Here is a 72,089-nt window from a genome sequence, read left to right as displayed (position 1 = left end):
TGAGAAAGCTAGAGGTGGTGGAAATTAAATGCCTGAGAAGGGTGGTAGGATGCACTCTGTGGGACAGATGAAGAAATAAGAACATAAGAGCAGAACCCAAAGTAGCTACAATTGCAGAAAAGATCAAAGAGAACAGATCATGGTGGTTCAAGTACATGTACAGAAAAGCCGAAGACAATCCGGAGAAGAAGATTTGGGACAGAGAGGAAGAAAGTAAGAGGAAATGAGAGAATCCAGAAAAGAGGTGGATGGATTGTGTGAGAGAAGTTCTGCAACAGTCAAGGCATGAGTGTCAAAGAAGACAGGAGTGTGGCATTGAATAGAGACATGGCAACAGTTAACACAATACCCTGAACCCATGTAGGAAATGGGAAAAAGAGGGTTGATGACGATGATCAATGATGATGCATTAAACTCAGTGATTGCTCTGAAAGGGCTGTGTACAGTAGAACAATGACATCCTTGGACCTAGATGCCATACCCTTGCCTATAAGCTGTACAACATAGAATGATTTCCTTACCACCATAGACACATTATGGTCAAAGGCCAGGTTATTGTCTACATGTGGTCCCGGATCTCTGACTGCTGGGTCTATTTTTTAGAGTGTATTGTCAATGTGGTAGTTTCCAGAGATAGTCATCTTACCAGAGGATATTATTATGCATCCCTTGGTATTGAGTTTTAGGCAGCAACCCTGGCACCAGTTATTGGTCTGTGTCAGGCCTTCTTCGAGGTTATTTGTGTCATTTTGGGCATTCTGTGTCTACACCCATTCTGCAATAGTCTGCAAACTTAGTCAAACAGAGGCCCTTGACATTGGGCTTGACCTTAGAGAAATACATGCTAAAAAGGGGTGACCCCAACACCAAGCCATGAGGGATTCTGCTAGTGACTGGTCTCATTATGGAGGAAGACTCTCCTACCCTAACCTTTTAGGTCCTATCTGTGAGCCCCCTATCTAGCCAGTGGCTGACATAGGAGTTTATACCTAATCTTGTGAGTTTGTCAACAATGTCTGAGTGGGGTATTGTGTTGAAAGCTTTGGCCAGGTCAAGTTAGTAACTATTTCCCTCATCCATTGCTTTGATGACCTTCTTAAATTTAACCTCATCCATTACTTTGGTGACCTTCTTAAATAAGTCCACAAAGATGAGTAAACATGAACTTTTGTTAGCAAAACTAAACAGTTGTATCCAGTGATTGAAGGCTGCCATTGTCATTGTTTATTTTTCTATGATAATTTTTTTTCGATGAACTTGCATATGAGACTAGGCAGACCTATGGGTCTTGTCACTCGTCCCCTTGTACATTGAAGACGAAGCAGGTGGGGTAGTTCATTTAAGATGATTTATTACATAGAAACACATCAGAATGGATAACAGCATCAATAAATATAAACAAACTGATTGACAGACAGAGTTTACACACATACATGCTTACATCTGAACAGCTTACTACAAAATGCCAGTCAGACTTGCACATGCACAGTATTTATACACTTGTGCAAGCCCTTGGATAGCCTCTTAAAGACACATACACACATTGATCTACATCCTCCCTCATAAAAAAAGATTGCCCTTATCAAAATAACATTGTGGTTAGACATGCATCAATATAGACAGTTAGAAACAAACACAATGTTCATGTCCAAGTTGCCGTGTATCTGCAACATGGTCTGGAGATGCGACTGGATCTCATAACATAACAATCAAGACTGGGTTTAGAAACAGGGACATTCTTCAGTGAACAACTTGTGTCAGGAACATCAGGATGCATTGCAGGAATGGAGATACTCTCTGGAACTTCCACTGGAACTGGAACGCTGGACAACTCACTCTAAGATAAAGAGTGTTTCTCACAGGCTGTATGCTGTGGCATAGGCTTGGTATCAAATGATGCCAATTCCACCTAAACTCTACTTTTTGTGATTCCATAATGTACAATCTCAGCTCTGAGTAAATATTCTTCATGACTCCAATCTAATCATAACCTTTGGACATTTGCATCCTTACCACTTCTCCCTCTTGTAATGGATTGAGCCATTTGCAGGTCTTATCATAATAGAACTTCTGGGTTAAATGCTGCTTCAACAGATTGGCTTTCACTGAGCTGTTGTTCTTGACACATGGAACCAACAATTGACTACTGATGGTTAATGTGGTTCTGGTTTGTTTCGACAGAAGTCTCTGAGCAGGTGAACCAATATGTTTATCATGTGGAATATTTCTGAGATTCAGGAGATTTAGGAAAATATCACTATTGTCTCGTTTTGACTTCTCTAATAACTGCTTTGCACTTTGAACTGCAAGTTCTGCCAAACCATTTGACTGCGGATACTCTAGGCTACTCGTGACATGAGTAAACTCCCACTCTTCAACAAATCTTTTAAATACTTGCCTTGTAAACTGCATGCAATTGTCAGAAATAACTTTGTGTGGGCTACCATGTACTGCAAAATTATGCTTCATCTTAGTAATGACAGTATTGGATGCTAGATTAGGAAGCTGGTCAATCTTGAACCAATTGGAATAAGAGCCTACTAACATTAAATAATGTTGACCATTCCATTGAAAATGTCACTGGCTACTGTCGACCAAGGTAGTTCATGAATCTGGTTTAACTGAAGTGGTTCTTTCTGTTGATGTGGCTTTGTACTATTATACACAGAACAAGATGAAAGTACTCTGTCAATATCTTGAGACATAGAAGGCCAAAATACTAGTCCTCTCACCCTTCTTTTAGTAGAGTCTGCTCCTGGGTGACCTTGATGTAAGATAGTAATGTAGTCTTGTTGCAAGGACATGGAAAGAATAACTTAGGACATTTCATGATACCATTGTCTGACAAAATCTTATCTCTGTATGGAAAATAAGGTTTACTTCTGGAGGTAAACTAGCTTGCTTTGATGGCCATCCTTCTTTGAGGAAGTAGTTGAGCTTCTGTAAAACTGGATCTGTGGCTGTGTGATCTCTGAGCTCATCAAGGCATGTGGAAGAACATTTCTCACCTCCATGACTTCAAAATCAAGTCTTTCATTCTCATGCTGTTCTGTGATACCTCTGGGTGACCTGGATAACATATCAACAAGATAAATAAGTTTGCCTTTCTTGTAGAAAGATTGAAAGGATACTTTTGCAATCTCAGAATCATGCATTACAATCTGGCTGGGGCTATATGCATAGGCTTTCTTAAAATAGTGACTAGAAGTTGATGATCTGTTTCGATCTGGATAGGTCTACCATACACAATCATGAAACTTGAAACACACAAACACAATTGCCAAAAGCTCTTTCTCTATCTGAGCATACTGCATTTCAGCTTGGGTAAGAGTTCTGGATGCATAAGTAACTGGTTGACCCTCTTGTAGAATGACTGCACCAAGACCAAATTTCAAAGCATCACATGAAAGAGTAACTGGCTTGAGGACGTCATAGTATCTGAGAGTAGGTGGACTGGCAGTTCTCTGTTTCAGGACATCAAATGCCCTCTGGTGCTGTTCTAAACAAGACCAAGATACATCTTTTTGTGTTAGCTCTCTGAGTGGTGCTGATATTTGAATCAAGTCTGGAATTAACTCGCCTAGGTAGTTGACCATGCCAAGAAAACATTGCAGGGCTTGAATATTGTCTGGAGGTGGCATCTCCAGAATGTCTGTTTTCTTAGAAAGGTCTGGTCGTAGGCCTGAAATGGTAAATAAATGACCCATGTAAGTGACTTCTCATAGCCTGAATTTGCATTTCTGTGGATTGAGCTTAAGATTCACTTGACGTGCCCTTTCCAGAATTGTTCTGAGGTTTCCTTCATGCTCTGCTTCACCATTACCTCCTACCAGTATGTCGTCTACTATAATAGCACATGGATAGCCAGAAATAAATTTGTTCTATTGCATGTTGAAAGACTTCACTTGCAGAATTTATCCCAAAAGGCATTCTCAGAAATCTGTACCTTTCAAACAGAGTACTGAAAGTAGTCAGCAATGAAGATTTCATGTCAAGCACAATTTGCCAAAACTCTTTGCATCTAAGACAGAAAAAACAGTGGCATTTGGCATCAGAGCTGCAACTTCTTTGACTGTGCACATTGGATGATGAGATCTTTTCAAGGCTTTGTTCAAATCTTGTGGGTCAATACAAATTCTCATGTTATCTGAGCCTTTCTTATGAGCTACGCCCATGGAAGATACCCACTCTGTTGGTTCTGAGACTGGACACATCACACCTTGTTGCACCATTTTGTCTAGCTTGGCTTTAACTCTGGTCTGCATAGCTGTTGGAACTTTTCTGGCTGGCCTGACAACTGGACTGACATTTGGGTCTAACTTCAAGGAGTACACAACTGGAAGCTTGCCTAGTTTGTCTTTGAAAAGATCTGCATAGGTAGAAAAAATAGACTGGGCAAACTTACGGCAATGGTCTTTCAAGCTAACATGGTGAACTTTCTTGTTAAATGAAAGCAGTCCCATTTTCAAAGTGTCTCTGAGACTTAATAATAATGACTGGATGTGCCTCTTGACCACATAAAATAATAAGTCATAGCTTCTTACAGCAGAGTAACATGAAGACATTACTGAGCCTTCCATGTGAGTCTCTTCACCACCACAGACAACAAGCTTTACACACTTTGTCAAATCAAGCCTTTCACCAGCACATACTCTAGCAAATGTTTCTGCAGACATAGCATTACACTTTGAACCAGTATCAGCTTTGGGTTCTATGGGTTTGCCATGTATCCAGACAGTACAAAATGCTTCATTCTTGTCCCATAAATCAACTGCATTAACCGTTTCACTAAGCACTGACACACCACTGACATAAAAAGAATGAGGGCTTGACCCAGAGTGATTGCTTTCTAATTGATCAACTAGTTTCTTGAAATGTTCCCTTTTAATGAAAGAATGTGTGCCCTTTGATTTACAAAATCTTTTGAAATTATTCCATTTATTACAATTGTGGCACTGTTGACCAAAAGCTAAGCATTTCTCACTTTTAGATTCGTTACTATTACCACAATAATGACAATTGACAATGAAATTAGGTTGGGGCCCATGCATTGAGTTTGCTAACTCACTCTTATGCTTCGAGGCTGTGTGAACTCTGAAACTTGCTAGAAAGCTCTTGGGTTTACCTGTGAGTGTTGCAGGGGCTACAGTAACTGCCATGTGCCTGAGCCTGTTTCTTTTAACCATGTGCTGCATGCTATCAACGTGAGGCTTAAAAGTTTCTGAAAACATGCCTTTCTCATTTGTAAGCATATTTGCGTGCTTTTCATATATCCAACAAATCCCAATGGCCTTATTCAAAGTTAAATCACTGTCACGAAGCAAAATCTTCCTCACAGCATCATCCTTAATACCACACACGTCTGTCCTTTATCAACTCATCTCTTAAATCACCAAATTTGCATGTTTTAGCCTTATTTCTCAAGTCAGTTATATATGCTGCAAACGTCTCACCTGGCTTTTGATCCCTTGTGTAAAATAAGTGCCTCCCCATTGTATTGTTGGTCTGGGAGTTACACATTTCTCTAAATTTAAGCTTTAAGCACTCAGGGTCTTCCCTTGACCCAGCCGGTACAACAATAAGATGGTTTCCCCTCTCCAGTAATGATAGCAGGTGCATACACAAATGAACGTCCCCTTTCAATGGCTTCTGACCCAGCTAAATTAAGTAGAATAAATGCTACAGTCATCTTTATCAGAAAATGCATCCTGTATGAAAATGTTATACTGTTGCTCAAACACTCTCCAGTTCTCTGCAATATTATTATCAAAAACTAGTGGACCAGGTTTTTGAAAGCCATCTGCCATGCCAACAAGTATGCCCAAACACACTGAAAATATGGCCCTTGTAATTATATATGAACAAGTTGCCTTTCTGCAGCTTGTGGTAACACACAAATGCACAATAAACTCTTCAAAATACTGTTCTTTGTGAAATATGCTTTGAAATGGCTGTATTCTATGAAATACCTTTACTGTAACACTGCACAAACATGTGAACACTTCATACACTACTGATAACTTGGATAGCCTCAGTAAATACGAAAATGCGTGCTTTGAGAAAAATGCAGTTGTTTCTCTTTATTTTATTCACTTTATTTGTTTTATGCAATTCAGACTTTATTTCAAACATTTTCCATAGTAATTTGAATATTTCTAGCAATATCAGACATTTTGACTTATTTTAATATAATGTAGAGTATTCTGTATGCTTCATTTCATATTTTGTGAATAAGCAATAGTTTGAGAAAGTTTTAACATGAGAAATTAATTTCTGACCTGTTTTGCGAATCATACACACAGCAAAGGATGGTCCACTCCTGTATATACCTCTAACTGTAGCTGAATGCCTCTCGAAGTCAAATTAGAGAAACTGGAGGTCTTTCTGGCCATTAGATATGCCGCTTCTGACACCATGTCGCTCATCCCCTTGTACATTGAAAACGAAGCAGGTGGGGCAGTCTGTTTAAGATGCTTTATTACATAGAAACACATCAGGATGGATAACAGCCTCAATAAATATAAACAAACTGATTGACAGAGCTTACACACATACATGCTTACATCTCAACAGCTTACTACAAAATGGCAGTCAAACTTGCACATGCTCAGTATTTATACACTTGTGCAAGCCCTTAGATAGCTTCTTAAAGAAACATACACCCATTGATCTACAGTTCTGTTGTTAATTGGGCCTGTAGATGGCCTGCCGTTGTGCAGAAGGATGACAGGTGCTGTTCCTTCATTCACTTAGCACAAAGCCTGCCCTGATGCTACAGTTAAATAGTTATTCTAATGGTCCTGATAGGTCCTGCTCTGTGCTTTTAAGGATGCATACTGGAGTATTATTGGGGCCTATTAGTGCAATGCTTTTGGCCTTGAAGAATGTATTGAGGACATGTTCATTAGTAAAAGTTTAAGGAATTATGGCCGTGGGTATTTCCAGAAAGGTGTTGGGGGGATTGGAGCTAAATGTGTTTTCCAGTAGATTTGCTTTATTTGCTGGCTCTGTATAGGTGTCTCCATTTGAGAAAAGCCCATTTGAGGTGGCTCCATTTGAGCAAAGACTTGTGATTGTCTTTGTCCTAGTAGGCTATATTTACCTCAAACTTAGCTTTGCTAGACTTGATTAGCTCAGTATGTTGCTTGTTTAGATTGATGAGGGAGTGTTCACCTTGTTGGGCACCACAATTCCTTTTTTTTTTTTTTTTTGCCCTTATTTTCTTTCTTTTGTTATACAGCCTATTAATGCTGGAATTCCAACAGGTTGGCTTGTTTTCTGAGTTTTTCATATGCTTTTTCCGGATAGGTGCAGCTGCCTCAATGCAGCTGTCAGCATAATTATACAGGGTTTCTGTGAACAATTCCACATAGGCAGTGGTGTTCTCAGGGTTTGGGGGAGGCTTGGAATTTTGCCTGAGTGTCACAATAATAAGACATTTGCTGGGGTCTCAGATTTTATTTTTATTTCAAAGGATACAGCATTATGGTCTGACCTGACCAGTGAATACACTAAACTGGGGATAGGGGTTGCAGAATTCTCCCATGTTTGTAAGGACTAGGTCATGGATATTTTTGCCCCTAGTGGGCATACAGATCATCTGGTCCAGGGTATTTGTGTTGACAAAATCCAGGAATTTCTAGGCCTACACATTTGTGATTGTGTATAGTTCCCAGTTTGTAGTGGGTAGTTAAAGTAACCCATGAATATGGCATTGGGTTGAATGGGGAGTGTCTCCAAGACATTTAAATAAGAACTATAAGTATCCTGGGCCATAGACAGGGACCTGTAGCTTGCACCCCTCACACTCACTGCTATTAAATATACCAACTCCAAAATCACACTACAGTGAGGAAAATGTGTGTGTGTGTGTGTGTGTGTGTGTGTGTGTGTGTGTGTGTGTGTGTGTGTGTGTGTGTGTGTGTATGTATATATGCATATATAAGCAGATGTATATATATATATATATATATATATATATATATATATATATATATATATATATATATATATATATATATATATATATATATATATATATATATATATATACATATATATATATATATATATATATATATATATATATATATATATATATATATATAGCCTTGTAGGTATTAGATTTCCATCATACACACACACACACACACACACACACACACACACACACACATACACACACACACACACACACACATATATGTATATATATATATATATATATATATATATATATATATATATATATATATATATATATATATATATATATATATATATATATATACATACAGCACAGTTGTGTAAAATATTTCCGTAACAGTAGATTTCCTTGCCTTCACTGCTGCAGTATTCATAACATATAGGCCAGTCTACCAAAGCCCACTGTTGTTTTATGGTGCACTGAATGTCATCCTCATGCTCCTGGCATAGTGTAGGACATAAAGATGATGTTCAGGCATACCATCTTCAGAACTGATTGCCCCAGTAGAAACAGCAGTCTAAGGAAATCCAAAGGGTAACCTGTACATCCAGGAAGGAAATGGACTATGGGGGTGGAGGGAGGGAGTGAATACAGCAGCAATGAAGACAAAGAAATCTATGTTTATGGTAGGGTTTTACATAACTCTACTATGCCCTTACATTCACAGCTGGAGTATTCCTAATGTATGGGAGAGTGCCAAAACTCAAGTGGAAACTTTGGAAGAGGAAGGAGCAGTAGAGCTCTTTAAAAAGCCATGAAGAATGGCCCTAGCAAGACCAGTTATAGCACTGGAGATACCATCCAACTGTAGTACTTGCTAGAACTATGCAGAGAAGTCCAGGTAGCTGCTTCAAGAATAGAATTAGTATCTATCTCATTGAAAAAAGTACCAAAAGAAGGCACAACTCTAGTAGAATGAGCCTTTACAGAAGAAGGAAGGCTCTTGCCATGAAAAGTGCAACAAAAAGAAATAACCTTTGAAATCCAAGAAGAAATAGTTTGCTTGGATATAGTTAATCCTAAAGACCAAGGATGAAAAGAAACAAAACAACTGATCAGACTTTCTAATGCCCTTAGTCTTATCCAAATAAAATCTGAGAGGGTGTAAAAAGTGGGCAAATAAATAGACTGATTAAGTGACAACTCATTAACCACCTTAGGCATAAAAGAAAGATGAGTATGCAAGAACAACCTGTCCTTATGAAATATCAAAAAAGGAGGACAAGCCATAATGGCCTGCACCTCAGACACCCATCTGGCAGAAATAAGAGCTAACAAAAGAACTGTCTTCCAAGAACAATGTTGCAAGGAAGCTGAATCATCAGGTTGAAAGGGAGCCTGAATCAAACTCTCCAAAACAAAATTAAGAGCCCAGGGAGCAGGAACAGGCTTCCTGGGAGGTCTAATATTAAGGATGTCTTGAAGAAACTGTTTAGTCTCAAATCTAGAAGCTAAAGGAGGAGATAAAAGCAGACAAGCAGAAATAGCTGATAAGTGGGCCTTAATATAAGAATAGGCCAAACCAGCATTGAGCAACTCACACAAATAAGAGCAAACCAAAGGAACATCCACAATAAGTGGGTCCAGGTTATGAGAAAGACACCAAATAACAAATTTCTTCCATTTGGGTTAGTAGGATTTCCTAGTAGTAGGTTTCCAGGCCTCCAGCAGGATTTGCAGCATGTCCTCAGAAAAAAAGGTGTCTATAAGGAATCAAAATCTTATCACCCACAGTGTCAGTTGAAGCATCGATGGGTGTGGATGGATGAGCGATCCCTTCTGTTGTGTGAGGAGATTCACCTTGTGAGATAACTTGTGATGATTGCCCTTGAATAGATGTATCAGTAGGGGGAACCAGTGCTATCACCGCCAAAAGGGAGTCATCAACATGATTTTGGCAGTGTCCTATTGAATCTTGAACAGGACTTTTGGAATGAAAAGAAGGGGGAAAAAATGCATAAAGAATCATCCCATTCCAAGAAAATAAGAGTCTATATTATAACAGCAAATGCTTAAAAAAGTGAATGCTGTGTAACTGACCCAAAAGAAGTGAAAACAACATTCCAAACAAACGGAACAGCAATTTTTTTCCCAGGGAAAAAAATTGCTGGTCCACAAAAAACAAACAAACAAACACAAAATAAAGTGGGGGGCTATTCCCCCCACACACCCCCTACTTAAATATACAAACTCCGAGATCGCACCACAGTGCAGGAAATGGCAAAGTCCCAAAAATGGCCCAGTGATTTTTTTTTCCTGGGAAAAAAAAAATCGTTGTTCTGTGTCTTCGGGATTTTACTGTTTTGACATTTAGCTGTCAACTAAGCAGCGTTCGCTATATTAAGCATTCGCTTACTTAATAGGGAACCAAAAAAAGGAGGGCATCTACCTTCCAAACCAGAGGACTTGGGACTCTGGCACAAAACAGAGGAAGTTGCCTGTTCAGAGGGGAGGCAAATAGATCTACTTGAAGACTACCCCACTGGTGGACGATGTCCAGAAACACATCCCTGTGAAGTGTCCATTCGTGGGATTGAGTTAAGGACCTGCTCAGAGTGTCTGCCACAATGTTCTGATCTGAAAGGATTTAAACTGCCTGAAAACTTGACAGCAAAATTCCATACCAGAAGTGCCAACTGGCAAAAAAGAAAGATCTTGTTCCTCTCTGTTTGTTTATTTACCACATCACTGTGGTTTTGTCTGTGAAGACCTTAAGAGGCCCCAGAGAAAAAAGTGGATGAAAGGCCTGAAGAGCCAGCATAAGAGATCTAATTTCTTTGACAGTGATGTACTCCTTCTGCTGAAGAGGCAACCACACCCACTGTACATTTATGGGGCTAAAAGTTGCTCACCATCCTACATCTGGAGCATCTGTGAACAGTTCCTGAGAGGGAAAAGAGGGATGAAAAGGAAGCTCTGGATTCAGATACAACTACTGGATCCACCACTGAAGTTCCTTCTTGAGATAAGGAAGAAGAGGAACTACAAAGTCTAGAGGATGAGCATGTTGAAGCCACACTGACTTCAGAAACCACTGAAATTTTCTCATGTGAAGTTTGGCCAGAGGGAGCATTGGAATGGTGGATGCCATGAAATTCAGTGCTCTCAGAAACTCTCTGGCTATAATGGAGGCCAGAGAAAGAAGAGTTTGAAAGAAAAAAAATGAGAGTTAAGGCCTTTGGAGGAGGCAGGGATGCCAGCATTGGCATCATCTGAATCCTGCAACCGAGAAAAAAACATGATCCTTAAAAGGAGTCAGAGAAGAATTTTTGAAGTTTATTCTGAACCCCAGACTCTGAAGGAGGGAAATGGCAAAATGAAGATTTTGCAAAAGGATCTCTGGAGAGGAAACCTGAATCAGTAGATCATCCAAGTAAGGAAATAGTTGGATCCCTTGCAACCTGCAGAAAACAATCACAGGAGCAAGGCATTTGGTGAACACCCTGGGCAGTAGAAAGGCCAAAGGGCAAAGCAGAGAACAGAAAATGCCAGGAAGCAGCAGAGAAATGCAAAAGATTCCTGAAAAGAGGATGAATCAGAATATGGAGATAATCATTCTTGAGATCCAGAGATACCATATAAGCCTGAGGGAGCAAGAGAGGAAACAGAGTCTGAGGGGACAACATCCAAAAGGAGGGCACCTTCAGAAAAATGTTTAGATGAGAGAGGTCTAGGTTTGGTCTCTAAGTACCCTCTTTTCTGGGCACTAGAAATATTCTTGAGTAAAACTCCTTCCCCCTTTGGGACACAGGTACCTCTTGAATAGTACCCTGAGTCAAAAGATCTCAAATACCCTCTGGGAAAAAAGGAAGTTGTTCCTGAGGAGGCTGAAAAACACCAAAAAGGGAGAGAGGCTTTCCATACCATGAATTACCCCTGATGAATGATGGACAGAATCCAAAATCCTGAGTAATCTGAAGCCAAACAGGAAGAGAAAGAGAAAGGTGAAGAGAAAGGAATGTGGCTTGAAAGAGACAGATAGTCATACAACACCTGGTTTATCAGGAAAGAAAGGGTTCTGAATTCCTGAAGTCTGAGTGGCATTAGCAGAAGGAGCCTGCTTGACACTCTTTTTACTTTTAGTATAAGTGTGAGACTGCCTATGAACAAAGGCTGGCTTATTGGGATAGTTTTTCTGAAATTTAGGTACAGGAGAAACAAACACAATTTAAGCTCATGTAAAGCATCCCCCTTATCCTGAAGGGACTTAAACAAATCAGCAGATGCTTCCCCAAACAAAAGTTTATTATCCAGAGGAGCATTCATCAACTTAACCTTAATATCATCAGATTAAAGTTGAAGCCTAAGCCAAGAATACCTCCTCATCACTGAACCAAAAGCAGCAGCCATAGGAGATGCATCTGCTGCATCATAACTACACTTGATAGAATGACAACCCACTTGAGAGGAAATCCCTAGCAAGGAAAGAGCAGAAATGTTACCCTCAGACTCTGGGAGATCAGAAATAAGTTGACAGTCCTGAGAAAGAAGAGCCCACACATTCCTATACATATGGGTCTGATAATTAATATCCCTAAAAGCTGGGGTAGCAGTAGTGTAAACCCTCTTACCCAGCCTTTCCATACCTCTGCTGTCCTTGTCAGAACGCAGTGACATGGGTAAATGAAGCAACTGAGATCGCTTGTCAAAAGCTACAGACATCAAAGAGGGGTCAGCAGCAGAACATTTGTACAAAAGCCTACAGTCCTCAGGCACCCTATAAAACCTGCCAGGCTTCTTGGGAGCAGGTTGCAGAGAATTGGGCTCTATAGAGGCATTGGAAAAAGCATCAAACAAGGTAGTCAAAACAGGAGGGCTAGCAGCAGGTTTAGGAGATGCCATCTGCAGCAACTCATAGTATCTCTTATGGATATCAGAGATGTAAGCACAATCCCACATAAAATTTCCATAATCTCAATCTAAGGAGTGTTAAAACAGAATTATTTTCACCGGACCTTATTTTTATTACCCTAGACATAGTGGATTTATTTGGTTCCATCCCACACGAGACAGGCCTTTTATGGTTGGAAGAAGAGATTTTGGACCAAGGCACTTTGTCACATCTTGATTTTACAAATTGTCTTTTATTCATGGAAACCATCTTAAAAAACAACTACATGTACTTCCAAGGGGAATTTTTTAAACAAAAGAAGGGTGTTGCCATGGGTGCCAAATGTGCACCTACATATGCCAACATAGTTTTGAAAAGGTGGGAAAAATTATACATTTTGAACAGTCCATACACCCAATGCTGGTGTTTGTACAAGAGATTCCTGGACGACATATGTATATTTTGGACAGACACAATGGAAAAATTCCATGAATTTTTGGATTATTTGAAAGACACCACCAACTTTTTGGATTTTACATTTGAGGCAAATGTGGAACAATGTGTGTACTTGGACATTATACTTAAAAAGCAGGCTACAGGATTTTCCTCAGGTATACATCGCAAGAAAACCTTTTCAAATTCTTACCTTCACTACCAAAGTTCTCACCCTTATTTTCAAAAGAAAAACATAGTGAAGGGACAACTTGTTAGGGTCAGTCGAATGACCTCAGACGACTCAGAATTTTCAAGTGAAAGTAACAATGTTTGCAACATGTTAACGGATAGGGGTTATCCAAGACCACTACTTGATGAGGCCTTACTCGAAGTGGTCCAAGAAAGGCATAAAAGATTTGCCCCTATTCTAGGACAGAACATCTCTAGTACAACCAACGATTTGGGCTCCAAAGAAACCACTTCTTTAGATACAGCATATATACTTGATTATACGGGGGATTCAGGGCCGATTAGGCAAGTTATATCTAAGGAATGGTCAAGATTTGTTCAAATTTCAGATTTACCTTTCAAAAATCAAAGACCACTAAAATTTATTTATCGGAAGAACACCAATTTCAAACAAATGTTTGTATTTGGGGGCCCTAAAGACAAGAAAACTGGCACCCGGGGTGTGGGGACATACAAATGTGGGTTTTGTTCCCAATGCCCCAGGATTAACAACAAAAAGGAGATTTTTTTGGAAGCTAGGAATAGAACACTCACTAGCAGAGGTACATTTAACTGCAACAGCAATGGTGTTGTATATCTTGCAACCTATAATTTCTGTACCTCGTTTTATGTGGGAAAAACAGAAAGGAAACTAATATGTCGCATTTATGAACACCTATATGAAGTTAAAGATAGTACTGGATTCCAATAAATTTCCAGGTTTGAATGATTATTTGTCTATAAAGCCAGTACTAAAACTTAGATCTGCAAAATTATAAAGCTCTTGTACTTACATCACAAAGCCACCAGATGTCACCATTCATCACATTTAATATATATAACTTGGAAGAAATCAGTTTAAAAAGGTTTTTAAACAACAAAGTGGTTTTAATGTGAAATTTTACAACACTATACATGTTTTTTAATCAGAATATGTTCAAGTCATTTCATATTCTAACTATGTAAACAATTATTTATTTATTTTAAAACTATTTGACTAAAACACAGTGTGTTAAGTTAAAAACAAAATTTTTCTTTCATACTGGTACTTTAAATTAGTTGATGTTTTTAAACTAATTAGCAATTTGTGTAATTGGACAGACAACAGGGCAGGGTATTTAATCAGGAGTGAAGCACTATTCAGTGTTTCAGTTTTTGCTGAAGAAGATTGTTTGATCCAGTTTTTGCTGAAGAAGATTGTTTGATCGAAAACGCATTGTGGATTGTTCAGCGTTATTTTGTGTTATTTCTACCAATAAACTGTGTTACTTGGACTGCGGGTTTCCATCATGGTATCCTAGGCAAGATTTCATTGTGGTTACTAGCTTTCATCATTTTGCCTACATCTCCTTTTTGTATTTGTTATTCATATAAGAAAGAACTGCTAACCAACTGGTATGAAGCAAAACACAATGAAATTAAGTTAGTCAGTCCTAGATAATTAATGGCAGCCTACTATGTCACAAAATAACCTTTATAACTAGCTGCCTTTTATTTAATTCCTGTTGGCAATGTCTACCCTCTTTAGTTTTCCTCTTCTCCTTATAATTTCTCATAAACTTTATCCAGTAAATGGTTGAAATGATCATTTTTCTCCAAGACGTGATACCCACCAAGACCACTTTTTTTACATGAAACTTACTGGTTTAATAGTGTCCATCACTTAGCAGATAGTACACTTACCTCTAATGTTTGGAGGAGCAGAGAGGTGTGGGTTCTATTCCATACACCAAGTGTCTCTATTTATGCTCCAGTACTGACACTGTAACTTACCATTATGAGCAGCAGTGACTGAAATATTATTCTTCAGATAACACATTATAAGACCCTATTGTGCCTGATTTTTTTGTAATTTAGGTGGGTGTTAAAGATTCAACATCATTACACATTACCATTACAAATTATACAATAAAAGCTACTTCACATTCAAAAACACAATCACTGCTTGGGGAAGGCAATCATCACCTCTAAAGTCAGTGTCAGTGGCAAAACAGATATACTTGCATTTGAGACTGGATAATCAGAAGGCCGTGGTTTTTATTACCACCACAGGTGTATGGATTGATTTCCAGTACTGACATAGCAGTGCAGCATAAGGAGAGCTCACTCCTGTGTGTGTCTTCCATCAGATGAGATGGTAAACTGAGGCCCCATCTGTCTGTGATGGTGGTAGCTCAGTGTATGTAAAATAAATCCCACAATACCTATCAAAAAGAAAACATGAAGTTCCCCGACGGCCTGGCCAAATTTCCCCTAGGAGGTACAAATGCCACCTTCTACCTTCCTGAAAAGAGGTCACTGTGGGACTAAATTGAGAAACAAAGAATATATAAATAAAATGATAAATACAGCATAAGTGATTAAAAGCAGTTTAGCAGTCACAATGGTCTGTATACTGTCATATACACATGGTCATTAGTAATGTACATTGGTAAGCCCTCCATGAAGTCCAGCGTTGGTGACGGCACACAGAACAGCCATTACTTAAAACCAACTGCAGTAATAGCATCTGGGCAACTGATAGCAGCAGAGCTAATGAAGTTACAATTCCCCAGCTAGGTGAAAGCAAACTTTACAAAGTAAGAATAACCTGCAGATAGGTGCTGCCTGTATTCTCCCTACAGTTAATAAAAATGCTTATAAAACAATAAACATTATATATCCATTTGGTTCACCAAAAATGCCACCTTCCAACCAAAAAGTATCAGAAACATTTTTGAAAAGCTAGAAAAAAAAATCAAAAGGTAAATTCAGACAACTACACTCAGGTTTCCTGAAAATGGCAAAAGCTCGTATCATTAAACAATTGTCACATTTATTTCATTTTGTTGTTATCCACCAGTATATTTCCCTCTACAATTTAAACACATGAATATTAATTGAACTGAAAATTGTGGTCTCTATGTCTCTACAGAGAACTTGTTAGAAGTTAGCCATTGGTAGCAGTAAGGGGTAGTTTCATTTCATTGATATTCTTTGTTTAGCTCCTAGCCTAGAGGGTTTGTCTTGCCATATAAGTGTTGCATCTTGTGTTATTTCTGCTAGAATATCTGAGCTTTGGCTGGCTAAGATCTACCTGCAGTCAACTGGACATATAAGCAAATTTAAGTATACTTTTATCTGCACTTTTTCATACAGTACTGCATTTTATTTATTTATTTTTCACTGACTATTAATTGAATTGAAAATTGTGGTCTATGTGTCTCTACAGTTAGTTCCCCACGCTCTCTCCCTGTTCTTGTTTTGGTGTTAATCTTGGTGGCTTAGAAATTGCCCTCCCCTCTTGTAAATTTGTATTTGGATACGCCTTCTGGGCCTATCTCATTTGCTCACTCAAGTGAGTACAGTGAGATCATATTCTGATTTCAGGCACTCCTACTAGTCCCATCTCTTCAGCTGCATCAACTGTGTACAAAGAGAGCATTTGGGAATGACAGCCTCTGTAGCCTCTTAATCCTGCTCTGTTCCCTCCCTCAAAAAAAAAAAAAAAAAAAAATATATATATATATATATATATATATATATATATTTATATATATATACTTTATTCAGCTGTTCTTATTGTAACTTAGTTTGCTGTTCTGCATGCTGTTATCTGTTCAGTTACTCTTACTCTGCACTTATTACTGCTTGTTAGTAGATTTCTAATTTACTGCCTTCTGTGCTTGTTTTTAGTTATTTGTTAATTTAATTGCATTTATTTAAACTGTATTTTCCATAATATCGCTGCACACTCAAGTGTGCTAGCCTGCACTGCATTTGAATTGTATTTACTGCCATTTTAGCTGCTTTTCTGTAAAAAAAAAAATTCTAAGCTTGTTTCCTGTCTTTCCTGTAACTAGTCTAGTCCAGATACAAACTTGCTGTATCCAGGACTGTTGGTAAGCTTCTGAGCCCCCCAAGCCTTTCCGTGTTGGAGGAAGCCTTCTAGCTTATCAGTGGGAGTGGTAAGCACTAGGTAGCCTATCTACCACAAGAGGAGTGGGGTTTGGCCTAGAAATTGTAGTTTATTGGCCGTTTGGGCAGTTTTCCATCTCTTTCAACTTTCTGGTTTAAAAGCCTGCATTTGCGTTTGTTCCTCGCCTTTCCTGTAACTAGTCTAGTCCAGGTACAAATTTGCTGTATCCAGGACTCTTTGTAAGCTTCTGAGCCCCCAAAGCCTTTCTGTGTTGGAAGGAAGCCTTCTAGCTTATCAGTGGGAGTGGTAAGTACTAGGTAGCCTATCTATCACAAGAGGAGTGTTTTTTTGCCCAGAAACTGTAGTTTATTGACCATTTGGGCAGTTTTTCCATCTCATTCAACTTTCTGGTTTAAAAGCCCACATTTGCTCTAGTTTCCTGCCTTTCCTGTAACTAGTCTAGTCCAGATACAGATTTGCTGCATCCAGGACTGTTGGTAAGCTTCTGAGTCCCCCAAGCCTTTCTGTTTTGGAGGGAAGCCTTCTAGCTTATCAGTGGGAGTGGTAAGCACTAGGTAGCCTATCTATCACAAGAGGAGTGGTTCCTGGCCCAGAAACTGTAGCTTATTGGCTGTTTGGGCAGTTTTTTCCATCTCTTTCAACTTTCTGGTATAAAAGCCCACATTTGCATTTGTTTCCCACCTTTTCTGTAATTAGTCTAGTTCAGATACAGAGTTGCTGTATCCAGAACTGTTTGTAAGCTTCTGAGCAGTGCCAAAGTCTGTTCTTCAATTTTTCCCTTAGATCTGCTAGTTATCTTCACTTGTTAGTTTAACACTTTACCAGACTTCTTGTAGCAATTATTGTAGTACACAAAAGTGCTACCAGCACTAATTATTCTACAAGGAAACAGCTCTAGTACTTATTAATACCCACCCCTCTAGGCATGTCTAAAGGTCTGTTTCCAGTGCTTTCCCCTATTAACCTGGTGAACTTGGGAATCCTGAGGCAATGTAGCAACTGCCTCATGTACACTGACAACCCTCTCCTCTTACCCCCCCCCCAACACTCAGACTTGTGAGAGATGCACTTATATATCCAAATTAGAAGCCACGCACTCTCCAGCCAAGACTGGAATAGCTGGTCAAGAGGAGAAGATCAACACTTGCACCACATCACATGGAACACATAGCCCTCCAGAACACACACCAGCATTGCCTTCACATAAAAACATAAACCATACACCCACCTTCTTGAAGGCTCTCAATAAAAATCTAACCAAACAGCAGAGACCTCCAAGACAGAAACGCATTGGACGACCACAACACAACACTAATCATGAGAACATAACTCTCATAAACAGTGTGCCACTCAACCAAAGTCCCTGAGGCAAAATAGCATGTCCAACACACTAGTCATAGGTGACTTGATAGTGAGGCACACTGATGTTCCACTTACTAGGTTGAATAAGGAGAAAGTAACAGTCAGCTGCCTGTGAGGCGCCAGGAACTGCCACATAACGTATGCACTCAGGTCCCTCAACAACAGGTATAGATATGACTATATCATTGTACATGTGGGTGTGCATGACCTGAGATGCACCTCCCTGAACTACATGAAAAGAGACATGGAGGAGCTCACAGATTATGTAGCCCAGGTGGGTATGAGCAGCATCCTACCATCGCCCAGAATGATACCACAGTACAAGTAGAAAATGATTGATTTTGACAATTGGCTAAGTTTCTGGTGTCATTCTAAGGGGATCCAGTATCTGCCTGGTATGGCATGATTGACAGACCTCAATGCTTTGCCAGAGATGGCCTGCATCTGTCACCCCTGGGGTTCCAGATACTGCCAAGGCTCTTGCCACCCCTATAGTGCCTTTTTAGGTGGTGTTCCAAAGATCAAATTACCACCATAACAGCTACAAACAAATGCAATTTGAGGGTCATGCTGCTCAGCGCTAGAAGTCTAAATCTCAAAATGCACTCACTCAAGGTATTCCTTAAAATAGAGAACATCGACATTTGTGATGTAACAGAGACCTGGTTCAAGGCACCAGAAACCACCCCTACACTACCAGGCTATAACTCATTCCACACCTTTCGGCCCCAGAACTTGGGCTGAAGCTCCAAAGGCGGTGGTGTTTCCATATTCATAAAGGATGCACACACCTCCAGACTGGTAGCCCAACATAACGCATCTGAGATACTTCAGGTGCAGCTAACATTGGGTAAGACAGCAATTCAGGTCATAGCCTGCTATAGGCCCCCAATCATGTCCCAAGATTCACACTCCATATTCCTAAGCACCCTGGAGAATATTAAGGTCCAACCTAACACTTTCATACTGGGTGACTTCAACTACCCCTCCATTAACTGGGAAAACTACTCATGTACCAATACACTTGCCCAGTGCTTTCTGGAATTCATTAATTCCAATGCCCTGGAGCAACTCATTCTTACCCCCATGAGAGGTAGCAACATCCTTGACCTGGCCATTACTAACATGGGCGACTGTTGCTCTACACCAATAGTCAACTCCTCCCTGGTTAGATCCGATCACAAGCTAATCACCTTGGAAATCCACATCCCTCCCACCTCCCCAACAAAGGTAACTACCATGAAAAACTTCTCCAAAGCTAACTTTGGGCTCCTAAAAACAGAGGTGGCTAACTTCACGGCACCCATGCAAATGGAGAATAGTTGCATGACCGCCATATCATACACCAGTGCACTGTATGAACATTTACACAAATGCATAGATCTCGCCATATCCAATAGAACTAAGATGCTCTCCTCAAAAAAAAAAAGGAAGCCAATCTGGTGGTCCCCATGCCATAAACAAAATCTACAACAGAAGGAGGAAACTGATGCAGAATAAGGTGAAGTCCCAAGACTGGAAAAACTCCCTTATCAGCTTCAGCAAAAGGTTGAGATTCCTCATCAAATCATCTAAAGTCAGCTATGAAAACAGAAGACCTTCTATAGTTATGTAAAGAATCTCCATGGCAATACCAAGATGTGCTCTGAGCTAGTGCACAATGGTATCTCCTATACCGAGCCAACAGATATTGCAAATATACTGGTTAACAGATTCAGTGCTAACTTTACCCCTCTCCTCCCCCAAAGGACCAGTCACAATACCAGTAGATTGCCAGGCACCCAGTATTACTGCTGCATAGGTTAAAACAGCACTATCCAAGGCCAAGAATACAGCTTCTATGAGACCTGACAGTATCCCTGGCTGTGTTCTACATGAACTACAGAGTCAACTGGCACCTCACCTGTGTGCCCTGTTCAATCACAGCCTCACCTCAGGCTTTGTCCCTATTGAATAGTGCACTGCTACAGTTGTCCCGCTCCACAAAGGAGGAGTGACTAGAGACCCCAGGAACTATTGCCCCATTAGCCTGATGAGTCTGATATGCAAAGCTATGGAACGCATCATCATGGACATAATAAACAAGGATATAGGGACTCTCCAAACTCTGGATCCTACACCACAGTTTAGTTTTGTGAAGGGTAGATCATGCCTGCTCAACTTGGTTGACTTCTTTGAGTCAGTCACCAGAGCTGTGGATGTAGGTAAGGTGGTTCATACAGCCTACCTTGATCTGGCCACAAACTTACTAAGCTAGGCATCAACCCCTATATCACTAGGTGGGTTGCAAACTGGCTCACAGATAGAACCCACAGTGTGAAAGTAGCTGACTCCAAGTCAGACTGCCGACCAGTTACGAGTGGAGTCCCACAAGGTTCAGTCCTGGGTCCTCTCCTGTTTGGTATCTACTTCTCTGAAGTCCAGGCCAACACGAAGGGACTCTGGCTGACAAAGTTCACAGATGATTGCAAGTTGGGAGCTATTATTAACTCCCCAAGTGATGCTGACATCCTACAGAAAGGCCACAATGAGACCAACGACTGGTGTCAGAACCATGGCCTTAAGCTCAATGCCAAAAAATGTGTCTTCATCCCCTTTGGGAAAAACCCAGTTCCCTTGAATACCACATTGATGGTAGTCCACTGAACACAGACGGCGTTGTAAGAGATCTGGGAACACAGGTTGACAGCAACCTCTCTTTTGACCACCACATTGCCACTGTGGTCAGAAAGTCCTTCTATGTGGCACATCTCATTACTAAGAGTTTTGCATCCAGGAAGAAAGAGGTCATTGTCTCCCTCTACTCTTCCCTCATTAGGCCAATAATTGAGTACAACACCTCATTTGGCATGTACCTCACTAGACACATGCAACAACTGGAGAGACTGCAAAAGTACCTCACAAAGAGGATCCTAGGCCTTAAACACTTGTCCTATAGGGACAGACTCAAAAAACTCCAACTATTCTCTGTCTCATATTGCTTACTTAGAGGTGATCTCTGCTTGACTTACAAAGCCATGTCTGACCCAGCTCTGTTAGAAATGCTACATCTAAAGAAATCCCAATCCCTCTGCACCACATGCTCCAGAGACCTCAACCTCATTACCACAATCACAAGGACATGCTGGAGGGACAGGTCTATAACCTAGAGACTGCCCATGCTATGGAATAGACTTCCCATACATGTCAAGCAGAGCAGCTCACTGGCCCTCTTCAAGAGAAATCTTGATGAGTGGATGGGAAATAGAAAATTCACCCAAGGGATCACTCCAGTTGCTCTATTCAACAGAGGCACTAGGAACTAAGGTTGGGTGGCACGATGCCAGGATAATCCTATGGGCTAGGCTTGTAAAGGCTCCAGAGCCATTAGCCTAATACACACCTATGAACCTATGAACCTATATTGTATTACTCACTAAGGTGTTCTCACCTTCACAAACAGATGAGTACAGACCAACAACAATCCTATGTCCTGTAACTAAAATGTTTGTAAGGCTTATTTGTTATCAGATACTATATCATATAAACACATAGGGGCACCTTACAGATGCTCAATACGGTTTCTGGCCAGGGTTTAGTTTGAAGAGCAACAGTATATGTGATTGCAATCAATGCTTAAAATAATACAAAATAATGGCCTGCTAACTAGTAGAAATTTTACTGATATGATTAACTCAAGTTTTTAAAAATGTCAGGCACACCTTCTGCTTCAAAATCAATTTATAGAAACTGTGTTATCATCTGGTGCAAGAACTACCACAACAATTGAACTTATAAAGTCTGTAGGGGAAACACATTTTTGATATTGGCTGTTTTACCTGTGAGGTTCCCCAAGGATCAGTTTTAAGCCCCATCCTGTTCTTCATCTTCTATGATATCAAGCCATCTGTGATATCACTTAACTTTGTTATGTATACTGACAATGTCCTTCTCATCAGTTCAGACATGACTTCTGAAACTGTAAATTAGACCACAAAGTGCAAACACTTCACTTTTTTGCTGGATAAAATCCAGAAAAGTGTTTATCAACCCTCAGAAAGTGCATTCATGATCTCTGGCACAGTACAAATCCAATACAGCTGAAGCATACTGTTAAGCCTCGACAACAACATTCACCAAGCAATGCTGACAAAAACATCTGGTCCTTATGCTTGACTGCTTGGCACCACAATCTCATTAAAAAACACATTGAAAAAATGTAGATAAGGTACAATGATTGATTTCAAACATTGTCTTAGTTTCTGGTGTTATTCCAGGGGAAATTCAGTATCTGTCAGCATAGGAGGACATATTTCACAGACCACATTGCTTTGCCAAGGATTGTCTGCACCTGCCCCCTCCCCACCAGGTTTTCGGATATTAGCTAAAACTTTATTTACCTCCTTAGTGCCTTTTTTGGACAAAGTCAAAATGGCAAACCTTCCAACATAGCAAAAAAAAAAAAAAAGCCTAAAACTACTATTATGGCATTACTGCTCAATGCTAGGAGCCTCAACAAGAAACTCCACACCCTACAAGCCCTCCTCACTCTGGAGAATATAGACATCTGTACCATCAGCAAGACTTATTTAAAGTCACACAAAGTAATCTAGCAGTGCAAGCTTACAGTGCCTTCTACACATTTAGACCAATAGCAGCACAGACATCGTTTAAAGCCAGAGGTGTTTCAATTAGAAACAAACATACCTCCAGGTTGGTTAAACAGGATGATTACCCGGAGTTCATCTATGTGCAAGTTGCCACATATAAAGTCCCCTACCATATCCTAGCTAACTATAGATCACCATCTATAGCCTAAGAATCTCATAACTCATACATAGACCTACTGGATTCACACACCATCCAACCAAACATCATATTCATGGGGCACTTTAAGTACCCTTCTATAGACTGGAAAACATACACTGCCTCAAACTTGCAGGCATAGCATTTCCTTGACTTTACTAACACAAATACCCTGGTTTACATAGTGCACACTCCAACCAGAGGGCCAAACACTCTGGACCTAGTACTCACCAACATGGAGTAGTGCTGCACAACATCCCCCCCCCCCCCCCCCCATGTCACATCCTCACTTTTTTAAGATAAATATCAACACGGAAAACCTTGCAAAACCTGTAACAGTTAGAAACTATTCTAAAGCAAACTGCATCCTTCTGAGCAATTTTTTTTAATTCACTGTCCCCTGAACATCAGAATTATAGCAACCTATGCAGAACTGTTCACAGAAACCCTGTACAAACATGTGAATGGCTATACTGAGGCTGGGACGTGATCTATGCCTGGCATAAAAGGCATCCTCAGATTCAGCCCTGATGGATCTTTTGCACATCTGAAAAATGAACAGAACTAGAAACACTAAATCTAAGGATTTAAACTTTGACTGCGACACAAATAGAACATGCTGGCGAGACTGATATATGTCTCAAAGGATCCTTGCTCAATGAAAGAGGCTCCCTTTCCATGTGAAGAAGAGTTCAAATGTAATCTTGACCACCAGATGGGAAATCATAAATTCACTCTTGTTCTGGCCTCCATGTCTTTAATGGACAGAGGCAGACAGTAAGTCAAATATTACCTAACTAACATACCCCCCAAAGTCCTTAACTACCTCTAAACAAACATATCCCTCCTAATAGACACCCAAAGTACATGGAAACATAATTGGGTTGGATTGCACACCTATGCTTATAAAGTCCGTGGTGGTCATTAGCCTAGTATATACCTATGAACCCATCAACTAGAGCTCTGCTACAAAATCTCAAGTTGTTAACTCCAGACCCAGGAAAAGAATGATCTAAATATGCCTTTATTCCAAAATTCAGATATGCGCTATCTCTTATCAGTCATTAGTTTTCTAAAACTATCTCCCTGTTATAAATGTCAATTTACATTCTTGATTGCTTCTAGAACCCATTTTTCTTCTGCTTGAAAGAGCTACCCGTATACCTCCAACAAATAGATCCACTCTCTACTACTTATTACAGTGTTTTTCAGATTGCTCAGCCTTCAATACTGCCCACTACTTCATACATGCTATCACTTAAGGCATCCATGTATTCCCTTAGAGGGAGCAGTGACAATCCTCTGTTTTTGCACTAACCCCCGTCTGGGTTTAACCATGTTTAATAGAAGGGTTTCTCTAAATTTAGGTCAGTATGCTGGAATCAAGGTCTACCAAATATTAGAAGTAAGAAAACCCTCCCTGTTTTCCAAAGTAAGGTAATTAGAATAGCTATCCTCCGAAGCTGTATTTAAATGGTTCTGTGACATAGGGTAAATCCTAGAAAGCTGCTTCTTGAACCATATAATATATTAATAATTTTAATCCAAATGCAACTCATATACTCCTAACTGTAAACATATATATACATATATTCACTTCTTCATTGCTATATACTAACACCAAGTATTTCCTGTAAGATATTATGCATGCAAGCATATGCATGTGTGTGTGTATCTCTCTATTTTATATATATGCATAGGTATGCATGGCTGCAGTGGTGCAGCGGTTAGCATTGTCGTCTCACAGCAAGAGGCTCTCTTGTTTGATTCTGAGCTGGGGTGCCTTCTGTGCAGAGTCTGCATGTCCTCCCTACAATCACATGGGTTTCCTCCCATGTTACAAAGACATGCAGTAGGTGGACTGGATGCTCTAAATTGGCCATAGGTGAGAGTGTGTGTACAAGTGACTGGTGTGAATGAATTACCACTGCAGGGCTAGTGACCTGGTGGTGTATACCTTGGCTTGAGATGATTGTCACTGCAGAAGTGACACTCAGGGGAAGGGCTGGATTTGTCACATTATATTAACATTTTATTGAATAACAAACAACTGGCTCAGGCAGCTAGTGATATTCCACCTCTTACATATAGAATAATAAGAGCCTAGTGAGTAAACAATAGCATGTTTGCAAAGAAGTTGTGTTTGATAAAAAAGGAACATTTACATCTAAGAACTATTCCACATGTAAGCACATCAACTGCAAGAACTTAATTTTGTATATTGTGATGCAGAAGATATTTCAATTGCTCACATCTATGGTATTATTTATATTGCTACATGCATTTGACAGTGAGGAGAACCAAAAAAAATTTCAAACGTATATTACAAATGCTCTGGCTACCCATAGTAATGGTTGTGAAATAAGAGGTCTCTTTAAATTCTGGGAATTGTAAATATTGACAGAAAGTAGCAAATCACAGACTATCATAATAAATTGCTTGCTACAAGAAAAATTAATGTGGAACTTGTGTTGAACTGCCATAAAAAGGCATGTTTGGAATAACTCGATGAATGTAAAGTGTGTTAAAGAACCTTCGGATTGTTAAAATTCCTAAATTTCATTAATTTAATGATGGTGCATTATACCAATTTATATTAAATGTATTGTATATTTACATTTATTGCAGTATAAGCGTGTTAGTGACAGACATTGGGAGTTACTTGCAAAGTGCTGCATTGTTGTATTATTAATGCTGTTTTATGCATTTTTGTTTAATACCATCAGTTAAAGAACTACAGAATCTTAATGGTGTATTAGAGTTTTTAGAAACTGACTGGAATGTAAAAACATTTCAAAGGTGGCATATAAAGAACCAATTGTTTTGTCTTAGGGAATCAGAGGAAGAACTATAGTGAATCAAAAACGAATTCCTTTTTATGTGACCTTTTACTTTGGATTTTAGTGATATTTAATAAATATAATTTGCACTCACTGTTTAGTTGTGATTAAGGCTTTTTTTTTCAATCAAATTTCAACTGTGTTTTTTATTGTATGTCATTACTGCTATAAACACTGAATTCTCTTGTTAAGATGATTAAATAGGTAGGACACTTTTGAGATCTTACACACACACACACACACACACACACACACACACACACACACACACACACACACACACACACACACACACACATACACACACACACACTGAAAATGAAGGCTGAATATAGACAACTGTCCAAGTCATCCTCTCTGTGACCCTCAGCCATACAGAGACAAATGTCTGGTTCACGGTGAAAAAACTTCAGCTGCACAGACATGGAGTCTTATGAGTAACCCTACACTTTTCTAGTGCATGTTATGAGGAGCAACTCCAGAACAGCAGAAAGAGAGAGAAAGAGAGAGAGAGGCAGACAGCCACAGAAACAGAAAAAGAGAGAGAGGAAGAGAGACACAGCGAGAGAGACAGAGAGAGAGGGAGAGAGAGGAACAGATAGAGAGAGAGGAACAAAGACAGAGAGGGAGAGACTAGCAGTGGCAAAGAAGTCCTACTCTTGAGCCTTTGCTGTGCACAGAGGTGACTGACTGTATCTAACAAGCATTTTTCTACCTCTTGCATCAGCCCAAGCTGCTTCCTTGCCAGTGAGGCGATGCCATTTATCCCTAAAGCTCATTTCCTTTGCTATGGTCTAAGTTGTCCAAATCTCTCCGGCTATTGTGTGCCACTTAGGCCCCACTGCCTTTACCCCTTGACTATTGCTTTTCTGGTGGTACATCTACAAGATGATTCCATGCACTCATTTTCATTGGAATATTGCTTCTAGCCCATCATCAGTGGCCATCGCACACAGACCGTGTTCCAGGAATGAGCCCCAATAGGCTCCTTTCATATTGTTCATGATGAAAGTTTTATTTTGGGGACCTTCTTTGCCTGCCCACTTAGTCTACATTTGTTCACTAAGAAGTGGTTAGCCTAAAGGAGCACAAAGTTCCAGATGGCATAGTCTGACATTCATTGAGACATGGAAGACTCCAGATGGCATAGTCTGACATTAATTGAGGGATTCAGTCATGATAATATGAGACTCTGTAGGGTGGACACAGTTCTTCGACAACATATGTGCAGTGCTAATGTTATGCACAACATTCTCCATTAACAGATATGAATATGAAATAGCACTGAGAACTTTATGGATAGGAATGATAATGTTTGTGTGTACTTGTCTCTGCATCAGAGTTGGCAGTGGCCTGTTTGAAGTGTGCTTCCTTTTCATCAATGGTGGGGACTAAGGATGTAAAAAAATGTGCTGCTTTCAGAGGGAATAGCTATCAGAGGGACTAAGAATGTACATAAAAACATTTTAAAAGGTTACATCTTATCCAGCCCTGCACAACCTCTATTATGGCACAAGAAAAGGTGGCAGATTTGGTTCTAATAAATATGTACACACATAGATAACAGCAGTGCATTCCATGATTGTAGAGAAATTTGCCTGAAGGCATACCTTTTTAGGATTTGAACTCCCTGATATTTTAAATATTGATTTTCCTATCAGTCAAATACAAGTAAATCTGTTATCACATTCCCTAAGTTATTAAAATAACTGCACCTGGCAAAATATACTACAACAAATTATTAAAATAACTCTACCAATACTGATTTAATGTGCGGCACTGTGTGTGTGTGTGTGTGTGTGTGTGTGTGTGTGTGTGTGTGTGTGTGTGTGTGTGTGTGTGTGTCTGTGTGCGTGTGTGTGTGTGTGTGTGTGTGTGTGTGTGTGTGTGTGTGTGTGTGTGTGTGTGTGTGTGTGTGTGGATATGCATTAGATGGAAATGAAATGAAGCACCAAGCTCATGTGTCAGCAACATTAACCCCTGTATCACTAAGCCAGCTGTTTTTGTTAATGAAAAAAAAATAACGTAAACTAATAAATAAAACATGATTTTTACTAAACTGCTGAATTTGGTCTGGAAGTCTCATAAAGAGCTGTCACATGGTCTAGGGCAAATCTGTGAGTCTTTATAGGCTGTTTTTTGACTGCATGCATAATAATTACTTAATCAAACTTCAGATATTTTTTTTAAAAGGCACAAATGACTAGCCCCAGAATAGTATTTTTTGTGAAATGATAGTTTAACTGTAATTGAAAAGTCTACCGATACTATGCAATTGTGCCTCAGTCAGTAACTCTGAAGTTAATGATAGAGTCAGTAACTAATCACTACTCCATATATTTCCCATTTCCATTTTTAGAATTTGTTTTGTTTTTATTTCTGGCCAAGTTTCATTACCAATTAGTTAACCCATACCTACAGAGTCCACATTTACAGCAAACGTGCCTCATAGCAGCCACTCTAACACCATGAATTTGTCACAGAGAGCCAGTACAAAAAAGTGACAATACAGATCACTATGTAAATGGGGAGGGGGTGGAAGACAATAATGATGGAAAAGAGGAAACAGCAAGCAGATGAACACCCACAAAGGCAAACATAAGGAATGATAAGGTATGGGAGGAAAGGGGAATTTTTGGGGACATGTGCCAATTATATATTTTTAAAAAGGATAGATGGGAAAGGTAACAATGAGCATGTGTGTGAAGAAAAAAGTGAGTAGGGAAGGTAGCAGGGGCAGACAAAGAAACATGAAAACAGATAGAGACCGACAAAGGCAATATGGACAAACCAGGATGGGAAAAGATGCAGACATTCAAAGGAAGGACAGCTGCTGATGGGGAAGTTTAAACTACAAACAGTATGAGGAATGAGACATAAGGGATAGGGAATACTGGGATGGAGTATAGGCTGGGGTACAGAGAGCCTGCCTGGCTAGCCTAGAGGAGACCCCACCCAGACATCAGTCACCTCCATGGCTGACTTCATGGACAGACTGTTCCAATCCTTGGGGCAGGCCAGATGTACAACTTTACCATCTGTGCAAAGAGGTGCTCGATGGTGCCTGTTGCAGTCATACTTTGGATACATCTAGCTTCAACACTCCTTAATGCCGGGTGACCATTGGGGACCCTTCCAGCTCAATCTTAAAAGAGAAGCAGCCATTTTTTCCACAAAGAGGTGGCCACAGAAGCCACTATCATGTTTTGCAGGTCACCTTCAGCAAGATGACCTCCACCCCTCTGGAGAGGCAGGCCTGCTGACCACTGCTAAGCCAGTACCAGATACATCAGGTGGTTCAGACCTAGGTGACTACCTTCACTCCTCAAGCTGCACCTCAACTGGACCTGTAGAAGATGAGGTAAAAACAGTGAACAAATAAAACAAATCAGTATATATATATATATATATATATATATATATATATATATAAAACAGGTGATCTGCTGTGGTGACGCCTAACCCGGAAAAGCAGAAAGAAGAAGATATATAGATATATGTGTGTGTGTGTGTGTGTGTGTGTGTGTGTGTGTGTGTGTGTGTGTGTGTGTGTGTGTGTGTGTGTGCGCGCATTACAGGTAGAACTACAATTACGCAGTGCACTAATGGACATAGTATACTTACTCTGCTGTCAAAAGTGTTTTTCTCAGCACTCCTGAAACAGGCTTCCCTTCTGGGCTCTCTCCTTGTCGAAAGTGCTACTGAATTGTATATACTTTATTTTGGTACACCTATTTCATATAATTTGACAGAAAATTCTTAGTTTGTATAATAGCAACCTGTGTAAATCTTATGTGGCCAAACACTGGGCAATAAGACAGAGATTTATTTTAAAGTTGTGGCATGCTTTTATAAAACAAGCACTTTCTTAAAGGAAGCATTCACAGAAATATCTATATGATTTATGGAACAATTTAAACAAATAATGTTACCACAAAAGCTGAATCTCCTTAATGTAATTTACTTCTTAATATGCACATTACCACTTGCTAGACTATCCTTTATAATCCCGAGTAGGTGGATCCCTGACTTCCTGTTCCATTATTAAAGTAATTCTTTAGCTTTAGGTTCATAGGTTCATGGGTAGGTACTAGGCTGTCAGCCCAAGGGCCTACGTAAGCCTAGCCAATAAGGTTTCCTGGCTTATGCCACCCAAGAAAGTTATTTTCCTGTGACACTGTCAAGCAGAGACACAGAAGTGATCCCCGGGGTGTATTTCCTATTTCCCATCCACTCATCAAGATTTTTCTTGAAGAGTGCTAATGAAGAACTTTGCTTGACATAGATGGGTAGCCTGTTCCAGAGTATGGGAAGTCTCTGGGACAGGAATCTATCCCTCCAGCATGTCCTGTTTATTGTGGTGACAAGGTTTAGGTCCCTAGAGCGTGCAGCTCAGAGGGATTGGGATTTCTTTAGGTGTAGCATGTCCAACAGCTCTGGGTTTGACATAGCTTTATATGTTAGGCAGAGATCACCTCGCAGTAGGCAATATGCTACGGAGTAAAGCTGGAGTTTTTTGAGGCGATCAGTGTAGGGCATTTGTTTGAGGCCAGTAATCCTCTTTGTGTGATACTTCTGTGGCCTTTCCAGCTGCTGCAGATGTCTTGTGAGGTACATTCAAAAAGGGGCGTTGTACTCTATAATGGGTCTAATGAGTGTCAAGTAGAGGGGAACAATGACCTCTTTTTTCCTGGATGAGAAGCCTTTTATGATGAGGTGTGCCATGTAGAAAGACTTTCTGACTACTGTGGTGATGTGACTATCAAAGGAGAGACTACTGTCCACCTGGGTCCTAAGGTCTCTTATCACACATTCAGTGTCAAGTAGATTGCTGCCTATGTGATAATTCATGGGTACAGAGTTTTTACCAAAGGGGATGACACTGCACTTTTTGACATTGAGCTTGAGACCATGGCTCTGACACCAGGCATCTGTCTCAGCGAGGCCCTTCTGTAGGATATCCACATTATTTGGGGACTTGACTATGGCTCCCAGTTTGCAATCATCTGTGAACTTCATTAGCCAGAGGCCTTCTGTGTTAGCCTGTACTTCAGAGAAGTAGATACCAAACAGGAGATGTCCCAGGACGGAACCCTGTGGTACTCCATTTGTCACTGCTTTGAGGTCAGATTTGGAGTCTGCAACTTTTACAGTGTGGTTTCTGTCAGTGAGCCAGTTGGCAACCCATCTTGTGATGTAGGGATTTATACCTAGTTTAGTGAGTTTAGCTATAATTCCAGAATGGGTGATTGTGTCGAAAGCCTTGGCGAGGTCAAGATACGTTGTGTGAACCACCTTACCCTCATCTATGTCTTTGGTGACTGCCTCAAAGAAGTTGATCAGGTTCAGGAGGCATGATCTGCCTTTTACAAACCCGAACTGGGTGGGATCCAGCGATTGGAGGTTACCAATGTCTTTGTTTATGAGTTCCATGATGATACGTTCCATGGCCTTGCAGACCAGGCTCGTCAGGCTAATAGGTCGATAGTTCCCGGGATCAGTGGTGGCTCCCCCTTTGTGGAGTGGGATAACTGTTGCTATGCACCATTCAGTGGGTACAAAGCCTGATGTGAGGCTATTATTGAACATGGTGCTTAAGTGGGGAGACAGTTCGTTCTGAAGTTCATGTAAAACGCAGCCTGGGATGTTGTCTGGTCCCATGGATGCTGTGTTTTTGGCTTTAGAGAGTGCAGCTTTTACCTGCATAGTTGTGATTACAGGGACTCTGCATTATTCCTGTATAGATATGGGCCCTTTAGGGGGTGAGGGGGGGTAAAGTTAGCACTGAACCTATCTGCCAGGATGTTGGCAATATCAGTTGGTTGGTTCTGTAAATTTCGTGCCATTGTGCTGTAACTCAGAGCAGATCTGGGTGCTGCCATCGAGATTCTTGACATAGCTATAGAATGCTTTGTAGTTGTCCTTAGAATTAGTGACAATTTTGTTTCCATAGCTAGCTTTGGAGGATCTTATAAGGGATCTCAGCTTCTTACTGAGGCTGACCAGGGAGCTCCTCCACTCATGGGATTTTACTTTCTTTTGCAACAGTTTCTTCCTTCTGTTGTACAGTTTGTTTATGGCAGGGGACCACCAGATTGGCTTCCTTTTTTTGGAGGATAGCATCTTGGTATTGGTTGGGATAGCACAATCCATGCACTCGTGTAAGTGCTTATACAGTGCATTTGTGTAGGATTCAGCAGTTGTAACTGTATTGTCCATCTGCATGGGTGTCATGAAGTTCCCCACTTCTGTCTTAAGAAGCATGAAGTTGGCTTTGGAGAAATTTTTTACCATGGTTTCCTTAATGGGGGGTGGGGGCAGGATGTGGATATCAAGGGTGATTAGCTTATGGTTGGATCGGACCAACGAGGAGTTGACTTCAGGTGTGGAACACGGGTCACTCATGTTGGTAATGACTAGGTCTCGGATATTGTTGCCCCAGGTGGGGTGCGGATAAGATGATCCAGGGCACTGGAGTTTATGAATTCCAGAAAGTGTTGAGCTAAGGAGTTGGTACATGAGTAGTTTTCCCAGTTAATGGTGGGGTAGTTGAAGTCGCCCATTATTAGGGTGTTTGGTTGAACCCTAATATTTTCCAGTACATCAAGAAAAGAGGAGTGGGAATCCTTGGGCATGGTGGGGGATCTGTAGCAAGCGACAATTTAGATTGCAGTTTTTCCCAGAGTTAGTTGCACTTGGATAACCTTGGATGCATTATGCTGAGCAACTAGCCTGGAGGTGTGGATATCCTTAATGAATATGGACACACCTCCACCTTTGGTGTTTCGGTCCAGGTTACATGGCCGAAAAGTGTGGTATGAGTTATAGCCTGGTAGTGCAGGGGTGCTCTCTGGAGCCTTGAACCAGGTCTCAGTCACTGCACAGATATGTTCTCCATTTTAAAGAGTGCCTCGAGTGAGTGCATTTTGAGATTTAGACTTCTAGCATTGAGTAGCATTACCCTCAGTTTTTGCTTGCCTGTTCCTGGTACAGTGGTCAATTTGTCATTTGAACCTTGCCTAAAAAAGGCAATATAGGGGCAGCAAGAGCCTTAGCCAGTATCCGGAATCCCAGCGGTGACAGTTGCAGGCCATCTGTGGCAAAGCATCGTGATCTGTCGACCACGTCATCCCAAGCAGACAAATACTGGATCCCCTTAGAATGACACCATCAGCTTAGCCAATTGTTGAAGTCAATCATTTTGTCCTTATACTCTGGTATCATTCTGGGCAATGGCAGAATGCTACTTAGGGCTAGGGTCATACCTGCCTGGGCTACAAGATCGGAGAGCTCTTCCATGTCTCTTTTCATGTAGTCCGGGGAGGTATGTCTCAGGTCATTCACACCAACATAGACAATGACAGAGTCATATTTGTACTTGTTGTGGAGTGACCTGAGTGCATGGGTTATGTGGCAGATCCTGACACCTGACAGGCAGCTGACAGAAACCTTCTCCTTATTTAAAACCAAAACACAATGTAGAAACAGAGATAAATGACAAATATGATTCTTTCTGGCCAACGTTTAATTACCAAGACACAATACACTCAGTAAAGTAGTTTCGCTGTACAGGTTCTATTATAAAACATTAACGCTATTAACCACTTGCGTTTTCATCTGCTAAACTCAGACTTCATCAGATGAACCTTTGCTTAAATTTACACTCCCTTTTATAGTCTATCTAATGACTTTAATTGATAAACATGATCTGAATAAATTAACAAAGTTTGGTTCCTTTACATACTTTCCTTAAATAAATATACTTCCCTGTCACTTAAAAACACTTCATTTAATACAATATTAAAACAAATGAAATCTTTCTATATGTTAATATAAACTCATTTCCTTTATATAATCAAAAAGTAAATATGAAAATATAAATATAAAACATTGCCATCTAGTGGAAATTCATATTATTGTCATAAGACCTAAATTAAAAACCTTTAAAAATACCCTTTGCATTAAATAAAACCCCATTTTTATATTTGTAAAATTTATAAAAACACCTTTATAACAAATAAAATGTAATGGATTTGCGAAAATTGTTTCTAGATGAATTTTATATGTTTGTTACAACATGCTATTATAATTTAGCTGCCCTTAATTTCAGAATTGGTAATATACTTGTATACTCATTCAACCCAGGTGGGTTGTATGCTACTAGTGTTACCTGCCACCAAAGCTCCCTATATTCTACTTTTTCCTCCCAGGGGGCCCTCTTATATCTCTTTGAGTGTGTTCTAACACTGTGAATTTAAATGTGGCTCCTGTGCATTCCTTACTATGTTTGAATAAGGCATTAGTGTCCTTACAAATCTTAATATCAATAAGGTGCTCATAAATTCTTCTTTTGAGTTTTCTTTCTGTTTTCCCTATATAGAAGGAATCACAGATCCCACAGGTAGCCATATAAACTAGCCCCATAGACTCACAATTGTATAATTCTTATTATTGTTAATCAATCTATTCCTGCTTGCAATATATAACCTATTAGTGTTTGAAATATATGGGCATTGGGCACATCTACCACACTTGTAAGTACCCATCTTCTTTGTCTCTTGTGGAGCCATATTTTTCTTACTTTTTAAAATGTTTCTTATACTTTGGGCATTTTTATACACTATTTTTGCCGAAATCCCTTCTACTTTTTCTATATCAGTTATATTAATAAATCTACCCCATTCCTTGAAAAATATTCTTCTGATGTTATTATTCGTAGCATTGTATTCTAAGGTTAGGCTAGTTGGAAATTCTCTTGGTTTCCACTTTTGTCTTTAGATTGCTCCTTTTCTAGATCAGTGATTTTTACAATGGGGTATATCTAATGTCTCTACCCCTTCCTATTTCCTGTCTTATTTCCTTAATAAATTTTAGTGGATATCCCCGATCTTTAAACATTTTTTCTAATAGATCACATTCTTTAAGGAAATCCTTTTGGCAACTTGTCATTCGACTTCCCCTCACAAATTGTCCTTTTATGATGTTCCTTTTACAGTGGAGGGGGTGTGCACTATTATAGTGTAGAAACATATTACAGTATGTAGGTTTTCTATATACCTTTGTTTCTAAACTTTCTCCATGTTTGTAAATTTCCAAATCTAGATATTGTAATACATTTTTTGATACTGTATGTGTAAACTTCAAAAAATTGGTAGTTTGGTTAAGGTAAATCATGAATTCATCAAGCTTTTCTTCCCCCCCCCAGTCCAAAATAGTACTATATCATCCAAAAATCTACGATAAAGCACCCAAAGGGAATTAAATTGAGAATTTAGTACATGTTTCTCTTCCCATTTGGCAAGTACTAAATTTGCGTAGGTTGGGGCACATGCAGCTCCCTTGGCCACTCCTTGCTTCTGTCTAAAGAATTCTCCATTAAAATATAGGAAATTATTCTTTAACACCATTTCCATTAACCATACATTTACCTGCTTTTCATTGTTGGTTAAAATTTTACTTTCATACAATATTTCCTCAAACATTTCTGTACCTTCATTATATGGAATGGACGAGAAAAGATCAATTACATCTATAGTGACAAATAAAATATTGTCCAAACCTTTTACACTAGAAATGACTTTTAATAAGTCCCATGAGTCTTTTAAAATTTGTTCTTTTTCTAACCATAATTTTTTAACTTTATTGTCTATAAATTTAGCTAGTGGATGGGTTTTGGATCCATCAGCTGAAACTATTGGTCTTAATGGGGGGTCCAACTCACTTTTATGAATTTTTGGGATTCCAAAAATTGAAGGAATTTTTGGTTTCTCCACTTTCAAAAATAAGTGTATTTCTTGGTCTATAAGCCCCTCATATAACATATCTTTTAAATTTACATCTATTTTGTTATAGGCAATATTAATTTTGTTTTTAGAGACTGATTCATATTTTGTGTTGTCCCAAAGAATGTTATACATCCTACTATCATATTCAATTTTGTCCATTATGACCACCCCACCCCCTTTATCTGGTTTCATAACTCTTAAATTTGGGTCATTTTTCATTTCATATAACAACTGCTTTTCTTCTGTCCCCAAGTTATTTTGATATTTAATAGTATCTTTTTCTTTTCCAATTTCTTTTTCTATTATTCTCTCTAAATTCTTTAATTGGGGGTGAATTGGTGGGTTATAGGTAGTTCTACGTCTTAAAATTGGGGCTGGGGCTGTTTTGTTACTAGGAAATAATATTTTCAAATTTATTTTCCTTAAAAATAACCTAATATCTAGGAGAGATTTTGCCAAATCCCCCTTGGTGTAAGGTATAAACTTCAACCCTTTGGATAATAGTCTAAAATGTCCTTCCTTTAAAACCAAATGACTAAAATTATAAATGTTAAAATTGTTGAAAGACCACTTGTTACCCACATTCGTAATTTTTAAAGTTTCAGGGAGGTTAGGCATTGTTAGTACTTCCCCCTTCCTCTTCTCCCCCCTCTCCATTGAAAATTTGTTTGTCTGTTCCCTTGTTTATTCATAAGTCTTTCTGACCTCCTTAAGGGGGGAAACTCATCTTCATATTTATAAACATCTTCTAGTGGGTTAATTTCTTCTTCTATTTCTATGGGTCCTATTTTATCATCTCCCTTATGATATACTTCCCTACCATATCTTCTATGTCTGTCGACCACGTCATCCCAAGCAGACAAATACTGGATCCCCTTAGAATGACACCATCAGCTTAGCCAATTGTTGAAGTCAATCATTTTGTCCTTATACTGTGGTATAATTCTGGGTGATGGCAGAATGCTACTTAGGGCTAGGGTCATACCTGCCTGGGCTACAAGATCGGAGAGCTCTTCCATGTCTTTTTTCATGTAGTCCGGGGAGGTATGTCTCAGGTCATTCACACCAACATGGACAATGACAGTCATATTTGTACTTGTTGTGGAGTGACCTGAGTGCATGGGTTATGTGGCAGATCCTGACACCTGACAGGCAGCTGACAGTAACCTTCTCCTTGTTTAGCCTGGTGAGTGGGACATCAGTGTGCCTGACTATAGAGTCACCTATGACTAGTGTGTTGGGTACGTTGTTTTGCCTTATTGGCTGTGGTTGAGTGGCACACTGAGTCTGTGGGATATGTGTCATTTGGGTTGTGTTGGGGGATGGAGTTTGCTTGCGTTTCTGCTTTGGAGGTCTCTGTTGCTAAGACAAATTATTATTGAGAGCCTCCGCAAATGTTTTTGTGTTACTATGTTTGGATTTTGGTGGTGTAGATTTAGTGAGACTATGTGATGAGTGTGGTGTGGTACAAATGTTTACCTTCTCCTCATGACTGTCAAGTTCAGTCTTGGTTGGAAGGAGCTTTACTTCCAGTTTGGCTAGATAAGTGCATCTCTCACAGGTTGTAGTGTTGGGTGGTATGAGAGGGTTGTCTGTGTACATGAGGCAATTTCTACATTGCCTCAAAATACCCAGATTCATCAGATAGACAGGAGAGAACACTGGGAGCTGACCCTTGGACATGTCTGAATAAAAAACTGTTTTCCTCTAGATAAGTGAGGAAAGTGAGTAGCAGAGCTGTTTTTCTCTAAGCAAGTGAGAAAAGTAAGTACAAAAACTGTTTTCCTCTAGGTAATGAGGAATGTTGAGTGCTATAGTAATTAGTAGCTTATTTAGTACTTACAGGTTCTGAACAAGTGCTGAGCATTAATAAGCAAATTTAAGTGCTAAAACTAAGAATCTGTATCTGCACTAGATGAGTTACAGGACAGAAACAAATGCAGGCTTTCAAATCAGAAAGTTGAGAGAGATGGAAGAGATTGCCCAAACAGCCAATAACTACAATTTCTGGGCCAGAATCACTCCTTATGTGGTAGACAGGCTACCTAGTGCTTACCACTCCCACTGATAAACTAGAAGGCTTCCCTCCAACACAGAAAAGCTTGGGGGGGGGGGGGGCTCAGAAGCTTGCATACAGTCCTGGATACAACAAATCTGTATCTGAAACACTAGTTACAGGAAAGGTAGGAAACAGGCTTACAGTTTTTTTTTTTTTTTTTTACAGAAAAGTAGCAAAAACAGTAGTAAAAACAATTCACATACAATGCAAGCTAGCACACTTGAGTATGTTTAGTATTCTTTTATTAAGGCCATTAGCACACACTCCATTACCATATGCTGTTTATATTCTAAAGTGATTTGGTCATCAAAAATTCCTTAGCTTTGTACTACACAAGGAAGTGCAAAAAGTGCTGAACAACATTTCCGCAGCATTATGAAAGGTGTCTGGCAGCTCCTTTTCTGGTGGAAAAACTTTTTGTAACTCCACTTGCACTATGATCATGCCACTGAACTTAACAGTAAACTTTAGTGTCAGGACATCATGGCAGTGAAAGCACAAAGTGTGCACATAGACTTTAATGGGCACATTAGTGGTGGTGCACCCATTACAGTCTATGGATGCATTGCTCACTTTTCTTACAGAAACGTCATGGTGGACCATGGTAGATGTATTTGGGCTAGGGCTTAATAAAAGGTTTATGAAACTTTTTAATAAAAAATGGCCCAAATGAAAATATAAATTGCAACATAGGTACATAGTGGCACTTAACTCACTAGATGCCAAGTACCTGCCATCATGACCAGATCACTTTAAAGGTTATAAAGTATTGCTTCTGCTTGTTTTACAGTGACAGCAACGGTCTTCATCTACCTTACAAGTTCTACCTGTTGGATTTGGTATTGTTTTTATGCACTGTTTCTGATGAATTATGCTGAGAATAAAATATTACAACTTAAGAAATGATTTTGTAGAATACTGCTTAGCCAGAGTACCAAACATTAAAGGTTATTACCTTGTGCTAGAGCATGTTTTTTTTTTTACTGAGTCAGGATATGTTTTATTTAGGAAATGATTGCTGTACCAGAAATTCTATCTAAACTAGCATTTGTTATAGTTAAATATTTTGATTATATATTCCCAGCTTAAGCCATTCATACTGGCATCTGTTAAGCATTTGGCCATCATTTTAACAAGGTGACTTCCATTCACCATTTGGTAATAATTATTACAATTTGATTTATGAACTTATAAAGCTGTTTACCAGTGTTTTTCTTTACATAGTTCTACTGTCAATCCAACTACATAGGGTCTCATTTGGCATCAGTCCATAGCCCTGAAGAAAATGACTATATTTTTGCTTTGATGGGGAGATTGTAAGATTATAGAAAGAGAGAAGCCTACTGGATTGGAGCTCATGACATATTTAAGGTATATTACTACATTTATTGATATCTATATCATATGATTATATGATACATTGGTATGTGCATATCTGTTTAATTATAATTGATTTAGTGGACTAATCCAACATAGATGTATTTCAGCCACAAATTGGGCCACAATGCAGTGGACAACACCTAGAAGAGAGAATGAGGTGATAGCAGTTACAAAGCTAAAGCAGTAATATGATGCATAGATGGTAGAGAACTAGTATTAGTCACAAATACAAAAACACGCAACGATAATATTACATTAGAATTGGAAGGAAAACAGTTCAAACATATTTGTAAGCCATATGACTTGATGTTATTTGCTCTCCAGGTTTTAAACAGTCATACATTGTGAATAAAACGATTATAGTGGAGAGACATACTCCTTTCTATATGGTTTTTGCCCCAGTGGATGTCAATTATCAAATCACACCCAGAAAGACCCATTCACCCTCCCCCCGAGAATCCCTAGCATTCGGACTGGGGCCATCCAAAAGGATCATCATGTAGGCATCCATGGAGGAGATTTGTGCCGTAAGTGATATTCTAGAAGCTACGGGATGTATTGTAGGCCCTTCACCTAAGTTGTGACCATGGAATTTATGCCCCCAACATGAGGGTCACTACGCCTTCCACCATGTGAGTTCATGTTCACATACGCCAATGATGAAGAGTATCTTGTATGCAACTTTATGGCCAAACACCCACTACAGGAACATACTTTGTAGAGCTACCCCTCTTCTAGAGGATTGTGACAGCAGATGGCCCTGATCCACACCCTCCTCCAGGGATGGGTACCCCTGTCCTTTCCCATTCTACCTACATCACTTAGCCAAGTCACTAACAGAACTCCAATCTCCATACCTCTCAACCTCATAACATAAAACCTCTGGACAAATCCAAAAATAATGAGGGGACAAAGTCCCAAAAATAGGAATACATTTCAAATACTGTTCTTATAACCTGAGAAAGTTGATAGACTAAGAGGTTTTGTGTTACCATGCATTTTAAATGGATATGAACTCTGAAATTCAAATGCCTGTTATTATTCAGTAAATTCAATCCTCACTACCAGACTGAATTCACTAACTAAAACCACAAGTTTTATGAGGAACAGACCAGAAATACAAGAACAAAATCTGGACATTCTGCAAAAATCTGGACAATTGAGAGGTATACCAGTCACCTGGGTCAAAGTCAGGGATTTATCTCTCTATGCCAATGGAACTAGCTATAGTGTAGAGCTATCTGCCTGATCTTAAAATGTTAATAAGCCCTATGGGTGGGATTTACTGGCAGAAGCACAGCTAACTATGTGGTACCACATATAAATGGCTGGTTAATTTTGATTTCATCACAGTGCTGTCTGTGACATTGCTCTAGACAGCACCTATTAAGAACAACAAATATGACTTCTGTGATCAGTGTCGACTACAAGAAAAAAATGCTGATATACTGCTAATGTCTAGCATCATGACAAAACCATTATTCATATGTGAGTAATGGGAAGATTTGTTAACATGAGAATTATTTTGGAATTCAAATCTGGAGAACTTCATGACAAGGGAAAACTGGGTTCCTATCGTGTGATCGAAAATTGTAAATGGCGAATCGTGTTATTGAAGAATATTTTCCCTTTACTTCAATGCTGTGTGATCTTGGAGTAGGAATATTTAAGTAGTGGGGGAGTGGGGGCTGCATGGGGGCTTGCCCCCCTGCCTACAGCATTTAGGTAAGTATAGTTTTTTATTTTTATTTTTTTATTATATTTTCGAAATTTCAAACATCACTCATATTGTGTCGACCATATGGTGTTCAATGTTTGAAACTTTCGAAAATATAATATAGACTCAGGAAAACCATGTCAGCAATGAAAATCTTAACATTATATAATAATGAATAAATAAACAATCTATAATAGTTTTAAAACTTTCAAGCATCACTTCTTCCACTTCTGAGAATGCATTGCAGATCACATCAGATGTAGGTGTAGATTAGGAATTAGCTGACCCCTGCATATACATTTTGACAATAACATCTACACTACATCTCTAATTCCAGCCAATATGAGTTGACACATCTCCTGGTTTATAATTAGTCATCCACAGCTGGTCTACTGATGCAGGTGTCAAATTCTCAGGTAGTTCCATTGCCAATCCACCATGATTGTTTTGTACTTTAAAGAAATATATAAAACAAAGGAAGATGTGTATACTTTTGCTTATTCAAATCACTTTATTCTTGTACTTGAAAATGGAAACGTGTGTTTTTATGGATGACAGTTTCATTAAATGCCATTTCAGTGAAAATGTTTCACTGAAGATGTCTTCAGTGATAGTAGAGAATCCCCATTTCTCCACAGTCATGTGACATCACAGTAAGAATATTTAAATTTGGGGGTATGTGGTGTTTCCTCCACATGGGCAGGGGTGGAGGAGGCTTGCCCCCTGCAAAAACAAATATTTGTTACAAGGTTTGTTGAAAGTGTTTTTGAGCAAATATTTTCACTGAAATGGTATGCAACAAAAGGGCTGTTGCTATATTGACAAGAATCCCTGGGAACGTTCTTTACTGAAACTATCCAATCATCATTGATTACTCATAGCAGCATTAATGTATATGATAAGGATTAGTATTTCAGAATATTTGTCACTGCTGTCAAAGAATTGTGTTTTTATGATGAATTTCCATTTCATGTTCAGCTGAAGTAATTATTTTTAGATGTTGAACTGGCAAGCTTTCCTAGGTACAAAACTGACCAGCAGTGGTGGCTCCTTTTGTTGCCAAAGCATAATATGGACACATTAGCTAGCTTGTAGGGTATGTAAATACCAAATAAAACACAAAAAAAGAAAGAAAAAAGAAATTGCATCGAAGATGAAGAAATATATATATATATATATATATATATATATATATATATATATATATACATATATATATATATATATATATATATAAATATATATATATATTTAGTCCTGAAACCAAATGAAATACCACAGTAACGTTTTCATTATAATATGCCATGACCCTCAGCAACTAAACAATGTACTTCCAGGTATAATGAGCAAACATTCCGTCTTACTAGACTGTCTAAGGAAATCATTCAGAACCTTACACTAGGCTTTTCTTAATCTATTTCTATGCATGTAGATAACATGCATCCTTGCTTTATTAAACATTCTTACACATAACTGGAACACTGATACCTATAGTAAATATTTCCCCTACCACCAACAGAGAAAGGAAAAGTATCTGGTACAGTTCTTTGGCTTATCTAAAAAAAGGGTATTTAACACTTTAAATCACTTACTTTGCATAAATCAGATGCATTGATTTTGCATCCTCATGACAGCAGAAAACAACAAATTATCTAAACAGCAGAATTTTTATATAGTAAACACATCACAAGACAATCTCTACAGAAGTACATGAAGTTCCTGAATTCTAGGCCCTTGGACTTTTACTGTTCGCACTATTTAATAACTTTCTACCTCCGTGTGTATTTATATCTCAATCTTCCAACAGCTACCATAGCAAAATACACTTTGAAGCTTTTGAATGTAAATACAGAGGTGTTTGAGTGTGTCATAGCATTGCAAGAAGATATAAATATGGCTGTTAATCCCAGCCCAGATACCACATCTAAACTGCATCCACAATTTATAGATTCAAAGAATAAAGGGACTATGTTAAAGGCTGCAAGAGTCCATCTGACAGTGGTATACTGGCATTTATACTGTCATCAGGAAACATAGGCATTCATTTTCACTGGGGCACTGCTTTGATCTAGATTTGTTTTACTTGCTTACTTAAAGTATTTTAACTTCATAGGCTGTCCAGTCCAAACTGATCTTTTCCTAAGCAAAGACTTGGGCCACAAGACAAATGGAGCTACAGACAATAAGTTAAGCCAATTAATATAATATAATATAATATAATATCAACATACAACAAAGTACAACTAATATACAGAAGACAAAATAATCATAACAAGAGAGAAATTAGCTAATGGGCTTTTTATTCAATGCACAATAGTTCAAATAGAGCAGTGTTATACATACATCTCAGCCAGGGCCATATACAGTACAAGGCAATCTAGGCAGTTTCTTATGGTCCAGTGGGGCAGGGGGGCCCGGCCTGACCATAAAGATTAAAAGAAAGAAAGGATTACCCAAGCTGCTATGTGAACAGCGTTTCTAGTATGTCCCTTCAGCGTCTGATCTACTCCTCTCTGAGCAACTTTTTCAGTGCGTCTCTTCAGCATCAAAACATGCTTCTAGTCTGTGTCTTTTCAGCCAATTAATTTACTGTCTCACATCAGCACATGAGAGATTTAGATTTGTGTCCTCTTCACTAAGTGTTCGCTTCCAGTCAGTCTCTCTTCAGCCCACAATTTTACTGTCATCATGGGATAGATTTATTTTTGCCCACCAGTGGTTTATTTTTGATGACTGTGATTTTTGTGTCCAAGTATCGTATATGTTTTTTTTCCCTTTTATACATGTAATATTTGATTACTCATGTTATGCTAATTTTACTTGTAACACTTGTGGAGTTTTTCTCCCTGGGCATCCACTGAAAATGGGTTTCTGACCCAGTGGCCTTTCCCGGTCAACAAATATCAATCAATAAATAAATAAATAAGCCTCAGGAAACTGTCATTACTCCTCACAGATGTATTTTATACTTACTTCAGATGGATTTCACAGAAATGTCCTCCTACAACCCCAGGATGGGCTTTCACTTCCAGGACAAATATAGGAAAGAGTAATTAGTGGTTAATATTTAAGCTTTTGTCCCCACATTATTTTTGGCTTTGTCTAGAATTCTTGTCCAAAGAAGTTGAAGGGTATTGTGTTCATTCCTTATAAAATGTGTGACTTTCTGCAAATTACTGTAGATTGAAATTCTTAATGACAGTCGTGAGTTTCATTCTTAGTGTCATTCTGAAAATGCTTGGTAATGCAAAACATTTTTATCCTAGCAAATTTCTAACTATATGGTTCTTATTTTTGGGTCATTGTCTCTGATTTGAGCTAAGAGGTTGAAAGGGCAGGTGGTGCTGAAATAGCTTCATTTGTATGGTTTCCACATCAGTGATCAGAGATACCTTTCTGGCCCATTATTTATGAATAAATTAATTCACTTTTTTTCATACAGATGCCTATGGTGTACAGTCATATAATACATGGTTGTTTGCATCTGTGCATAAATACTTGGTTCATGCAATTCAATGCAGTTATAGTGTGAAGGAAAGAATTTATTGTAGTTAACGTGCATCATCATATGACCATCTTTGTTGGGTATAAGCATTAGCTTACTTGCTTTGTTGACTGTTGACTGTGTTTATTATTTGGTTGTAAATAAACTAGTCAGCCTGAAGTCTGTAAGTTTAATGTTTACACTTTAACTGTAAATACATTTTAATTAGATTTTTTTTCAGGTGCACAGGTGCGAAATGTGTTGTGTTGGGCTGCAGTCTGCCTGGTATGTAGTGCAGATGATTAAGGCTATAGGCTGCTTTTATAGTGTAGGGTTTGAGTCCCTCAGACTTCATTTATGTACTGTGGCTGGCCCTGAAAAGAGACACTTGCATCCAGTGGGCCACACTGCAAATTTATCTTTTGAATTTCTGCACCCTTCAGCTAGATGCAAAGTAGTGCTTTACTGTATACTATTTGACTATAAGTTCCAACATGTCTTGTAGTTTAGTGGTTTGCCAGATGCTTTTTAAATAAATCTAAGTTTCACGGGAGGAGAAGTTTTCTCTTGCTCAAGCTAAGTCTGTTTCCTGTGTTAGACTGTTTTGTTTAGCAAATGGTTGTCAGTGTTTTTGCTGTAAAATTTGAAATAACTGTTTAAATGTAATCCAAATCACTGCGATCATTGTATAAGTAAATAAATAAATGATATGCACACTGACACAACTGAACTGTATTTTGGTAACTGTGGCGAGACTGCCAAGCTATGGGATATTACCCTACTTAAGGTCCCATTTGGCCATGATCTGGCTTTGCTTTCAACTTCTTCTCTAAAGAATTCTATACAAACAGAAAAGTAATGTGGGGACAAATGGCTAAAATCAAGGAGACATTTTAAATACTGCTCTTATAAACATTTAAAGTTGCTTGATTAACAAGTTTTGTATTAACATGCATTTTCTTAAGGATATGAAGTCTAAAACTTAATTGCCTGTCATTATCTTCTTACCTACTTAATCACCAGGTCTCACCCCTCCATTTATTCCTAATCCTTTTTCCAACCTTCCTAAAATTTGCATATAGTTCCATCTTCTTCTCCTTCTTCTCATTCATGGGTCTTATTGCCTTCTTCCATTCTGGTCCATCCTATTTCTTCCATTTATGAGTGATGGCTTTTTTCACAGCCAATACTATCAACATATATAAAGGTTGCATTTGTTTGGGTATACCTAACTTTAGATCTCAAATCAATACCATTAACTTTCTATAGATATCTATACCACATTGTGTGTATATCCTTAAGAATTCTCTCAAGTCTCCTTTAAGTTTCTATAGTTTCTGACAGCTCCAGAAAACATGTTCCAGGTTTTTCCTTAGCCCACCTCCAATCATAGGGAGCAACCTACACAATCTGCCTGGAGTATAAAAGTATGCATGGAGGCATTTTCACTCACTCATCCTGAATTTCCTTGAGTTTATTACAGCTTTAGGTGCCAAGCAAATTTCTACCCTTGTTTCTTTAGGTAACTATCTCCTCAATCTCGTATTCCACTCCTATCTTTATTTGTGTAATTTTCCTTTAAAATTATCACTTATAGCTTTATACACTATAGAAAATAATTTCTTCTTTGTAACCACTCCATTTCTCATTTCTACTACTAGCTTGTCCCAACTTGGTAGCCATTATACCTGTTCTGTTCCATTATGCTTCTGCACCACCTCTGATAGGTCATATTGCACCTCTGCCTCTTTGTGGCCCATTCTCCCCTCAACATTTATTATTTGCTCCAAGTATTTACATTCCCTTCTCAGGGATAATCCATATGTCTACTGCTGACTCCGTGACCTCTGTCTCCCTCTGAGGTACTTCAGTGCCTATAGGTGTTAAGAGAAAGAGCTCTTTCTTGTCTCTATCCTATCTTATAATTTGCTGCAGTGAAATTGTGACATATGATTTATGTACCTGTCATTATCCATAGCTTGTATCTCTGAATCCAAACACCTAGTCTTGACAGATCACTCTTTGCTTTAGTCTGTCCACTTACCATTTTTTCATTTATTTATATATACCTCCCATTAAAATAAATATACTTATCTAACTACAGATACCAAATATTAAGATTTAAGGCAGGCATGCCTAAGCTCCCCTACATCATAGAACAAAATCAAAATTTCCCACTGCATTCTAGGGCTATTCCGGCTCAAAATAAAGTATTTAATCTCACTTTCTGTTCTTGTCCAGTCTCTAATCTGGCTTTACAAAGTAAGATTCACATATAACACCAAGGGGAATTTAACATCTTAATCACTTGTTTTTTACTTTCTTTATCCATATCGAATAGCCTCCAATCTTTTAGTTAATTTCCATTTTCTGATCCATCTCCCCCAGCTCTCTCATCTGCCCTGACCACCTCTTTCATCATCCATATTCTTAAGTACTTAATCTTTTCTTGACCCCACCGAAAGGGTTACACTTGATCTAATTGAAATGCTGGAGTATAATTTATATGTACTGCCTTTGTCTTCCTTCGTTTAAGTTATATCATGCTGTCTTGTTCTATTCCATTAATAGTTTAAAGAAAAGCAAAAAGCGGGTAGTCAAATAGCAGCCGAACAGACTTCAATATACAAACGAAACCATTTTTCAAGTAAACTCAGGTCTTTTAATAACAAATGAAGTTAAAATGTTTAAAGCGGTTTTTCGTCAGGCAGTATATCTGACTTCCTCAGAACAATAAATAAGTGAAACAGTGAGAAGGGGTTAATTATATAACACTTAATCACTTACGTCACAAATTGGACGATAACACATTGTTTAAAAACGTACTCATCCTGATCTAGGTAGAGTAACAAAATATACCTGCTAAACACACCAGCAAATTTAGTTATAGATACAAAGTATAATCGCAAAACCACATTAGACAGTGCACCAGTTAAAAACTGTTTAAATAAGTTCAAATAAATAACAGTATTGTCCTAAAAGTAACTATGTAAAAATGGAAGTAAAAATAAAAAAAAGTATATATAAATAAAACAGTATAACAAATCCAGTTACTCGAACTAATGTGTGATACAACAAAGAACTATTGACATTATTTACATTACCTTTTGAGTTTTAACAAGCTAGAAATAGAACAAGACTCATTAATTCCAGGATAGTTGTACGCGTTTAACCTAACCTGCCACATTAATTCAGCTTCTTCTAACCTAAGGGGTCTAGGCCCACTTCTACTACAAGCAGTAACGTGATCTAGTATTAGAAATTTAAAAGTGTGGTCACTGAAAGTTGAAACATGCTTAGCTAGAGCATTTTCAAGTTTACCTTTTCTGATGGCATATAGATGTTCGTATATTCTGTCCCTCAACCTCCTTTCGGTCTTACCGACATAGAATGTGGGGCAGGATACACATCTAGCCAGGTAAATGACAAATGTAGAGTTACAATTAAATTTAGCTTTTAATCTATATGTAACTCCATTCAGATCAACTCGGCTGACTTCCTCCACATGTTTGCAGTAGTTGCAGTTTTGACATTTCCACATTCCCACATTACATGTGGTGGGGGATACATTACACTCCAAGATGGTTTTCAGGCTCTTCCCTTTTCTAAACATGACATGGGGTCTAGTACCCAATTTCGTGTAGATGTTAGGGTACAGTTTAAACAGGTCCCAATTTTTATTAATGATATCTATACACCTATTAGTTCCTATACTGAAGGTAGTAATAAAAGAGTTCACATTTGGATTTGTGTGGTGGTCTGAGTCTAAACCTTCCTGGTTGGTAGAATGAGTACCATTAAAATCGATGGTCTCATCCAAACCACCAATAGGTTCAGTAACAAGACTTGGTAGTAGTGGTTGATAGATACATTGATTTCTTTTATCAGTCACTTCCTGTATAAGGTCATTCAAGAGATCATTAGGGTAACCACGTGAGAGGAACATATTTCTAAGTACTTCACATTCATCCAAAAAGTCGACGTCTAAGCTAACCAGTCTGGCAGCTCTGACAAGTTGGCCTTTGATGACAGACTTTTTGTGTGAAAAAGGATGGCAACTAGTAAAGTGCAAGAAAGTATTAGAATAGGTTTTCTTGCGGAAGATCTTAGCTAGAAAACAGTTATGTACACAACTCTTAAACAACAATACGTCCAGGTATGAAATACTATTAGTATCGAAAGTGTAGGTAAACTCTAAGAAACCTGTCGTGTTGTTAAAGTGTTGGAGGAGGGATCTGCTAGTGTCAGCATTAGCGTCTAACAGTATAAAAATATCATCAAGGAATCTGGTATAATAGATAAGATAAACTTGAAAATGCTCTAGCTAAGCATGTTTCAACTTTCAGTGACCACACTTTTAAATTTCTAATACTAGATCACGTTACTGCTTGTAGTAGAGGTGGGCCTAGACCCCTTAGGTTAGAAGAAGCTGAATTAATGTGGCAGGTTAGGTTAAACGCGTACAGCTATCCTGGAATTAATGAGTCTTGTTCTATTTCTAGTTGTTAAAACTCAAAAGTCTCAAAAGGTAATGTAAATAATGTCAATAGTTCTTTGTTGTATCACACATTAGTTCGAGTAACTGGATTTGTTATACTGTTTTATTTATATATACTTTTTTTATTTTTACTTCCATTTTTACATAGTTACTTTTAGGACAATACTGTTATTTATTTGAACTTATTTAAAAGTTTTTAACTGGTGCACTGTCTAATGTGGTTTTGCGATTATACTTTGTATCTATAACTAAATTTGCTGGTGTGTTTAGCAGGTATATTTTGGTACTCTACCTAGATCAGGATGAGTACGTTTTTAAACAATGTGTTATCGTCCAATTTGTGACGTAAGTGATTAAGTGTTATATAATTAGTCCCTTCTCACTGTTTCACTTATTTATTGTTCTGAGGAAGTCAGATATACTACCTGATGAAAAAGCGCTTTAAACATTTTAACTTCATTTGTTATTAAAAGACCTGAGTTTACTTGAAAAATGGTTTTGTTTGTATATTGAAGTCTGTTCGGCTGCTATTTGACTACCCGCTTTTTGGTTTTCTTAGTGTTTGTTGCTTTACCTGGTTAATAGTTTAAAGAGCTCAATCATGTCATGTTTCAGGTTCATGATATATAATACGGTATGTATCAAATGCAAAGAATGCCATTTTTATCTTGCCTCGCATACTAGCTGTAGCCTCATATAGAGGAATGTTATATCCTAGCTCCTAGTGGCTCTAAATATAGTGCAGACAACAGTGAAGAAAGGCATCCCTCACTGGTCCATCTAGCAAACCAAAAAGCTCTTGATAGTGCCCCTTCCAATTTAACCAATTTAATATGTGCTTCTGCCTGGTCATACATTCTCATGACTAAATCCACCTATTTTTTGGGAAGACCAAACTGCAACATCATTAGTTGCAGAAATTCATGCTGACTCTGTCAAGTACTTTCACTGCATCCAGTCCAATCATAAGCAACACATCTTTATTCCTATCAGCCCATAGCTAAATAATTTGGTCTTGTTTATATTATTGAAGGTTTGCCTTCCTTCAATAACGCCATATTGATCAGGGCTCATCGGTCTGACAAGCTTAGGAGCCAACCATCTAGCCATGATAATCATAAACAATTTGTAAGCATGTTTTGAAGAGCTGATAAGAATCCAGGTCTGATGAATCTTGTCCCTCTTTAGAAATAACTGCTATGATTGCTGTTTTCGGATTGTGGTATACTTCCCCCTTTAATATACTGCTGAATAAATCATACCTACTAACTGTACTACTACGCATACCCTACTATTGCCAAAAGGTAAATTCGATTGCACTGAGCATGCATTCTCTTTCCTAGCATCTAAACTATGGGACTCCATTCCTCTCACAGTCCGAGATGTCTGAAAATACTCTGACTTTAGACAACAGCTCAAGTAACACATCTTTACCCAATCAAAGTGCAGCTGCACTCACTCAGGTCACATTACACAAACCTCCCATTCATCTAACTTCCCACTTCTCTTTGCATCCCTCTCACACTTCTCCTTTCTACTCATTTTCACTCTGCTTGCCTTTCAAGACTTTTGTCTGTCTTCTTCCTATGGTATCCGTTCTTGCAACTTTTCTTACTTTCCCCTTCTAACGTCTTCATTCCTCTCTATATAATTGATATACTGCTATTCCTGTAGCTTACACCATCTCAAAATTATGGCGGCATCTTATCCATAAAGCTCTACTATCCATAATTCCTTTTTTCAGACCACGTTTTGACATTATTAACTGCTTCTTGAACTAAATTTTATAACATATGCATCTGTAAATATGTATATCTAGATATATATTTGTTTTTAGCATATATGTTGGTATATGTACGGATGTTTTATTAATTTCTTATGTGATCCTATTCACCTGAGCTATGCCTTCAAAAGGTCCATTGAAATCAGTGCACTACCTGGCAAACAAATATAAATACATAAATAAAATACCATATATCAATTATTTTCCCCTCCTTGCTTCCAGATATCCATTGTAATCCAGTTAATTCCTTGTGTTCTCCATGTTGCCTGTTATTGTATTGCCTTTCTGATTCCCACCTCTGTTATTTCCAATCAATTTCTACCTTCTTTTTTCAGTTTTTCAAAGCAAGTTCTCCCTGGAAGTACTACTGTTTCCCTTTCTAGTCATTCATCCATCTCATTACCTGTACTCAACTGTGCATAGAATTTTCTGAAAATCTCTAGAAGTTTTCCTAAATAATTTTGTAATTTCTCTGTGCTTTTATCTTTCACTTGATCACTTGTTTCTGGGCTTTCTCCATTCTCAAAGTTTGTGCTAATAACTTGGTGCTCCTTAGGTTACACAGAAAAGTTTCTTGAGTGCAACTTTCCTGACTTTATCTAAGTTAGTCAAACATCCTTTTACTCTTCCCTTAGCCCTCTTTAACTGCTTAGTCACTTGCACAGTAACCCACCCTGATTTCTCTTACCACCACACTTTATTGCATCTAATTCTTCTGCATAGTCCTTACTCATATTCATCCATTCTTCTCTTTCTTTCATTATCACTTTACATCTAAAGTTGGTATTAAACTCCTCCCATACCTTTACCCTATCACTTATAGCTTGTTACAAATGTCACAGATTTTTGGTCAGGAGGTCCTTAGACCATAGTCAGAATCTCTCTCTTCTCAGTAAATGCTCCATGTAATATCAGGGAATTAACTCCACAGATTGGCATATTCTATTAAGTTGCAAAATTATCATTGCACGACCTGATAGAATTATCAGATGCCTAATGAGATTTTGATTTATGCTACTGTACTCCACAGAAACATATGTATTCTAACCAAGCCCAGTTACTGGGTCTACTTCATTCTATCGAGTTTTCACATAACCAAAAATCAAAAGAACAAGACCAGAAGAGTGAAATCACACAACACGAAAACTTTGCATTGCCGAAATTCAGAACAACAAAGCACCAGCTGCATCGTCAACACTAAAATCTACCTTTTGTTATATTTTTTGCAGGGGGCAAGCCCCCCCCTGCACCACCCCCCCCCCTGCAAATTATATATAACAACTCTGAGATCATATTACAATGAGGAAAGGGGTACATTTCCCGACCCTCACTGTACCACAATTTCCATTCAGATGCTCCGAATGGTGTGTGACATGCACAGCTGGTGTTTTGTTGATCTGAATTTTGGCAATCTAAAGGTTCAATGTTGTGAAATTCTGCTCTTCTCATCTTGATCTTTTGATTTTCGGTTATGTGAAAATTTGGTATAGTGAAGTAGACCCAATTATTATACTTGCTAGCAATGTCTGTAAAATCTATCTTTACTGATCCTGTCATTAAAACATTCACTAATGTAGCTCCCCTAATCTTATCAATCACATAAATCTTTACGGATTCTCACAAATAATAACCACTCCTATTAGAATCCATAAACCAAGCAGTAAGTAAACTACCCTAGACTGGATCCTTCTAAACAGCCATCTTGATACTTATAAACCAGGAACCCTTCCAGATGATATCAGTGACCATGCGCTAACCTATATTATTAAACAAAGAATTCATAGCCCTAATACTAATATTTTTAAAGCTTCCCGTTCTAAAAAAGCACTTTCATCCAGAGAGCTTCCAAAATTAACTGAAAGCATGTGACTGATCACCAATGTATCATCTTCAACTTGATGAAGCAGTGACCTACTTTAATACTACATTCCTACAAATCCTAGATTACCATGCCCCCTATCACTCTTCCCAAATAAGGACCAAAATTGTCCATCGGCTCACAAAACAAACTAGGTAAAAGATCCTCCTAAGAAATAAAATTTGGGCCAAATAGAGAGTCTCTAAAAGTCCATCAGATCACCTTTACTTTAAACAGTTAAGAAATGCCACCAAAAAAGACATTCTGCGAGACAAAAACAAACTATTACCTTCACCTCTAACAAACCCACCAACAAAATCCACAAAAGTTCTGGTCAGGCATTAACAAACTACTTTAGCCAGGGCACTCTAAAACTCCTGCCCCATCAGGAGTCAACCATAATAACTCTAACCAAATTCCTGATGCCTTTAATAACTATTTTACTGAAGCCATTCAAACCCTAGCTAATACATTACCACCTATTACCACTTCCCCATTAAATACCACTAATAGTCCAGCTCCAACCTTTCATATACAACCTGTACCTACATCCGTCATTTGCAACCTCCTTCAAAAACTCAAACCATGCACACCTTCTGCAGACTGTCTTCAAGCTGAATACCTGCAAATTGCAGCTAAAGCCATTGCCTATCCCATTTCCATCCTTATAAATAGAACAATTTTAGAAAGCACCATATGGAAAGTCTCCTACATCATCCCTCTACATAAAGGTGGGACATCTACTGAGCTTTCCAACTTGTGGCCAATCGCCTTACTCTCTCCAATAGCTAAAATAATGAAAAAATGCATCCACAGACAACTACTTGACCACCTTCTCCATAATAATTTACTTGCCAACTGCCAGCATGGCTTTAGACCATTCCATAGCACAACAACTGCCCTGCTATCCTTTTCTGACTGTATAAACAAAAATTGCAACGATAACTCTTTCCTCTGCACTATTTATTGACCTTTCAAAAGCCTTTGATATGGTTAACCATCACATGCTTACTGATGTACTAAAAGCCCAGTCACTTGACACACAAGCATTATGCTGGTTTAAATCTTATTTAGAAAACAGATAGCAAGCAGTGCTTTGGGATAATAATCTTTCTACACCCCTCCCTGTGAACATTGGAGTACCACAAGGCTCTATTTTAGGCCCTCTTCTCTTTTCAATGTTTATTAATGACCTACATGCCAAAATTCCTCAAGCCACCTGCATATAATATGCAGATGACTCTACTTTAATATGTTCAATCAAATCCATAACCTCACTCCAGACCCTCACCCAGACAGTATTTAACATTGTTGAAAATTGGTTCATGCAACACTGCCTCCTTCTGAACCCTAAAAAAACAAAATTATTGCTCTTTGCTCCTACTCAAAAGTCACCACAAGTTTGCTTCACAGTAACCTCTAACAATGGAATTAACATATCCCCTGACACTACAACTCGTCTCCTGGGAATAACAATTGATAACAACCTTAGCTATGATGACCACATTAATACTGCTATAAAGTCTGTCAACAAAAAACTAGGCACCCTTTATAGAATCAAATCCTTCCTTACCCCTATAGCCAGAACTACTATTGCCCAGACCAACCTGATCTCTACCCTGTTCTATGCTTCTGCAATATATACCAATTTATCTAAAAACAACCTTTCCAAACTTTCAACTAGTTACAATAACATAGCCAGATTTGCCACTGGCACCCCTTTTAGAACTCACCACTGTCACAACCTCAAACAACTGGGATTTTTAGAACTGCAGAACCAACTACTTTGTCAACAACTTGTTATCACCCAAAAGATCCTTTACCACCCTAATAATACCCCAATCCTCACTAATCTGATTACCCCCTATAAAAATCTTGCAACACTACACTCAGCTAATAAGCTTCTAATTTCCACTATTAAATCCAACAACAAAACTGGGGACTCACTTTTCACCCACACAGTGTGATAAACCTGGAACCAGCTTCCTAGTGAACTTTCTACCCTTGTGTCCACACTGCTTTTTAAAAAGCATCTTAAAGAATATCTTAAAACTCACTGGCTTTGTCCCTGCTCTAACCCTGACTGATATCTCATTTCCCCTTCTTGCTCTCCCTATACTTCTCTACTCCACTGTTCTATATTGCCTACCTGTAATAAGGTTTCCTTCTTGGTACTAAAAAAAACAAAAAAATGGGATTCTCCATATATTTTTATCTCTCAAATGTTGTTTGTTCTCTGTATTTAATCTTAGCTTAAACCTACTAAAGGACTCTATACAAGTTTATCTTACCTACAATTTAAACAATGTACTGTAACTCATTTTACTATTCGTATATATTGTATGCTTTGTCACTGCCAATGCTTGGAGCTTTTCTCCCCGAGCCTCTACTGAAAATGGACATATATCCAGTTAGACTAGCCTGGTCAACAAATGTAAAATAAATAAAATAAATAAATAAACTGAACATCCATTTCCCTAATTACCTAGCTTCTGGTATAACATTTTACTGCCTTGGACCTCCAAACATATCCTCTTATTTGAAATATAAAGTTCTAGTCCCGCAGTATCAGAACTCCTTGATGAAACTAATGACCTGTTTCAGAATGGCTCTTATGAGGCAGCACTGACTTTCCTTTTTTTCCTGTCCTTCTTTCTTAGTGTCATTATTTCATCTAATAGGTTTCCTCTTCTGTTCTTACCACTCCTGGGAAAGTATTGTCTACCAAAGTCTTTATTTCTCTGTGGCCATACCTCTGCCCCTCTTTTTTGCAGCTTCTGCCCTTTTTGTATTTTTTGTTTTTGAGCAATTGGATGTATTTTTTGCCATCCCCCATTCTTGTAATATTGTCCAGCCTGTAGATTCCTCTTCTGTCAATCTATTTTAAAGTACCACTTTTAGTCAACTAGCCTCATTTTTTTATCCATTTGGGACCAGATTGTACAAACCAGAAAGCCAGACTTTCAATGTTTCAATCATGCTCTAAAACCTCACAAGACATCACTAGAAGCCATATTCCATGAAGAAACTGTCCAGAAAACTCTGTCGCCACTCCACTAGACCAACATCTTTTTAAAAATATTTAAGTTTTCAGCTTTCAAGTTTTCCTACATCACCAGGTAAAAGATTCAATCCTTGACCTGCACTGTAATGAAAAAAAAATCCATGCCCAATTTTGTTTTCATATTCCCCAAGTTCACTAATAATTGACATTGACAAATTACTCCTTGTAGTATCTGCATGTTTGGAATTTGATATACCTAAGGTTTACTTGATTTTTTGAGTCTTAAAACATGTATGCGCCCATATTAAATAACACAAGAACCCCATGCACAGGCTACAATCCTTTTAACCACTCACCATTTTTCTCCATTGTACTCCTTTGAGATAGCAGATTTTCCTACTATGACCACCCTTCTTTAAATCTCCACCTCCTCCCTTTTTAAATTAAGCATCTCAATAGCTGTCCATGCCTCGCAGCAAAGTTAAGAATATGAAAACCAGATACTGCTAATAAACTCCGAACAACACTCAAAGGCAGTAACTATGTAGAATAGCCGCCAACTCCGTAGTGAGTGCTAAAAATGTTTATTTCACTACAATTCAAAAACCAAAACCACGTAAAACATGAACGCCTTTGTAATAAATGTGCAAAAAACACTGCGTTTTTGTCTGTTATTATGACATAGTCATTTTTTGGACTGCGGGAACAGAAAAATTGAGTGAATTTCTAGCATATATGAGGGAAACAACTAAATTTTTGGAATTCACTCATAACATTTCTGAAAGTAAATTAATATATTTGGATTTAGAAGTGTATAAGGAAGGACAGAAATTTGAAACTAAGATATACAGAAAAAAAAACTTCTGTAATTCATATTTACACTTCCAGAGTGCCCATCCTATGCACTGTAAAATAAATATAGTTAAAGGGTAATTTGTTAGGGGAAGCCGTATGACAAGCTCTGATATAGATTTCCAGAAGGAATGTGAATTGCTTGAGAACATGTTTATGGAAAGAGGCTACCCCATGGAATTCATCAAACAAATAAGAAGAGAGGTAGAAATAGGAAGGAATGGTAGATTTTCACCTATATATATAATAATAAGCAGGTAGGGAATGAAATATGTACAAGTAATGTAAATAATAAGAACAGTAATGGGGAGGAATTCCAGCAGGCACTAATATTGGAGTATAATGGCTTAAATAATGTTATTAAAAAGATATTTTTTAAGGAATGGGAAAGATTTATATCCCTAACGGACATAGAAAATTTGTCCAAAATACCTAAAAAAATAATTTATAAGAATTCCCAAAGTATAAGTAACATTTTAGAAAACAAACATTACCATAATAAAAGGAGGAATAAAATAGGCACATATAAATGTGGGCGCTGCAGTCAGTGTAGTTACGTGTTGAATAAAGAAGGTTATTACTTGGAAAGTAGAAAAAGATGGGTGTATAGCCCAGAATATTTCAATTGTGAAACAAAAGGAATAGTGTATTTAGCCTTCTGTGAAAAATGCGGATCCTTCTATATTGGCAAGACGGAGAGAGTATTAAAAAGAGGGATCTATGAGCACATGTGTGATATATTGACAAAAAAGGAAAGCAACGCCCTATATAAACATAGTAAGATATGTGCTGAATATAAATATACATTTTTAATAGTTGAACAAATCAAATGTGATATCAGGGGTGGACCCTGGGAGGATAAAATAGAATATAGAGAACTATGGTACAACTGACATTGAATGCCGATAAATATCCAAGCTTGAATGACAATATATCTATTTTACCATTGCTAAAATTAAGATCAGCTAAACTATAGCAATAAGGTGAAATCATTTAGTTTGGCCACCAGAGGGCACCCCTGATGTATTAATTTAAATAGTTTTTAACAAATTATTTTATATATAATATTATATTTATAATCATTTTTAACAAATGACTTTATATATAACATTATATATATAATATTTTATGGGTAATGTTTTGTGCACATCAATTGTAAGTTTTAATCTTGATTCTAATCATAAATATATGATCTTTCCAGCTGTCAAAATAATCCTTGTTTTAACTTGAGTGATGATGTAATTTTCTTTTTGGTAAATCAGTACCAGGATTTTAACTAATTATTTATTCATTTAATTAACTAACTGAGGTTTTTATTGGATAGCTAATTAAAAGAAAGTATATAAATGAATTGTTCTGGATAATATACTGGTCATCTGATGAAGTCATAATAACAGATGAAAACGCAGTGTTTTTTGCACATTTATTACAAAGGCGTTCATGTTTTACGTGGTTTTGGTTTTTGAATTGTAGTGAAATAAACATTTTTAGCACTCACTACGGAGTTGGCGGCTATTCTTCTACGTAGTTACTGCCTTTGAAAGTTAAGAATATGTTGAAGTATTTACATACAGGTGATTTCACTAATATGGTTACTTGTGAACTTCACTCCAAATTATTATAGTAGTGCTGAGCAGTGTTGGTATTTAACTAAGCTTGCAGTTAAGTAAAAGAAACGTACTTCATTGATGATAAGTATTATAATTTATACCCAATGTCATGAGTAAATTATAACAACTTTGCATCAGTCTAGTTTATATTATCCAACTGATCAAGAGACAAGGCCTAAGTTATAGTGAAGTGCAGTAAAATTATATCCGTTAGCCTTTCAAATGTTTATATTCACTCCATACACACTTTTCTGATTCTCTTTTCATGATTCCTCACTCTTCTATTCTGCACTACATGACTGGGCAATACACACCTACAGGGAGTCATTGATTCTCTTGGAGTACTCCTTTAATTCCCTTTTTCTTTCTAGTAGTTTCCATTGAAATGCAGGAAAAGGTTTCACTGGCATCAACTGACCGTCTTTGTAACTGTTTTTGTTTTTTTCTCATGGCACCCGCATCCTGTGCAGTCTGCTCCTACTCAGCTGGCTCTTGTAAGTCCGCTAAGTCCGCATCTTCTGCCCCATATAGGCTTTTGTGCCTCTTGAGAAAAAATCCTCAGAGTTGCTGGACAACACAGCTTAAATCTCAGACTTTTTTACCTATATATATATATATATATATATATATATATATATATATATACACATATCACTAGAAAAAAACTTAATCCTCGTAATCCGGTTACCCTGAAATAATCATTGTCCAAAAAACCCTGGATTTGTCTACTTTCAACACTTGCCCCCCTTCTCTAAAGTTTCATAAGCACGTTCTCCTTCTGGTCATACACTTGAAACTTGACCATAATCAGTCTTGGCATTTTTCTCTTTACTGCACCTGGCAGAAAGGCCCTGTGAGCCCTTTCAAATCTTATTTCCTCCACAGGTATATCAGTTTACCTACATATTCAGTTAGTCATTAACATCTTGCAATTGTCTCTGACAGTTTTTGCAGGAACAGAATTAAAACTCAGGTTATCCCTATGGGATCTTTTTTCCAGTTCTATTAACTTAAGTTTAATTTTGTATTGTACAACCACCTGCTTGAGCAGATTCCCTTTTAACACCATGTTCTCCTTCTGTAAGATGGCACTGTCATCAGAGTGCTGAGATTGGGCATCCTCTTTTTCTACCACTTTTTTATTGTTGCTTCTAATAGGTTCTGGAACCACTTAACGTTAAAAACCTCATAGAACATCTTGTTTGTCTTCTCCTCCACTGTATCTCAGAGGAAGGGAGATACTCTGAAATACTGATGTCAGGTTTAGTACATATTCTACTATAGTTACAAATTTAGTTGTGCTATAGGTCACAGTTATAGTATTCAGAATTTGAGCAAGCATCCTGAAGTTCCCTACATGTAATAACTGAAGACATGTAAGCTTCCACATGTTCATATGTTGACAAGATCACGAAACAGGACTCATAATGTCAATGTTTTTTTTCTGCTTGGGCAAGGAACATGATGTGCCTTCCTCCCTTAAGTTGAGGCACATCTAACTGGCAACCTGAAGATGAAGATGGGACAAACTTTAACCCTCCTTCAATTCTCTAAAGATGGCAGCTATTGATGGTGTCCAGGGTCTGGTAAGAGGGTCCCTTGCACTATGTGTGACTGGTGTTACAGCAACATGACAAGGTGATGGCATCACATTTTAGACATCAAACTCATCTGTAGTCTGTTATGCAGATTTATAAACCCCATGACTCACAAGCTTCCCCTTGGTTGTTAGGGGGTGGAACATGTGCTCTTCATAAAATGACAATGTGAGGCCTATGAGAGGTGTATCATAGAAACCCATTCTAAGAAACATATCTCAGACTGTCTACACCATATTTCCCATCACAGAGCATGCCCAGTTTATTCCCATGAAGCAGTGTTTCAAATTCCAGGGTGCTGATTCAGTTTTTTTTTTGCATTGGACTGAGTATTTTTCTTCCCATGTGACAAACTATATATGGGATGTTCAACAAGTCTTTCATCTGGTAGGACTGGGACATGAGGGCATATGAACCAATGTCTAGCCCAGTGCAAGCATCTGCAAAGGTAAAGCCACCCCAAGGGAATTCTCCCTTGAGTGCTAGGGACCTCTAATCTGATCCCTGACACTCGTCCAAAAAACATTCAGTCTGTTCAATCTGTGTTTGTTGTCTTCCCTTACTCACTGTGTCATAGGAGAAGGATTATGTGGAGAAAGAGGTCCTTATTTCTAAGATGAACAGGATAATGAGTACTCCCTTCCTTTAAGTCCCCATAGATGATCTCTCTTTTTGTCCAACTCTTGGGCTGACAAAGTTATCTATGAAATGGGTTATGGGTCCTCTGCATTCCCTCCAGGAATGTCTCAGTCAGTATGTTGGCAAGAAGGATGTGGACCCTTTTGACATTGTTCCTTGAAATGTCACCAAGGAAGCTATGTATGGAGCCTGGAATCATCTATATTCTGCTCCATCTGTTCCTAATAAGAACAATGACCTCTATATACTCACCAACCATCCTATATCAGACACCTATGTGATCTCTGATTCAGCACAGGTCCCAGAAACTACAGTTCATTTCCATGTAATCAGTAGATTAGAAATTTAAGGTTCTAATCATGTGAAAGACTTCAATAATTAGCATCATTCTTATATTACCTTGCATTGCCAACAGAAATCAGTGGTATAATCCTGAAGTCTGGGTGCTGTCCACAGTAGATTAGGGATTTACTTGTAGCTAATAATTTTACTGCTCTGTCTTTATTCATTTTATTCAGGTGACTCTCCAGGTGAGTGCCTTAATGCATTATACATAGGTGATGCCGAACTGTCTTTTTATTTTCTTTATTTATTCTCATAGAGATCATTGTGAGAATTATTATTATTATCAGAGTATTTCTTTATCAAGCTGTTAAAATATCACAAGTTCAATAGACAAAGACAATATTACATCAATGTCTTGTCATTACAATGTATAAACTATAATGGAATATATTTTAATATTTTAATTCTCATGCAATGATTTAGTATCAGTGGAAAGATTGTATCTGTGCTGTTTAAACTTAATAAATAAATATATGCGAAAAAGTTTATGTTTCTTAACTGGGTTGACTAGAGGATGTTTTCCGTTGCCAGACTAGAGCTTAGAGTCCCTAAAAGCAGTGCATTACTTGGACAATTTCCTCATCATAGAACCCTTCAAGAGGGACATGAAGAAAGAGTGGAGGAGTTTCAGGCTTTGAGGATTCTCTTGGCTCAGGAAAAAGAGGAAGGGCTTGCCATGACTGTTAGCTTTTTAGGCCTAGAAATAGATATCATTAAGGAGATGGTGTGCTTGCCAAAACAAAAGCCACAAATGTTGTGTGGCAAAACAGACCTGACGAGGTCATCAACGAAGGCCAAGGTAGGGAAGATAGTGGAACTGCTGGAGTTGCTCAAATCTGCATGCAGGGCAGTGGTCCCAGGGTGAACTTTCACTAGATTCTTAACCTGTCTTCTCAAAGGTGGGGAAGGCAAAGCATCATATAGTGTGGGTAACAGAGAAGGTGAAAGCAGATAATGATGTATAGCACTAGCTTCTGCAACATTTTAATGGGATACATTCTAGGAGACAGACTGGATCAGCTACAGAGACCTGAAATTTTACATTCATACTTCAGGAGCTGTGAGCATGGGATCACACTTTGCAAGCAAATGGATTATGGCCCAGTGACCTGCCAAGTAGGGGAATGTGATCAAAAATGACAATATGTTCTTGTGCTCATCTGGGGGTCTTTAAGCACTTGTCAGATTCACTTAATAAATCATTAAATTAGGTTTCATTCAAACAATCAAGAGAGTCATAGCAGCCCTTAAACACATGTACATGAGATCTGATAGGTCACCTTGGCATCTGGTTTTGCATGATCTGTATTGCAGTATTTATTTTGCAGACATTTACAGGGTTCATGTTCAGCTACCAAATTTTAAAAAACATGAACTGTGAATTATCAAATGGAAAACAGCGACCTGCAAATATAGTGAACACTGACAACTTAAAAAAAAACTTAATTGAACGGCCATAGTCAGCCAACAACCAGGAAGCAATGCGATGCATAAGGTATGTGAAGGGAAACCTTTTACAATTGACCTATTCTCCACTGTAGTGCGATCTCGGAGTTGGTATATATAGTTGGGGGGTGCAGCCCCCCACCTTGGTTAGTAGTACGTGTGATGTTGTCCAACTATAGCTATTTGATTAAGTTTTTTTGGAAGTTGGTGGTGTTCGCTATATTTGCAGCTAGCTTTTTGCCATTCGATAATTTGCGGTTCACTTATTTTAAAATTCGGTAGCTGAACATGGACCCACATTTACATACTCGGGGACCATAATGACTCTGCAAATGTTTTTTTTTCTTTTTTTCTTGGCAGCAATGATAGATCAGAGCACTGGGCCTAGAAGCTGCAGTAGGTGGAGAAAAGATGTAGCCAGGGTTTGGAACCCTGGTGTATGGCAGCAGGCAGGCTGGCACAGACATCTACACTAGAGTAGTGACTTTGAGGGTTCTGCAGGTTTTTATAGCATTTGTCTAGCAACTCCCAGAAGAAGAGCAGAGATGATTGGGGAACTTACTATGGAGCTACCTATCCTACAGATGGAAAGACAGAGATGAAGTATTGACTGCTCGCCTTCACTTAGCAGCTATTACTGCAGTGGCAGGATTCATTTATTATTTATTTATTTTTTATTTATTTTGCATTTGTTTACCAGCAAAGTCCGACTGGGCAGAACCCATTTTCAGGGGAGGCCCACGAAGTAAAGCTCCACATAGTAACAATACATAAAACATAGACATAATGATACTTTGTATACAATGGTAAAAGACATGACAGAGATATCATAATTTAAAGTACTTATACAATAGATAATAATCAGATAGAATTGGCTAAGTTTATTTGGTTTTACAACAATACAGATGTCCAATATATAGTGAAAGACTAGTCCAGTAGCATATATTGTAGCACATGGCTTACATTTGGCAGTAGAATGTTAGAATCTTATTTATACAGTTGTATTTACAGTTATCAGTAAAAAAACTAGACTAAGCAAAATTATTATGTAATCACTTTCTGTTCAATTATATTAAAAAAGAGGACAAAAAGCTGGAGTGAGGAAGAAAGGAGGTCAGGATGAGAAAAACTGAAGGAAGAGAGGAGCTTTTGATGATGATAGTGAATAAGATGTTTCTATTTAGTTAGGTAAGGTAATGGATAAGTAGGATAGGAAGAACAATGTGTGTGTGTGAGTTAATAACATGTTAATGTGATAGTTTTATGAGTAAATGAGAAAATAGTTATAGTTATTCATAGTTAGCCTGGACTGTTACATGAGCAGGGCCAGGAGTTTGATAAATAATGTTTGGGTAGTTTTTAAACTGAGTTGAGTTGATAGTGGTTCTAATAATGTGAGGAAGTGTATTCCAGGTTTTTGTTACACGGCATGACTATAGATAGTCCCCTGCAATGTTTGTAGATTTGGTAACTTGTAATAACAATTTATTTGTTGAGCGAAACATACATTTGTTGGAATAAGGTTGTATTATGTTTAGGAGAGCAGGAGTTTCCTCAGGCTGATAATGTAGTTTATGAGCGATGGTTAACTGGTTATAAGCTAGATGTTATGGTAGTTCTAACTAGGAGATTTTTTTTAGCGTGAGGCAATGTGTGTCCTGTGTGTAGAACTATCTGTTGGAATTTTTTTATTTCTGTATAGGGTTCCCAGTTTTTATGTATTTTCTTAATTATTTGTGCTATGTGTAAATCAAATCTCAGCTTATTATCAATTATAACTCCTAGTAGTTTTGTTTATGGCTCAGGAGTAGTTTTTGTATTATTGATAGTAGTAATATAGAGGGTGGGAGGGGGAGCTGAGGATCTGGTGGGTTGAAAGATCATAAGTTTGGTTTTGTTGGGGCTAAGTATGAGCTATGAGTTAGACAGGCTTGATTTATTTTCAGTGAAGGACTTTTATGTGATGTCTTGAAGCTGTTGTATGGTATGGTATATGGCTGCACATATAAGTATAGAGTCGTCTGCGTATTGGATTATGGAAGCTAGTGGGGTGGTAGTATTAAGGTCATTAGTAAAAATACTGAAAAAAAGAGGTCCAAGAATGGAACCATTTGAGACTCCTAGTGTGACTGGTGGTAGGGGGAGAGGTTTTATAGCCACTTCACTGCCTGCTGATGGCCTGTTAGGTAACTTTGAAAGAAGGAGAGAGCAGAACGGCTTGAGTTTTAGGTTTGTGAGAACAGTCAATAGGTTGTGGTAGGAAACTGTATCAAAGGCCTTAGACATATCTAAAAAAACTGATGAAACTATTTTCCCGTCATTTCTGTATTGGTTTATGGCATTGATAAAGCTGACGAGGGCAGTAGTGGTGCTATGATAGGGTCTGAAACAGTGCCGTGATTTGGCCAGCAGGTTACTGATTAAGAGATAATGCAGAAGATGGAAATGTATGCACCTTTCTAAGAGTTTAGATAGTGGGGAAAGAATAGTGATGGGTCTATAATTTGTGAGTTTATCTGATTTTCTGCCTTTATGTAGGGGGAATTATGTGTGAGATTTTCCAAATTGATGGGACATGTTGTTCGGTAATGGACCAATTAATCAGTATTGATACAGGGTAGGAAATGGCTTCTGATGCTATTTTTAGAAATTCAGCTGGTAAGTTATTGGCTGTTATTGTGGTAGGTTTGGGTTTTCTTAGATGTTTTTCTACAGCTTTAGTGGAGATCGGTTGGAATGAGAAAGTATCATTGTTATTGTTGGTTGGCTTTGGTGTCAATGCTAGATAGTGTTAATTATTTTTGATTAGAGATGTAATACTTTCAGTGAAATAGTTATTGACTTGTTCTGCAATGGCCTGAGTTTATTGGTATAGTGAGGGGGGGGGGTTGTAGCTTGTCCAGGATGGAGGACTTTTTGATTATGGTCCAAAATTTTTGTTGCTTTCTTTGATGTTTCAGTTGTATGTTAGGGTAGCAATTCTTTTGTCTAGTTTGATTGGTGTTTCACCTTATTCATGATTTGTTGATATGCTAAGCGCTTAGGTTGATTTTTGTTGGTATGCTATAAGGCCCGAGTCTTGTCTCTTAGCTTAAGGAGAGTTCTTGTTTCATTAGTCAGCCATGGGGCATAGTTTGCCTTTACACTGACTTGTCTGGGAGGTGCCATTCTGTTAAGAATGTTAAGGAAAGTATTATTAAAATGTTCAACAGCAGCATATAGGGGAACATTCTTAACAGGAGTCCAGTTACATTTTTAGAGTGTTTATCAGATCTTGGGGTTTGACATTTTTTTATTATAGATTTGGTGATAAATTGTATTTTTAGTAGGGTTGATGTGTTGCCTTAGTAGATAGGTTGGTATGTGGTCACTAAGACTATCAGGTAGACAGTGAGTGTTTTGAAAGTGGGAGGGTTTGTTAGTCAGGGTCCAGTCTAGGGTAGACTATTCAATTTTTGGTCTATTCTGGTAGGACTTTGGATAATTTGTGTGAAGCCATAGAGCTTGATATGATTGTTGGGGTTTTGTGAGTTACAGATTAACCAGTCAGTACTGAAATCACCCATGATGATGGTTTCATGGCTAATGACATTTGAAATACATTGGAGGATGTACTCAGTTGTGGAAACATTATTTCCTGGTGGGATATAAATAGCTATTATGGTTATATACTTGTTAGGGTTGATTTGTAATTTGGTCAGTAGTATCTCAGTGTTGTTAGAAATTGTTATATTGAGATTTAGTGGTTGCATTATTAATGTATTCTTAAATATTATGGCTACTCCTACATCTCTTTTCTCCTTTATATCTGCCCTAAGTATGTTATAGCCTGGAGGAGTGATTTCATTATCTACACTATGTGGTTTCAGCCAAGTCTCTGTTAAAATGGCTATATCTGGAGAGTAAAGAGAGAAGGTAGCATGAAGCTCATGAACCTTATTAACAATACTTCTGAGATTTAACTTTAGATGTAACAAGTCAGATCCTTTTCAAGGTAGGTTAAATGTATTTTGTATTTGAGGGTGGGTTTAGGCATGAGATGAATTTGGATTTATGTTAGCACTTATTACAAGTTTATTAACTATGCTTATTAGAGTGTGAATGAGTTTGGATCTGTGTTTGTAATACCCAAGTGAGATGTTTTTTGGAGATTTTTTAAGTGGGGGTATTTTGTGATTCATTTGGTCAAAGAAAGTGGTCATGAATATGGCTGGTGATATTTCCAAAAGAATGGTTCGGTTTTGGTGGAAGCTGGTGGATGTAGCTCTGTGGTTGGCTTGGGGTGTGTCTAGATGAAAGTGGTAAGCTGTGAGATGGGCAAGTTGTTGAGAGAACAATGAGTAATATGCCATAAAGAGATAACATTTTAGTGTGTGTGAGTTGTTTAGGGAATAGAGAAACTATTTTGTATTTAGCACACCTGTGAAAGCTTTAGACAGGAAGTAGGTTATATGCGTCACCAGAAGACTTTTAGGGTGATTAATTATGAGTGAGGAAGGTAAAAGTAGCTAAGTGGTAGTATGCCTGTTAGATTATGTCAGTAAGGGTTAGATGGGAGGGGCTGGAATGATAATGTGTAATGGATAGATAGGAGAGGCTAGGACTGAAAGGAGTTAGTTGTATGATTATGTCATATAGTAGTTAAGGGATTTGTTTGCTGATTGGACAGGTATTCTAAGTGGGAATGGTTTGGTTAAAACTACATTTAGGTGAACTGGGGGTAGGTGCGAATGGGGGCAGGGCAGGGGAGCAGAGTGATCCTGACCATAGTGAGCAGATCAGGTAGGACCTACCTCTAAGAGGACTCATCAGGAACAATCAGTAAGTTCTGTAAATTATAAAATGTACAGTGTGAATTGTAGCCAGAAAAGTTGTTGAAACCTTGTGTTTAGCTTAAGTGGGCAGAGGAAGGGGGGAACAGAACTGTTAGAAAATATGAGAAAGTAGTGCTAATATGGAGTAGCGAGGCTAAGGCGTTATAGGGTAAAAGGAAGGAGAGACAAAAGTTGGTGGACTAGATATGGAAAGTGGGGTGAACAGGAGGCAGAAAATTATCAGAAATATAGCATCTTAAGAGTGTAAGCAGGTACAATAAGAAAAGTATGGGGTCAGAGCTGAACAGGGGATATATTACCACAACGACGGATGCTGAGTACTTCTGCAGCCTGGTGATGGGCAGCAGAGGCCAAGGGCTGCAAAAGTTACATTTTGACTTTAACAACAAAAAGGCATGTACATAACTTAATTGTCTGTGACTGGTAACACAGACAGTGCAACTTAATGTTTTGAATGTGGAGATCAGCAAGGTTGTAGTTCACCTGTAGAGGATGCAGGGGTGATAAAGAGTGTTGTGTAGCACAATATAACTTAATTGCCTGGGACTGGTAGCACAGCACAGCTTAAACTTTTGAATGTGGAGATCAACATGATTGTGGTTTGCCTGTAGAGATTGCAGGGGTAATAAAGTGTCTAGTGTAGCACAATATAACTTATCCTATTCATCCTGGTAAAAGAGTTGCACATCACTTTAGGGACTTACTATCAGTATGCTCTTGGAATTTGTTTATTTCTAGTGCTGTACAATGTGGCCTTCAAGATTAATAATGTGGTACTGAAGACTTGGGGAACAAGCTATGCTGAAGGTCTTGAATGGAATGATCTTAATTTACAAGGCACACTATCCTATACTGAATGTGCTCATCCAAGATGGACCATCTAGCAAATGGACATCAAGTGATACTGCAGCAGCAAAGGAACAAGATGACTTGTCCAACTGCATGATTGTATACTCAATGGTATCTGTTGGGCAATCAGAGCAAAAGCAATACAAAAAAGGAAGGTTAACAAGAAAAATAGGACCTGAGAGTAGCCATGGATGCAACAGCAGGGTTGGGCCTTAGTTTTCCCTAGGCAGTGGCATGAAGCTAATTGTGCCTTTTTTATCTCTCTCTTTGCAAGTCCTCAATGCATTTTCTTGCTCAGTAATTCTTGTTATCTATTAGGTTGCCAGGAAAATTACAATCTAGTCCAGAGATTCTCAGATGGGGCTAGATTCAAGGAGTTTGAAATTATACTGGCATGGCCAAAATGAGATATCTGTCCTTAACTGCTGCTTCAAATACATCAAATAGTCAGAGTACATAACTTACCTCCTGTGGTGCTGGTGATTTATTCTGGGGGTAATGATCTAGGAGATGTAAACAAAAAGTGTATTTTCTCTGAAATACTCAGGTACCTGCAATGGGTAAAACAAATTTGTCTGGGGGCCCTACTGGACTAGGCAGAAATCCCAGGGCACCTGGTCTTGTAGCAGGCTGAGAACATGGCCACTACTGAAAGGGTAAAAAGATATATCAGTAAGTAGATAGCCAAATTTTCACCTCACCTGGGTCTGCTAGTGCTCAGGCACAAAGAAGTTGAAGACAGGGACCTGGTCTGGTACAGGCCAGACAGAGGGCACCTCATGGGCATGGCCCTGGACCTTTTAGCAACCATATCATATTAATAGCCAATAACTGGGCATTTAACTCAGGTGGAAACTTGGAAATAAGACATTTAAAGCATGAACTCAGCTGAATTTTCTCCTTTAATACAAACATTAAGTGTTTTCATTCAAAACACAACAGATTTCATCAGAATGTCATAAAACCAACTAACAATGCTTAAATACACTAGTAAACAGATGTAATTAAGATAATTATCAATCAACTAATCAAATAAAGTATCTACCATTCAAATATCTACCATGTTAAAGTCACATACTTAGTTCATAAAAAACAAACAACTTTAAAACATAACATATTTCTTCTTGTCATAAAAAAACAGGTTGTTTCAATAATAATAAACCTGTATAAATCAAATCAAACCCTTCAACTGAGGGGAAAACATAACAATTGATCATTTCTGAGCTCTCATTTCCAGAACAGTCTGAATAGAAATATGTTAATTTAATCCAGGTCTAGCAGTGGTATCCAGTCTAATCTGCCAAAGCAGTTCCCAGTGTTCCAGTCTGTTTTTCCAATGTCCACCCACCACAATATTTTTGTATACAGTATCTAAAATGCCAGATTCCAATTTTGTGAAGCTTTCACATGTCAATGAATGTTTGAAAAAAGTGTCATTCATGTTTGCCCTTCTCATATCATACAACTGAGGTTTGGTAGCAAACAAGGTTGTCCTGGGACATCTTCAAGAGGGGCGATATATTAGTGGGAGTTAGTTGGGTTGGTGAGGTGAAAGGGTTAAATGGATGGAGGGATGATTGGGAGGAAATGAAATAAGGGTGGGGAGAGGCTTAAGGGGTTTAGACAAGTGTAGCTTGCTAAGCAATCACATTTTGGCGTGAACTTGCTACTGCGAGTTTTACGTCCATGACTATCTGTATGTACAGTGAAGTAGAGGGTGTTTGGGTGGAGGCAATGGTGTGTTTTGAGTGTGTTGGCTTTGTGTTAGTGAGATTCACTTTCCAGCATTGGTGACTGAGGTGAACAAGTCTGGACACATTAGGGATTTATATGCGCTTGAACTGGGGGGGTTTGCTTAGAGGTTTTGGGTGTTTTGGCAGTTTTCATGCTTGTTAAGCGATGGTTGCCATCCAGGAGCAGTGAGTGTTTCAAGCATACTACTCAACTGTACCAATTTGTTTATTCTGTCCAATTTTTAAATTTTAAACCTCTAAAATATGGTTCCTTTTTGGTATTTTCACCTATGCAGTTTTCAGTGCAGGAACAATAGTGTGCATGTTGCGGTCGGGAGGGCAAGCCCTTCAGTGCTTGCCCATCGCTTGTTCTGAGGTTTTTATTTTCCAGACTTAGAGATGCAGACCTTTTCACAAACCTGCCCTTTTGTGGTAATAAAAAACAAACTACTAACTAAAACAAGTACTGGATTTTCCTGGGCAATACAATGCCCGAGAGTAGCAGCTGCTTTGAGGGTATTAGCAGAGTGGCCTTAATCATTATTGGGGGGAGTTCCTTTGTTGCCCTGTGTGGAATTTGGGTTTCTGTCCCTCATACAACTTCTGCCATCAATAAACCTGGTATTACAGGCAAGTTTAGGTTTATAAGAACAGCAGTTAAGTTTACAAGAGCAGATCACGGTGGCTGTATGCGAAGTTAGATGTTGCGGAACATGTAGATCCAATGGATATGCATTTTATGCACGGCTGCTATTAAGTTAAACAGTGTTTGTAAATATGCACTTAGTCTATTGTGGGACAAACTATAGGTAGCTTGAGTTAACTGTATTTACGGCATCCACTGGCGTTTTGGAACCGCATGTAGTCAGCTAATCTCTAGTCAGTGCTGGTGGAGCTGTGGGACTGTTTGTTGGTGCACTGTCACATCCCTTTATTCCATGTCTGCTTGTTGTGTCTTTTTGTGTATGTGGTGGTACAGGGTGGTACAGTCAGATGGTGCACTCATGGGTCTTGTGGAAGCATACTGGAGTATGGTCTGCATGCAGTGGTCAAGGTGGGTACCCCATTTTTTTTCTCCTTCTTGCGCGAGGTGGGTGCTACAGAATCGGACTCCAACCTATCCCGGTCACATTAAAAGTTGTGGCTTCTGCATGGCTTTCGTGCTTGCTGGTGGTGGTTGTGTCAGTCAATTTGTGGATGACTATGATTAGTGAGGGGTTTGTTCTTGTCACATTTGTTTTGTTACATTTGCTTGGTGTGGCTGTGTCATTTGGTTGTGGCTGAAATGTGGGCCGTTCTGTTGTTGTGTCACAGTACAGTTGCTAATGGAAGAAGAAGAATTGAAAAAAAAAAACAAAAGGACTTTTGGATGGAGTTGTAGGAGTCTGGAAACAAAGATGGCTATCAGAATCGAATGGCAAGGGTTTGGGCATTCTGTGGGTTTTTTATCGAAGCAGTGCGGTTGATTACATAGCTGATCATATGTTTTGTGCTGGTCTGGTGATTATTGTGCCACATGGTAGTGAGTTTTGTGGTCTGTGAGGCATGGCTGCTCAACGGAAACAGAAGTGGGTGGTAACTGGGTACATGATAGGCTGGTAACCCTTCACTATATTTTGAGCGTGAGGAAGAATAAATGTCTGTTTTAATGACTGATATATATAGGTAGGCATATATGAGTTGGTGGAGGAAGTGTTGCAGGTTATTGCTCAACTGTGTTTTGCAGATTTTACAAAATGTCCAGATTTTAGCTATATAACCTTGGTCTGGGTTGTTTGTAAAAAATAAATAAATAATAATGTGGTTTTGGTGATTTAGGGGCAAATCATTAATTACTGAAGTTGTGTAATAATGACAGACATTTGCATTTCATACTCATATCATTCGGAAAGTTCATGCTAAGCAAAATCACATCTTCTATCAACTTTGTAAGAGCATTATTTAAAATTGTCCCTATTTTGGGCTTTTGTCCCAGTTTTATTTATGGCTGTGCACAGATTTCTGGCTGGAAGAGGTAGTGCAGTATGCTATTGTATAGAGAGGTTTGACTATTCTCAGCTGGTGGGTTGTGAGGTAATATTGGAAAAGATGTAAATGCTTTTTGCTGTTGATTCCTTGTACAAGTTGCATTAAGGTAGAACCATTCCTAGGTGGTGAATGAGGGTTTGGTCATAAAACATTTAGGGGATTAATTGTTCTATTTTGGTATGGGTTGATGAAGTGGCAG

Source organism: Protopterus annectens, chromosome 3.part0 (genome assembly GCF_019279795.1).
Source record: "Protopterus annectens isolate FY-2018-M chromosome 3.part0, PAN1.0, whole genome shotgun sequence".
In the NCBI taxonomy this organism is placed as follows: domain Eukaryota; kingdom Metazoa; phylum Chordata; order Ceratodontiformes; family Protopteridae; genus Protopterus; species Protopterus annectens.
Note: the sequence above shows the minus strand (reverse complement) of the source record.